At 37.2% G+C, this 72,089-nt stretch overlaps 1 protein-coding gene and 1 pseudogene across 2 annotated transcripts; one reads left to right on the top strand and one right to left on the bottom strand.

Annotated features, from left to right (window-relative positions):
• Positions 1-20,827: 20,827 nt before the first annotated feature.
• CCDC54 (coiled-coil domain containing 54) lies at positions 20,828-21,814 on the bottom strand (the record flags this gene model as incomplete). The annotated part of the gene is made up of 1 exon (XM_081302397.1): positions 20,828-21,814. One exon carries the CDS (start codon positions 21,812-21,814, stop codon positions 20,828-20,830), a length of 987 nt encoding a protein of 328 aa, XP_081158523.1.
• A 20,964-nt stretch (positions 21,815-42,778) lies between these two features.
• Positions 42,779-43,501, top strand: LOC308653361 (proteasome activator complex subunit 3-like; annotated as a pseudogene). Its single transcript has one exon. The product of its transcript is annotated as a proteasome activator complex subunit 3-like (transcript).
• Positions 43,502-72,089: the final 28,588 nt, after the last annotated feature.

Genomic DNA, 72,089 nt, shown 5'->3' with positions numbered 1-72,089 from the left:
AGCCCTGTATGAGGCATTTGAGTGTCCAGGGCTTCTAGAGAGTATTTTGGTACTTTACTAGTAGCATTCACTTTGGAACCTAGTGAGGATTTCCCTTGGTTCAAGCTAGGACTTAATTTGCTGACTGATGAAAGTATTCATACTTTTGCTGAAACCTAATCTGGTCCAACTTCATTGGGCAAATGACCCCTTTTCCTCCAAGTTTTCAGCTTCTATAGAAGAAGAGGGAGTCCTTGGAAACTTCCATCAGATTAGGGGAATGGGAAGTCGAACAAAAGAAGCTCAAGGTCCCCAAGACTCCACAAGTATAAAATTGATACCCTTGTTTACTTCTTCATTTTAATCAAAATAGATACATTACTCAATACTCCATGGTATTTGTTGCTTGTTTTTCCCTCTATCCTCTTCTTACTCTGGATATTTCTTTTTAGTTTTTGCTCCTTTTTCTCTGTACATTCTTTAAATGTTCCTTAGTCTCTTTTCTATACCTCTTTCTATTTTGCACATTTTAGTAGGGGGAGATGGTGGTGGGGGGAGATGGTGGTGGGGGGAGATGGTGGTGTGGTGAGCCCTTTCACTCTCATAATAGTACCATTAATATTTCAAAAATTCTTTTATTTATTCTATTAGCCTAGACCAGTTCTAAGCTCCAGATCTATATATCAGAGTGTCCCATAAAGTCCTCTTTGATGGATCACAGACATTTCACTACAATTGGACTCACCATATTTCTTCATTTCCAATTTACTTCTGCATCTTGAAGAATGTCACACCATACTTCCAGTCTTTCAGCTTGCACATTTAGCAATCACCCTTGCAGGTGTGATTTCTCATATCCAATTGACCTTCTAATTAATATTCATCTTTATTGATAGGATTCTAATGCTCATTTTTTCTTGAATTGATCACTGCCACAAACTCTGTACTAGAATGTCTGTCTTCATTATCCAGGGTTCTCAAAATGTAGCTATTTATGTTCCTCTCTATGTAGATTGTGGGACAAAATCTGGAATGTTAGCAAGTTCTTCAGGAATGACTCTGAGGTCAGAGGATCAGGTAGTCTTGCTAAGGCCTAACTCTGGTAGACAACGAGGATTGATTTGATTAGAACTGAGCTGGCCTGGGAACTAAGGGTTTCAGCTTTTTTTTTCTTTTTTTGATTCCCAATTTATTATGTGGAATATGGGAGAACATGCAGGCCTCCTTCAGGTCTACACTCAATTTTGCAGCTTCTTTGGGCATCACTGGAAGTGTTAGAAATGGAATTTTGTGCTACAATAACTTTGTGTAAGGAGAATATTTTGAAAGTACTAATAGGCTTAATTTTTAAAAAAAAATTGGTATATTTGGAAATATCTGTTTGCTTCAAGGGAAGCTTATTGTATAGCATTATATGTATTACCTCAGAAGTGTAAAGACAAAGCGTTAGTATTAGCTTACAAAATTCAAAATAATACTTTAAGCAAGAAAATAGTTTAGAATATCATATCAAGGCTTACAGAAAAAGATTATAAAAATTCCTTAGAATATCGAAAAAATGGAGCTTACAGAACTGAGAATTTAGTGTTTACTGTATAGTACAAAAGAGATTTCCCTTAATTTATGATCCATAACATGAAGTTTCTTCTCACAGTTTACTTTTCTCTGAGACACATATCTAGATCATAGTTCTCTGCCTTCCTGACATTTAGGTATATAACCTTGTTACTGAGTTCTGACCAGTGCAATTTGAGTGGAGAGTGATTTGTGTCACTGGAAGTTCATTGAAACTTTATACATAGCATTCTGTAAGGACCAAGAGAAGATCAGAACTACACAGTGGAAGAAATCCTATCTGTGTATGACCAAACAGAAGGACATCTAATCAGGGACATTTGTATTGATGATAATGTGAACTAGACATAAACTTTTTTGTGTAAAGTCATACATATAACAGGGTATATTTGTTACAGCAGCTAATGTTCTCTTAACTGTTACAAAGATATGATTCAGAGCAATTGAAACCTTCCTACTAGGTCCATGGGATTGTGAAAAAGAGGAAGAGAAGGAGAATGTAGAAGCAGAGAGTGAGACTGGCAGGGATCAGGACTCCTGATAAATCCCCCTCCAGGCTTTGGTTTGGATGATAGAGGTCTGAGGTCTGTGTTAGAGAAGCTGAGGAAACACCAACTACCTATCATTTTTTGTTTATTCAAATATGGAACCCTGCACAGAGATGCCACATAGGCTACCCTGCATTAAGCTGGGAGTGACTACATCAATGTAACTCAAAGGCTCAGCAAGTTTGGGTAAGCTAAAGCAATTCCAGATTTCCAATTTCCCCCAGCCACTCTCAATTCCTCAGTTGTGGCTAGGATCTAGATACTTTCTCATGTCCTTGAAGTGGAATCCTGAATTTCCCAGAGAAAGGCTTGAGAGCTTGTGCAGGGTGTTATTGAGGAGGAGGGGGTGAATTGGCTTGAAATGAGGGCTTCAGGGTAGATAGCCTGAGCTGGGCCCCAGAGGGGCCAGCTAGATGTGTGTGTGTGTGTGTGTGTGTGTGTGTGTGTGTGTGTGTATACTGTTACATTGGAGAGGTTTAAGATGATGAGACTGAATCATTCCAGGGATACTGATCCATTGCCACTAAGACCAACCAACCCCTGAGTAACACCAAGGTACTCAACATTGGATCCAAAAGAGTATATAGGCAATGGTGAATAAGATATTTTGCTGTGGAGACAGAAGCAGACAGTAAAGTAAGGATCAGAGGACTTTTCTGCCTCTGCTGTCTGGAGATTATACCAGCCATGTACCTCCCCATGTTACATATTCTAGATGTCATTTTAGGAACTAGAAGGGGGAGGAACCGAAATCTGAAAGATATTAAACTGATTCACTCAAAGGAGATTTTAAAACTAGTTAGATAGGGAAACATAATTCTGGTAGACTGTTTAAAATGAGCAGAGATAGCTTAAATCAGAGGAGTCAAAAATCATAAAAATAACAAGTTAATTTAGTAAGGACGATAGTTCAAAAGGAAGGTCAGGCCTATTTTAGAGATTAAAGGCACCACATATTATTTGCATATTTGAGTGTCCCTTGGTGATTTGTCTGCCTTCTTCTTCTTCTTTTTTTTTTCTTAAATAAAATCACCCCTTCTAAAAGAAAGACTTCCTTATACTTTCTTTTCCTCTTTTTCCAATCTTGCCTCTCATCCAAAACCATCTTTCTGCTCAGGTGTGTTCACATCCTGTATTTTCTGGCATGGAAGAGAACAGCAGAAGGGTGTTTTATTATATGCAGAGAACCCACACTGGACTTTGTTCCAGACTTCAATCCCCCTGAATTTTTTCCCTTACATTTTACCATTTCTAAAGACAGGAAAACTCTTCCAGTCAAAATAATCTTACAGTCTCCAGGCAAGGAAGTTTTGAAGTTGTGACAGTTGTCATTTCTTCAATATTTGAGAACTAAGCTGTGCATTGAGGTATCTCTTCATTCTTTTGTGAATTCTAGCAGATATTTTTTTTTGCATTGATAATAAGAGGTTGAAATAAAATTTAAATTTGGATCTCTAATTTTTTTGCTTAGAATCTCTGCACAAAGGTATCTTTATATGGCATCACTGAAACAAAAATAAATTCTGTATAAGAGTGTGACATGTTGTATACCAGAAAATGGCATTAAAATTTTGAACTTACCAAATCTCCTGTTATAAATTGCAATAAATCACAGACTTTCAGCCCTCAACCTTTCTTTCCTTCCTTCTTTTTATGGTAGTATTGAGGATTGAACCCAGGGTAAGTAAGCACTCTTCCACTATGCTACACCCCTAGACTTTTCAAAGCAGGGAAAGGTTACTGTTACTAACATTATTTTGCATTCTCATAGTATAATTATTCAGCTATTGAATATTGATGTGTCAGAAGTTTCCAGCTAACACTTAGAGAAGCTATTTGACCTGCAGTAATGTGTAATTCAATCATAGAAGAAACAAAACTATGAGTTTAACCAAATAGGAAATGCAGAGGAAAAAATCCTAATATAATTTGATATGGCTTGAAATTTACTGTCAATCTTAAAAAAGTCAAGACCACAGGCACTGGTACAAAGCTAAATATAACTGCCAAATGACCTACAGTGATTTAAAAGAATCTCTGTGCATCCTGTATTTGTCAAGAGGGTTTAAATGCAAATTCTGATATAAATATTAAAAAAACATTCAGGTTAATAAACAAATGATATCTTTAGTTAATTTTAAAAGCAGTGTGTATATTTAGTATAGTTTCTATTTTCTCCTTGATAACTCTTTTAAATATAATGATGTATCTTATCATCAATGGAATCTTAGACTCAAGAAAATGTGGACATTGCATTTCTTCCCCTCCTTCATAATCTTGTCTCTGCTTTGCAAATATTCCCACACATTCCTTCCTCTTAGTATACAGTGCAGCTCTATTGAGCAGATTCTACCTCTGGAAATATACCATGCTTTCTCAACTTTTGAGTATGTACCTAATGCACATCCTCTGCTTGGCCTGCTCTTTCCTTTTTCCTACCCCCAAATGCAATTTTCCTGGCTCAGTCCTACTCCTATATCAAGACTCAGTTGACATCACTTTTCTAGAAAATCTTCCCTATGTACTAACTCCATATTGTACCTTGTGCTTATCTCTGGCACTGTACTTCCAGCACAATCTTATATTTTTACTTGCATAGATTCAAGAACACACAAACAAAAGCAAACATATTTTTCAGGCAGCATGGCCCCTACTTGGAAGCCAAATTCTTCATCTGGTGCTTTAGCTGTGGAAGCTATGATCTGTTTCCATGCTGCGGGTGTGTGATCACACTGCATGTGAGAGATTATGGGAGCTATTACAGTTTGTTGTATAGAATTGCAGGGCTCAGTTTGCAAAAGCAGGACTCATTCTAACCATTCGAAGCAGGATGAACTATAATACAAAGACTCAGGCTCATACACCTTCATTGGAATGTTAGAGGTCTAAGACTGAATCTTTCAGAAGTTTCAGAGGAAAGAGCATTACCCCCATACCCCCACCTCCTCAAAGCAGGAAGGTAGAATTAGGAGTCCACTACTGACGTGTTGAATTCAAGAGGACAATGCCATAGCTGCCACCCAGGAATCTGAAAGCCATTACCTCTACTGTACCTACTTGCAGACTCCCATACAGACTGATTTCAGGTACTGGACACTGTGGGAAAACCCAGTATCCAGGAGCAAGAAACAGCAAGGATATGGGCTCTTCCTCACCTGTGAATTCAATCGCATGCAAATACAACAAAGTGATTGAAGCAAACTGTGCCCTAGAAACCTGGCAGTAAAGGCTTCTTGGTAAAGCAGTTGTAGCTCTTCAGTGGATGCAGGTCAGGAAGGCACTCTAGGAGGCTGAAGATAATACTGATGCTACATCACTGCACTCACCAGAACCAGGCAAACTGAGAATTGTAAGTAAGGTTTGGACCTTCCGTGGTTGTATCTGATTATCCATTAAAGCCCACACACATTACTACAAATCCATGACATATTTTAAGACAATGGCCTTTTTGTCTTTTAGTAGGCTTTTCTTCATAATAGAAATTGTGCTGTACTCCTCTTGGGAATGTGGTACTCAATGCCGTGTCTGGCCAAATGAATAAATGAATAGACAAATCAATAAATCAGTGAATGACAGAACATGTTTTTTTCTGTTTCTTTTTGAATTGACAAATCTCTTTTACTTTCTCTAATTCAGTGTTTTCTAATAAGGACAATTTTGCCCTTTCCCAGGGGACATTTCGCAATGCCTGGAGAAATTTTTGAGTGTCACTGTTTTGAGGATGGGTGAGTGAGTTTACTGTGGATGTCCATTTGGTACACCTTGGAGCATCTTCCTACAATATGCAGGATAGCTCCCTGCAAAAAAAGAATTATCCAGTGCAAGATGTCAAGACAGCTGATGTTGAGAAATCTGCTCTTAATTACTTCTTCTGCCCACTTGTGTCTGTCATGATGTTCTTTTGTCAGTAAATCAGAGTCTGGAGAATCTGGAATCAGAATGTAAGTCCTCATCAGTCTTGTTCCTCTTTGGTAGTTACACCTCCTTGTAGTCTCTCATTACATGTTAATCATTTTGTTCCCACATGTTATTAATAATGGACCTTGGGGACGGAGACTGGTGTACAGCCTTGTATGAGAACATTACTACAGGAAATTTTTGGAGTGTCACTCTTCAAATTCTATTTTTTATTTAATCTCATAGCTCTAGATTTGGAATTAAAATTTCATTCCATTTAGATAATGCCTCAAATAAAGGAGAGAAGTTATTCCAATATATTTTGAACCTTCTTGGGCAATACACCCATTTTGCTGAAGTAGGTGACTTTTTACTCATTTTTCCTTTTTAAAATATATGTCAACTGAATGGATAGTAAAATTAACTTCTTAGAAGAATCCAGAACTTATTTTAGTTTTTAAAAATTTATTTTATTTCAGAATTAAACACCCCAGGAAGTACAACTGTCATTAAATAATTATAATAATTAAATACTTATTAAAATTAAAATAAAGTATTTAGTCATAAAATCAAATATTTTAGTGAATAGAACAGTAAGTCAATATAGGTCTTATTGCTAAAACAACATAAAACTCAGTTTATGTTTCTAACAAATCTTACTAAGCATCTACTATGCCTCTCTGCTGGCCACTGAGAATCCACTCGTGAGCAAGTTATACCCAGTTTCTATGCTCAGAGTGCTTACATTATTTAGTTAGGGCTTCCCTTAGTAGATAGTCACACAAGTAGAATTTAATTACTATGATGACAAGTCCTATAATTGAAAATGGAAGGGTGGTATGAAAGTAAATAAGGAACCTAATACTATTTCTGAACTAATCAGGAGAGATTTCCTTAAGAAAATAGTAATTAAGCTCATACCTGAAAGATGAGTAAGAGTTAGCTCTGCACAGTGTGGAGGAAACAGCATTCCTGGCAGAGGCATATATAATATCCTGAGGCAAGAAAGACTTGTTTTGCTCAGGAAATGCAAAGACGGCTTTTGGATTGATAATTAGTATTAAGGAACCAGTGAATGATTTAAGTAGAGGAATTATTGGATCAGATTTATATTTTAAATTACTAATAACATTGCCATGTGAAAAATGGAATTGAGGAAAGGGAAAGTAAGTTAGAGAAAACTAGTTAGAAAGTAAATTGAGTAGTCCAGGTGAGAGATGATGGTGACTTAAATTGTGAAGAAGATGGATTTAGGGAGCAGAGTCAAGTAGATTTGGTGACTTTTTTTTTTTTTTTTTTTTTTTTACCAAAGGGAAACATTAAGAGAGAGAAAAGTGTTCAGAATGGCTCTGGCTGGAGCATCTGAGAAGATGTAGGTACTATTTACCATTGTAGGAACTCCAGAGGAGAAGCAATTTTTGATCAAAGTGGTTATAGATAATTAGTTTATTTTGGGACATCCTATTTTGATTGTTTAGCTTTTGGTGCTGGGGATTTAACCCAGGGACACTTTACCACTGAGCTACATCACCAGTCATTTTTATTCTTTATTTTGAGACAGGGTCTTTCTAAGTTGCTGAAGTTGACCTTGAACTTGTGATCCTCCTCTGTCAATTTCCTGAGTCCCTAGGATTACAAGCATACACCATGCCCCCAGCCTGTATTTCAGATTCTATAATGTGTGGAAATATTTTAAAAAATTGGACCTATGTATCTATGACTCAGAAGAATCATCTGGACTGGAGATAGGATTTTGAAAACCTTTGACTGTAGATGGTATTTGTCAATATGACTATAGATGGTGTTTGAAGATATGAGAGTAGATGAGATCACTTTGAGAGTGAATATGAAGAAAGATAGAAAAGGGCCCAAGGGTAAGACCTGAGGAAAGTCACATGAAAAGGTTGGGTAAAAGAGAAATCCACAAGGGGTACCAATAATAAGGTACAGGAAAAAACAAGAGAAGCACAGAAACATGGACAGATGGAAAACAAGAGACTATTACTCAAAGGAAAGAGTGACATCCTGGGTACAAGAGATGCTAGAGGTCAAATAAGAGAGAAATGAAGATTTTCAGTGACTTGGAAACATGCAGATAATTGATGATTTAATGAGAGAATTTAGGTGGTAAAAACAGAAACTAGCTTGAAATGGGTAGAGATTTCAATAAGAGGAGGAAGTAGAAATAGGAGCTATAGGCTATGTATGTTGTCACTTAGCTAATAGGTAAGATTTTTGTTGGAGATTTGTAATTCAGTAAATTTAATATTTTCTTGTATTAAGAGATACAATAATAAGTTTATATGATAATGAAAAAGGAGGTACAATAAAGCAGAAAACTTGAAATTATATAGGAGACAAGTTGTATTATTCAGAGTGGGAGATTCAGAGAATGTGAGATGAGATGGTATTCAGAGCACATGTCAAAAAATTTCCTGGAATAGAAAATATTTATATTTAGTAATAGGAGGAGAGAGGGAAATAATGAGTATAAATTATAATATTTATTTAACTATGACTCTTCTCTGGAATGAATGATTTTAGTGATCTGAGATCATCTGCATATATATTTCCAGATATACATCCCCAGAGCTTGAATCTAGTGTCCATATTATTGGGACATTAAAATGTAAGAAAGAGGGCTGGGGATGTGGCTCAAGCGGTAGCGCGCTCACCTGGCATGCGTGCGGCCCGGGTTCGATCCTCAGCACCACATACCAACAAAGATATTGTGTCCGCCGAGAACTAAAAAATAAATATTAAAAATTCTCTCTCTCTCTTAAAAAAATGTAAGAAAGAATTGTGGATGTCTTCTTACTAGTTGAATGTTTGATAGGTAAAATGTCATAATTTTATTCAAAGAGGATTGATGTACTGTCACTCCACTGTCATGGGGTTTGAGAGAAATAGATGGTCATGCATCTCCATGTATATTATGTACACACCCAGTCCTACAAGGTGATTTGGCTAAGGATCCCCAGGAAAACAACCAAAATAAAAGTTGATGAGCACACAACCATGAAAATCCTGATGTGCTGGGAGACTTCAGGACTGAAGAATGCATTAGGGTCAATTTCTCACATGAGTTCTGGGCAGCACAGGAGTAGAACAATTCACTGTGATAGTGGCAATGGCAATATGTCAGTAAGAATTGCATCTGGCTCCAAGAAACAAAGAATTCAATTATACTGGTTTAACCAGTGGGATTTATTTCTTACATAATAATAAGTACTGAGGTACGGGTTGCTGGTGTCACAGTGGCTCACTGGTACCAGGTGGGTATCTTTGTGATTTGCTTGGTCTTTCCTTATGTTTATGACGGAGGTACTCAAGTCCAAGATGTTACTTCTGCTCTTGAGGCAGGAAGAAGTAATTCAAAAGGACTTAACAGTTCACATGTCTCTTTTTATCAAAAAAGCAAGATTTCCCAGAACCCCCTCTAGCAGATTTTTGCTTACATATATGCAGGATAAAAGGAGGCTGAGGGACTGGGGTTTTGTTTCAGCAGTAGAGCATTTGCCTAGTGTGAGCAAGACCCTGGGTTTGATCCTCAGTACCACATAAAAATAAATGAATAAAACAAAGGTATTGTGTCCAACTGTAACTAAAAATAAATAAATAAATAAAGAAAGAAAGAAAGAAAGAAAGAAAGAAAGAAAGAAAGAAGGAGGCTGAGAAGGTATATATATTTGAATATGAAGCTGGTGTAATTAGAAACATGGTAGAACTGTATATGGGAAATAGCTTTTGGATATTAAAATCAAGAGTGTCACTTAATAATAGGGAGCTAAGGAGGGACTCTAAATAGGCCAAAGAGATAGTAGTTTTCAAGGAGAGTGAAATCACTGAACCAGAGAGTAATAGAAATGGAAAGCTGTGATTGGGGTTGTGGCCCAGTGGTAGCCCACTTGCCTGGCATGTGTGAGGCACTGGGTTCGGTTCTAAGCGCTGCATATAAATAAAATAAAGGTTTATCAACAACTAAAAATCTTTTTTTTTTAAAAAAAAAACAAGAAATGGAAAGCTGTGGCCAGGACCTAGGAAGAGGAAGCAAGAGTCATTCTATAGGAAATGTACTAAAGAGATTGGAAACAACTGGAAGGCATCCACAAAGAAACATCAGATTAGTATTCTGTCTGCTTTACTCACCAACATATTTATTACCAAGAACTTAGCATGTTGCCTGTTGTGTGGTAGACTCTCAATGATTTTCAGTGAATGAGTAAATGAATCAGCTAAGAACATGGTGAGGAAGGAAGTGATGGACAGAGTTGAAATGTCTCCCACCCTATATTGCAAACCATACATCTAATAAAGGGTCAATATGAAAAATATATGAGGAACTCAATAACAAGAAACAAACAACCCAATTTAAAAATAGACATTTCTTAACAGATGTACAAAAAGATGAAAAAATATTCAATAGTCCTCAGCAAAATGCAAATTAAGTGAGAGATCACTTTATTACAGTAAAATATCACCTCACACCTATTAGAATGGCTATTGTCAAAGAAACAAAAGATAAGTGTGGGCAAGGGTGTGGTGACAAGGGAAGCCTTGTAGGCTATTGGTGGGAATGGAAATTAGTAAAGTCATTATAGAAAATAGTATGGAGGTTCTTCAAAAAATTAAAAATAAAACCACCCATTAGAACACTGTGATTCAAACTCACTTAGTAAATTTCAAATGTCTCACCACAAAGAAGTGAGGTGAGACAATGTGGGCCAGTGAGGTAATGAAAATGTTAAGTAGCTTGATTTAATCATTCCACATTGTATTATCATTAAAAATCACATTATACCCCACAAATGCACACAATTATGATTTCTCATTTACAAATAATTTTTTTTTAAAAAAGAACATGGTTAGAAAAATCCAAGATGATAGAAGTAGAAACCTGGTGATTCCTTGCTCAATTGGGGGTTTATCTCATTGGAGGTGGGGCTGATTTGGCACATGATAATGGTTAATTTTCACAGATGTCTTCATGTCCTTTCAGTTGTATGTCCAGGAAAGGGTCCTATTTTAAAGACACACACAGAACAGAGGAGTTTGGGATGGAGATGAATTTCAGAGATTTGCCAAACTGGGATCTTTCTCTGCTTAGGGACTGAAAAAGAGCATACTGGGGAGAGGATCCGGAGTAGCCGAACCTCATCATGTCCACACATGTCTTTCTTGTCCTTAAAGGATATTCTGCACTTTGAGTTAATGAGGAACCAGAATACTTGGCAGGGGAAATTTCACTCCTGATTAAAAATTCCATTTGTCTCTGAGCTGTTTTAGTAAAGTGAAAGAGAAATGAATCTGAGACTACCTAGTTCTTCCTCATTCAGATGAGTCAGAAAGAATTGAATATAATTTTTTCAGTCTTCTTTGGCTGCTGAGTTATATAGTATTCTCAAAGTTATAAATACATTGAAATTAATTTCACAATTGTGGAAGTTCAAAACTGAATTTTTTTCCTAAGCAGAGAGAAGGAGAGCTATGTGAGCTACCTTGTCTCAGATTCAATAATTTCCCAAAATATGAAATTTTTGTATGATTATTTGTCAGTGTTTTTCTTGACTCTCATACATTTAATTATTGCAGATGACAGAGTTATAATCAGTGTTTCTGCAAAACAAGCATATTCTAAGAAGCATTTTCAGCAAATTACAAAACAACCCACAACCTCCTATCTTTCCTTAGAAATTAAAAAAAAAATTAATTTGTCTGGAACCACAGAGGGACCATAATATTAGAGCAAATAAAGAGAATAAAATTAGATTAAGACCCTTTTCATATATTTTCTCAAGGTAGACCATTCTGTTCTCAATTGAGAGACTATTAAAAAATAAGCAAGTGAAAACACCTATAGCTCAGGTTATTTTCCTCAGTGAATTTTGTCTTGTTCTATTCACTTGTTTTTTGAAATTCAGATTAAGGAATATGCAGTTGTTGTCATTTAAACAAAATAAACTTATGATTAAATATTATTCTGTATATGATTAGTTGTGTGGAAAAAATAGGAATTGGAGTTAAAGAGAGAGAGAAGTATGTGCGGAGAGTATCATAGAGAAAATGACTAAAAACCAAAAAAGGAAGAGAGAGAGAGAGAGAGAGAGAGAGAGAACGAACACAAAATATTTGAGAAATTTATTGGAGGACTAACCTAAAAAGTTAATCAGAGTGGAGATGTGGAGTTGCAGTCTGGCTGCTGGCCTGGGGAACAGAGCTTGGCGAATGGAGGAGGCAGTAAACATCACAAGAGGAAGTTGGAGCAGGAAGCCAGGAATGATCAGAAGCACAGTCAGGAAGAAGAGGGCAGGTCAGACACTGAGGTTCAGGGGTGGGAAATGGATGGGGGTGGGGAGAAAATAGCACATGACCTTTGCTAGCAAGTCCACATGGGCTACCACACCATGCTGAAAAAAAGGGAGATGGAAGGAGGCAGAGGGGAGAAACACAGTGACAGATGGGAAAAGGAAAGGGCAAAAAGTTGTCAGAAACACACGAGTAGAAATAGTAACCTCATCAAAACCCAGGAAAAGTGATATGTTTTAAAGAGGGTGCAAAGGATGACAAGCTAAAAGTGATTCACACGATCTTACATTTTGAGTGTGTTAATACATTTCCTGTTAAACTCTGTTGTTCTCTTGATTGACAGGTTTTGCAGTAAATTATCATTGTCCTTTAAAGCTCATATAAGCTACTTAAAGATCATTCACTGCTCTTCAACTTTTTAGAAGTGTACCATCTGAGACTTCTACCAGAAGTATGTGCGTGGGGGATGGAATGGCTATTACTATTAACTATTTTTTAATCTATAGCTACAATAACAAAAACATCATAACTGGCAGTAGACAAGTAAATTAATCAAAATTTTATAGATCTTTAGTCTATCTGTATATCATACATACATACTTAATACATATATCTATCTATCTATATCTATATCTATATCTATATCTATATCTATATCTACACACACACATATATCCCTGCACACATACATAAGTGTGTACATATATATATTGCCATATATTATTAGCACCTGATCAAAGGCTCAGATAATGAAAGACCAATGTGGCCAATTCTGGGGCTGAGAAAGGCCAGAGTTTCAAAGATAATGAAATAATAACTGTCTGATCTGGGGAAGGAGGCTTGTTTGGCAGCAGTAATGGTAGATTCCTAATTTTGATCAATGTACTATACTTTTTATAAAATATTAGGGATTCTACTCAGAGGATGAGAGATACAGTTAAACATGTCTTTGACTGCTAGATCAGTGCATTTTCCCTTACATGTAACTATTCCTTTAACTGTCAGGATCAAAGGATTGACATAACCTAAAGAGCACAAGATCCATTATCTGGAACACTGGAATCTGGTCTGGACTGTCATAACCTGGGTAACTTTAGGTAAGTCACTTTTGCCTCTGGATCTTAGGTTCCTTCTCAGTGAGTTGGACCAGATTTCTGTCTTCAGTCTTTTTTCTTTCTCAACATACTGGACATATAGCTTCAACCTTGTCTATTCACTAGTAGTAGTAGTAAAAAATAGTAGTAGAATTATATAGAACAGTAGCTGAGTCCTTACTATGTGTTAGGTGCTGAGCTAAGCATGTTTCTAATTTTATCCCTAGCACATAATTGTGTATTATAGTTTATTATAGTCCACAGTTTGGAGACAAGAAAACTGGTTCAGAGAATTTAAGAAATTCAGCAAGGTCAATGGGTAGCACAACACCCATTAATTCAGGCCTATCCAATATTTAGGTGCTTGTTCTTAGTCTCTACATTATGCTGCTCCTCATTGTCACAATTCTGTAACGGGGAGGGACAAGGTCATGTCCCCCAACCCATGGACATATGATATTGGGGAGGGATTAATTTGAAGACTTTGCCAGGAGAATTAAAAAATCTGGGTTGTGGTTCCTCCTATTTGCACATCACTGAACTAAGTAATCTTTAAGCTTCTTTTCATAGCTAATCTTTTATGACTTTGAGAGTCTGCTGCTGAGAAAGGAGAAAATTTCTATTGCTACCACTTGTAATAGGTTGAATCTAGTAAATTCCATTGCTTTTTGTTGTTTTCTGATAGCCTGCATAAATTTACCAGTCATCAGTTCCTCTTTGTCTCCTTCAATAACTCATTGTCTTCAGAGCAGCCTCTGATCAGAAACTTCATTAAGTCAGCTCTGATTTGTCTTCTGATCATACCTCTGAAATAACATATTGAAAATGCTAGCTGGGTCACCGATGGTGCTCCTCTAATTGGGCTGCCATAGGCATGATTTCGTTAACATTGCTCTAACAACAAATAACCATGTCACTGATGGCTGTGATCCAATTACAGCCTGCAAACCAAGCAATTATTATCTTTATGTTTGGTAAATATAAGTTGACTGAGGGTCACTATAAGTGAGAGTGGTACGCACATTTTGAGTTTCTGATGTCTGAAAGATGTGTCGCACTTTCCATCAGGATATTGGACTGTGAGAACACCCCTTCCGAAACTATTAATGGAAAGAATACATCATTAGAATCAAACTATCACCTGGTCACATTTTTCATGCATTTCTTTCTCTATCCTAGAAGAGAGTGGGGGAGCAGGGAAGTATCTAAAAATAGGTGGAATCCTTCACTAAAGGAAAAAAAATTGGGAGACTCCTGTTGAGAGCTGTTCCTAGAAGATTGGGCAGATTCCTCAGAGATAAATTTAAGTGGAGAGTAGATAAAGGATGATCACACGTTTGATTAAACTGCCTGAGGAGGCACTGCTGTTTTTACGTTTTCAGAGCACCTGGTGTGGTGTGCACCTCTTCCTGGTAGGGGTGTCCTTACTGTAGGAAGGCTGCAATAGAACCTCAGCTGCTTCTCAGTCCCCTGGGGGTTTTCTTTTACTGTCTCTTTTTCTTTTTTCTACCCCACCTCTGCCTCTTGCTGGGATACATCTCCTCGTGCTCCATATCCTTGCTGAAGCTTTGAAGTCCCACTAGAGTCATATTCCTCTGCCTACATTTTCCTTGGGTCCCACCATTGCCCTGCTCCACCAACACCTTCTGCCACATATCTAACAGCTCGAAAAGGCTGGGAGATTCATGTTTCTCACACATAATTGTTTTCTAAATAGATTTGTTATGGTTTGCATCTTAAGTGTCCCCCAAAGACTCACATGTTGAAGGCTCATTCTCCAGCCTATGGTGTTATCGGAAGGAGGTGGAGACTTTAGGATGCAGGGCCAGTGAAAGGAAGTCAGGTCATTGGAGTGTTCCTTGAAGGGGAAGTTGGGACCCAGCCCCTTACTCTCTCTTTTTGTTTTCTGGCTGCCATGAGGTGAGCAGCTTTGCTCCACTATGTGCTTCCCTCCATGAAGTACTGCCTTGCCACAGGCCCAAAAGTCCTAGGGCCAAGTGACTATGAAATGTCTGAAACCATAAGCCAACATAAACCTTTTCTCCTTTAGGTTGATTATCTCAGGTCATTTGTCACAGCAGTAGAAATATGACTAACACAAGATTGTATTCCAAAAGATAAACTAGGGAGCAAAATCTGCAATTTTTGCTCCTACCCTATTTCTTCTGTTTCTTGCATTATTTATTGCATGCATACATTTGCACAAATTCTCTTTCTTGTATCTAGCCTTCAATTCTTCATCATGGTGAGAGACTTGGACCCTACTTTAGTCCTTATTCCCTGGATATTCTTAGCATCCACTGAAACCCTTGTCTCCTTTCTCACTCCCAAATCCCCCCACTTTAGCTTCCCATTTCTAGATTTCCTACCTTGGCCCCAAACTTAGTTCCTGTCTGTGTCTCTTGATCTCCAAAGTATCTTCTACTAGAACCATCAATGTGTGAAGTGTTTACTCCACCATAAGATATAAGACAGAGCAAGGAGAGCTGAAAACCTGATCCAGCTGTCAGTACTACTGCTCTACGTTCCCAGACAGACTTTGGCATGGGAAAGAACAGAAATTTGGCTCTGTAGTTTCCTTAATACCATTACCTCAGGTGCACTATTGTTCAGTCTTCTTTTACAGGTTGGCAAGAACCCAACACTAATGCTATTTCTTTGTGATATGCATTACGAACTTTAAACCAAGGATAAACATATGAAGTTTCAGAGCATAATATGTTGATACACTGGGGACAATTTGCATTTTGGAAGAGTATATAGGACAATATAGGACAAATATGGACAAAGTTGAATATATGTGACTTCAAACATTAGCTTTTAGGAATAGCAATTTTTTTTTTCCTACATGGGTCTTGAATTGTGTCCTATGAAAATACTGTTTTACATGAGGTATGTGGGTTTTTAAGTTCCAAATCCAAATAACAGGCCAACATTGGCAATTGGAAAGAACATCATTTAAAAGAATGTTCCTTCAGGATAGGACTGGTGTCTTTTCATCTCTATTTGTTCACACCTAGCTCAGCTAGTTCCTGGCATAGAGTCAGATTTCAATAAATGTTGATGAATGTTGTTTTTAAATAAACAGAATGCTCTTGGTGACTATGTCTATTGAAGCAAGTATTCCTAACAGAACTAAATTATTTATCTTAAACTCAGCCTCTCTTCTTCTAAGTCCTTTTCTTTGTTGCTTATTTATACAGTGTGCAATTAAATGTTGGTGATGATGGAATATTGGTTGAATGCCCAGACCAAGAGGAAAGATTCACACCCTGTCTTATTCGAATATCATACTATCTTTGGATAAGGGAGTCAAGAGTTGGTTTGGAGCTTTTGTATTCAGTTTGTCACTTTGTTCATTATTTGTCCGGCATCCTTTCTGGTTGATAAAAGGAGGCACAGTCCCAGTGGGAGCTCTTTGAGGCAGGGCTTCTGTTCTGTTCATCTTTATGCCTCCTATTAACACTCCTATAACACCCTTTCGTTTAGTTAGAGAGGCAAGGAAATGACCACTGTTTGTTAAGTGTCTACTAAATCAGGAACTGTTCTGGGCAGATTATACAAATGGTTCCATTTCATCATGCAGAAGTCTTAGGACATCAATTATTCTTAAGAGTTGAGAAAACGGACGAACACTAGGCTCAAGGAGTTTGCCATATTCACATAGTTATGAGCTTCATCATTGTACACTCAACCACTAGGAGAGTGCCCACATTATATATGTTGAGCAAGTAAGTGAACATATGCTACAGTCTGTTCTGAGATGAAAGTCCTAATTCTGAACACTACTTAGTGTTGTCTCCCCAATCAATATGCTCTATTTTAAAGCAACAACAATGATTTGAGATGTTTTGGTGAACGTACAATGTTTTTCATGTTTGACTTATACATAACAGACATTCGTCTAATTATATTTATATACACTTTTTTCATAGACATCCAAGTGGAGAAGATGAGTGATCATTTAGATCAAAATCTCAGAGGGTCCCAGGAGAGGCTGGATTAGAAGTCCTTTGAGTTGAGAGCCATTAAATCAAAGTATCAAATATTTTAAGGGAAGATTAGTGGCAGAGGAATCATCTAAGAAAACTGAGGAGGATCTGCAAGAGAGGGAGAGAACCAAAGACAGCATTGTTAGGAAGACATGATCCTGTCAACTGTGGAGAGAATGGGAGAGAAGAAGATGGACACAGGGGCAGGGACTGTGGGCCTCCTATTCAAAAAGGACGGCAGGAAATTGGCAAGCGAAGAGGGGAAACAAGGACTAGGCAATCAGGTGGATGTTTCTGGAAAGTTGAATAGAGAATTATTTGAAAAGTGGTAAGATGGAATAAAGAAGAATACCTAAGGAAGATACTGTAAACCACTGGAAGAGCAACTGGGCAAGAGACACACCACTTCCTCTGAGGCAGGAGGTGAGAGGTAGGTGTATTGGAAAGCAAGGCATGGGAAAAGTGATTTGCTCATATTATAAGCTCAATTATAATTTTAACAAGTTATGTGAGATCTTGTTAGGGTAATAATAATAAATGGCTCAAAAGCAAAATCCTCCCTTTCCTCACAGGGAACTTAATGCATAAACAGGACAAACAGAGAAGCACAATTCACAATAGCTAAACTGTGGAATCAACCTAGATGCCCTTCAATAGATCAATTGATAAAAGAAATGTGGTATATATATAATGGAATATTACTCAGCAATAAAAGAGAATAAAATCATGGCATTTGCAGGTAAATGGATGGAGTTAGAGAAGATAATGGTAAGTGAAGTTAGCCAATCCCCCCAAAAAACAAATGCCGAATATTTTCTCTGATATAAGGAGGTTGATTCATAGTGGGGTAGGGTGGGGGAGCATGGGAGGAATAGATGAACTCTAGATAAGACAGAGGGATGAGAGGGGAAGGGAGGGGGCATGGGATTAGAAATGATGGTGGAACGTGATGGACATTATTATCCAAAGTATATGTATGAAGACACGAATTGGTGTGTATGTACTTTGTATGCAACCAGAGATATGAAAAAATTGTGCTCTGTAATGTAATAAGAATTGTAATGCATTCTACTGTCATGTATTTAAAAAAAAAAAAGAAAAGAAAGAGCTAAAGGAAAGATCCGACAAAAAGAAAAAAAGTTTGAGATCATGAGAAAATCATGTAGTCACCTTCTTTCCCTCTGGGTAAAAAACAGGTTAAAATGAACATGTTGGGGGGCTACGGTTGTAGCTCAGTGGGTGTGAGGCACTGGGTTCGATCCTCAGCACCACATAAAAGTAAATAAATAAAATAAAGACATTCTGTCCATCTACAACTAAAAAAAATTTTTAAAGAAAAGAACGTGGTGGAAATTCCTGAAGAGAAAAATGAGATTCATATAAGGTTTGAAATAATAGCCGGTCAGTACTATGCATGTCTAGAACGCTTGGTGGCTTTCATTTCCCATGCTCCCCATCCGCCCTTACTCCTGTGCACGTGTTTGTCGTCCCTTCTTCCTGCCACATTGCCCTCGCCATCTCCTCCTTACCTTACCTCCTTACAGCAAGCCTCAACCCCCTTTCTTCTCTGACACTGGGGGTACTTATTACCTGGCTCTCAGCTGCCCAACCCATCTGCCATGCATCAGGGTTTTTGGGGACATGTTTTATCTATCCCATTCAATGCTGTGTATCTAAGTTAGGGAATGTCTTCTACTGTTCTCTTGTCCTCCACAACCTCTTGAAAAAAAATTTACTAAATTAACATAATTCCCTTTTTACAGATGAGAGAATACACCTAGCTGAGATTAAATAATAGAATTTACAAATGTAGGATTTAGAATTGAAGTTCAAGATGCACCTCGTGTGATCCCCAGGCCTATGTTCTCTTCCTAAACTGTTTGTCCTTCTTGAAACTTAGTGGCAGGGGAAGGGGCCATGTGAAAGGAGAAGGGTAAAAACATAAACTAATACACAAAGGCTCAGATGACCCCATGAACATCAGCTGAGTCACTTTGTTTCCTCTTCCAGAAGGATTTGTGATGCCATTGTTCTGTCAGGACTTCCATTCCCTGGTTACTCTCGCCCTGTGAGACTCACACTCAGTGTGCTCAAGTAGGGATCTAGCTGTTCCTTAGGGCATCTATGAACATATACATAGAGATCACTAATGCCATTACCAGAATAATCATAGGTTACATGGTAAGCACAGTTATCTCATTAGAACAAACCCATCTAATATATACCCTGGCTTTTATTAGGTATATTGCAAATTGACATATCTTAAAAGCAATTGTGTACACATCATATCTGTATATTTGTAAAGAGGGATCAAATAAAATGTATTTATAATTGAAAGCAATGTGGTGTACAATTACGGTGACTCAGGCAACAGACCAAGTTGTGTCTTATCATATGTCTGCCCTAGTTTTTACTGTACCCAGGTGAGATTCTTTCTTTTTTTGGAACTGGATGGCTCTTAGCTACTTTCCAAAGCCCACCTTTCAAAATGTTAGCTAATAATAATTAAAAGTAGTACACTTACAAAGAACACTTGTAGTTTAACAACGTTGGACCCCCAAAGGAATGACTATTGGTAGATTTCATTCACTGATTTAAGCTGTGAAAGAAAATTTTAGTTTTTTGGTATGATATTTGGAGAACTTACAGTCAGTACATGGCAACCTTCTATTATGTCTAAAAATGAAGTCTACTCTGATTATATGGTTTATACAAAAATATGCCTTTGTTGTATAGGAGTTATGGTCTTTTACTGTCAAGATTTAATTTAGTTAAAAAAAAATCCCTCCTTAGATCTTTCTTTTTTCTCTTGTATCAAACATACAGGACATGACAGCATTTGTCTTCTTTTGTGAAAATATAAGAATTACCTGGAAGCAAGGGAAGCCTTTTCCTTATCTATTATCTGGTAGAGGTGACGCTGAGGTTGAAAGGAAAGCCCATTTTTTTTTTGTAATTAATATTTTCCTTGTAATAACCTGGCCTTTTGATCTCCTTCATTTTTACAGTGCTAACTAATAGCCTTGACAACAGGTCCCTTTTTACTTTATGTCTTTGAAAGATTTGTCCTTAGAGTATGTCTCTTGTATCACAAATTTTATCTATAAAGGGTGTAGACAACTGACTTGGGGGCTCCCAAGCGGTTTCCCATTTCCTTTTGCCTCCCTTTATTCTCTGCTTGCAGTAATCTATGAAAATGGACACAAGAGAAGTCCTTACGGATTGCCTTTGAGAAAGCAAGACATTGATAGAAAGTGGATCACAGCAGTCCAAGGGGATGATTCGCCTGCACTTACTGTAGACGTACTCAAACTTTGCAGATCGTGGGACCACAGGGAGCAAACTACAAAGGAATTCACAGCCACCACAACAATATGTGTTTGCTTGGAGCAACCAGGTTACATTTATTTGGTACCAAGCAAAGTGGAGAATAACCCTATAGTCGAGTTACTTCCTCTTTTGAGGAACCAAAAAGGCAGTAAATGTAGTTGAAAACAGAGAGACAGATTGTGGTCAAGCTTGTAATTGGTCCAGTGAGTGAACAGTCTCTCTTGGGAATGATCTGTGGTTCCTCAGGAAAGATGACTGGCCTAGAAAGAAGCCACTGGATGAACTCTTCTAACTTGGTAGCACTAAGGAAAAACCTCCACTTTCCTCCATGAACAAAAGTTAGCTTGATCCATGTTCCAAAGTCTGGGTAAATATAAATACTTGACCTTGCCTTTTTTAAGCTTCTCGATGCCGTTTTTATGTTACTCTCCTTCAGAGTTTCAATTTGAGGAGAAACTGGTTTTTCCTCAAGATGACCAGTGGGCTCTGGATAACTGGGCATTTTCTCTGGTTCTGCTGGAGAGATTTCAGAATCTTTGGACGCTGACGTATTCTTTGAAGTTTCTGATTGTATGTATTTATGAAGCAATTCTATGATTTCTTTACCTCTTTCTCCCTTCAGGACTTCTAAACAATGTGTGCTGGGGCAAGAACTCTGGTTTTCCAGCTCTGAAACCTTCTTCTTTAAAGCATCAATGTCTTTTTTCATAGAGAGGATATCTTTGGTGGCTGTGTCTTGTTTGTCTTCATTAACAGTCATCCTGGTTTCTAGGACCTCCATCTGCTTCTGATAATGGTCAATCTTTTCCTGGATTTTTGATACTGCACTGACAATATCGGTCATTTGGCCGAGGAGTTCAATTTGGGAAATTTTAATATCTTGCAGCATTACTGTAAGGTTCATTTCTTCATCCAAACTGACATCATGTTGATCACCACCACAGGAAGTCATTGTTGGATATCTAGTTGAATCTGGGCGCTGGATCTTACGTTTTTGGTAAACATTTTTAAGAGATTTTCTGATCTTGCAGAGATTTGAAGTCCACATATGTCCAGCAGCCGCTTTTGCCCTTTGGGTATGAAATCTGTACATCTTTCATTGCGAAATAAGATGCAAGGTATTGGGAAATGTGATCGCAGGAAGACGTAGTGTCAGAATGAAATGACCTTCTTTTGCTATTTGCTGGATTTCTTTCCTGGTAGCTGCATAGAAAGCTCTATTGAGAACAGCCAAGGCAACAACGGGTACTCTTAGTTGTTAGCTTCTTCATAGGTGGCCCAACTGGAGAATTCTGTGAAATAATGGTCAGCTGCATGGAATCCTTCCAGGGGTAATAATTGGCCTGATGCTTGATGTCACAATGTCTGCTGGCTTAGAACTTATTTAAGCATATTACAGTGGTTCTCAATATTTTGTCACAGAACTCTTTTTTCACTTGTAAAAATTATTGAGGACCATAGAGTTTTTCTTAATGTGAGTCATAGCAATTGATATTAAACATTACAAATTAAAACCAAGAAAGCCTTAATTAATTTTTAAAAAATGATTGAATACTAATCTATATGACATATTTTTGTGAAAAAATAATAGTTTTCTACAGAAAAAATGAGAAAAGTGACTTATTGCTTTACATATCTGTAAATGTTTAAAATGCCTGGATTTATAGATGATACCTACAGTCTCCTACCTGTTTTTTCATTTGTGATATGTTTTGGTTAAGTGTATGAAAACAAAATGGCCTCTGGAGATATGTAAATTGAAAGGGGAAAGAGTATCTTACCAGTCTTTTCAGATAATCGAGGATATTATTCTTTGCTATTCCACCAAAATTCGACAAATAATAATTTGTTACTAGTTAGTCTCTCCAGAAAAGTCTGAGTGAGGAAATGGAAAATATTGAAGAATGATATTGACCAAATCATATTGCCATATCCTGTGTACATACAAATATGTAACATCCAACCCCACTATTATATGTAATTATCATGTATCAGTAAAAATATAGAAAAGAGTATAAAGTTAAATTTTAAATAGATTAACATTTTAATTATAATTAAAAGTAAATTATAAGCAAAAAGCAGTCTTTGAGTATTAGGAAGAGTTCAAGCTTATGGTAGCAGATATAGATTTTCCAAAATTCTAATTTTGGCTCAGAAGCTTCAATTTTATAAAGTGTGCTGTTTTCCTTGAAGTGATAGGCTCTCTACTTCAATTTTGTGCAAAATGCTTGCCAAATGCTGAAATCTGAATACTATTGTTTGTTGCCAGCTATTTTTTTTCCCCAACCATAAAGGTCCTTCATGAAAAAATGGCTAGTTCAGTTTGTAACTGAAATAAGTACTTTTTCTCTGGATAGCCATTATACTTTGGGAAAGCAGCAAAAGAGCAAAAGTACTTTATTCATGCTTCCCATTATATCATATATACTATAAAAAAGATGTATTAAAGAATTGAGATTTAAGATCTTTTTTTTTTTTACTACTTAATCAAGAGCATCTTGAGTAAAAAATGTTTTCTTGTATTTTTTCTGTTTGAGTGGTGGAGAATACAATTTTTATTGGCCACTTCCTTGGTTTTTGCCAAGGTATCATCAATTTTATCCATTGTTGCTTTTGCAGTGGACTTTTTAAAATGCAAATTAAAAAGACAAATAATATCCTGGTATTAGTTAAAAATAGTTTTGTCCGCTATATGTTACACTTTGAGAACCACTACCTTAGAGATTAAAAATAACATCATACATTTCTCATGTGTCTTTTTATAGGTTTTTCTAAATAGCAGTCCTTAAAATCAAAACCTGTTGAAATACTAAATAATACTTACCCAATTTTATATATTGAAGTAAAGGCTTAATTTTATTAAATTAAGCCTATGAACATTTTGGAATTAAAATGACATGATACCTGTATGTCTCTCAATGGAGTAGTACTTTTCTATTCAAGAGGATTTAATTTTTTTTTTTTTTTTGGATTGGTGCCAGTTCTAATCTTCTACTAAATGACTATTAATTCTCTTATTTGTGCCAAATTGCACGGTGAGTTTTGGCCCAGGTTTTGGTATGAACTCTGAACTTGGCCAAAAGTAATTTATGAATTTTGGCTCGTCAACACTATCTGGGATTTTACTTTACTCTCCTATCTTTGAATTGCTATTTAGTAACCTTTCCAAAATGTTCAGAAACCTTTCCAAAATCTTGCTGAGGAAAAATGTTCTGCAGGAGGCTGGCTACTACAGGAATGGTACTCAGGGCCAGAAAGGTTCTCTTTCAGAGCTGTTCCATTTACCTGGGCCAAGACCATTGTATCCATCAGGCTCCACAGACACAGTGCTTAGGGCTTGTGAAGTTTCCAATAAAATGACTTGAGAGCAGAAAGAAAAAAAAAAAGCAGTGCTCAGAATACTAAAAGAAACCTGCAAGATTGAAACAATAAATATTTAATTAAATGTCTCTGAAATGTACTATATCATCTTCATTAATTGTTAAATTTAGTACTATTAATATTTCAGTACATTTGGAGGAGCTTTGTAGATTAGGTATTTTTACTTCATAAGAATTCCCAATTAAATTAGAGAGATTGCTTGTAGTAATTACTCCCTCCAGATTAATAACAGCCAGTCTTATTGGGCATCTACCAGACACTATTACATATATCGCCTTATTTAACTGAAGTTCAGAGACATCAAGTAACTCTCCTATGGGAATATATCTAAAAAATGGGCAGAGCCAGATCTTACATTCTTACATTCTAGGTCTAGAGTCCACATTTTTACTTCTACTGCCACACAATTGTGATTAAAAAATATATTTGTCACAACCCAGGAAGAGATGGACATTTTTTTTTAGTCTTAAAAGCACACTATGTATTTATAAAAGGCTTCATTTTATTGAAACTTTATTTGTTTAGCAATATAAGAAAACTAAAGCTTTAGCTGTTTATTTTATTTACCAGAACCATTTGATGCAGAAATTCATAACATCTTTGGGAGCTGAATTAGTCTAATTCATAAGTTAGAATGCACATTAGAGCTTATTCTTGCCTTACTATAGTAATAGTATAAACAACTGGAATAAAAAAAAATCATTTAAAAGTTCACAACCCAAATCATTCTGATTATTTTATAATACAAATTAATCTTGTAGGTTTGATACCAACACCAACCCTTCTTTTTTTTTTTATTGGATGTTCACAACATTACAAAGCTCATGACAAATCATATTTCATAGATTAGAATCAATTGGTGTATGAAAGGAGAGAAGGTTAACACCAACCCTTCTGAGTTTCTAGCTGCAGGTCTTGCTAGTTGGTGTTTTTGAAGGGAGCCCAGTCCACTGGGATTTGTTAGTTAGAAGCTGTCGTGGGAGGATCTAAGCCTGGGTGAAATTGCAAAGGCAGTCAAAAAGTGAATGAACAATGGGAAATGAGCTGACTTCCCCTCTTAGGGTCGCTGCCAGGGAGACATTTGGGAATAAAATACCATGCTAGATTGGAGCTTAGTGGGAGACTGCCTGAGGAAAAATGTTCTCCCAGAGCCCAGCTCACTGGAGAAAGGTATTTGGAGCTATAGTGGTTGGAGCATGAATCTGGCCCATGACTGACTCTGCCTTCAGCATGCTGTTAACCTCACATGTGCCTGGAGAATAGGATAATAGCAGCACCTCGTTGGCAGAGTAGTTCTGAAGATTAGAGTGCTCAGTATTTGTAAACCCCTTTCCTCCTCCTCTGTAACCACCCCCTCCTCACTTCCCTCCTGCAAATGAAAGAAGGAAATGGCTCAGAGTTCCAACTCAGCTCACTGTTGCCATCTCTTGCTGTGCTTTTCTCTCTCTTAACATGACCAAGACATGCAGCGGTTGCTCACTGTTCAATATAATGATTGAGCATCTTGATTGGAGACACCCGGCTGCCGCTGACAAGGCCAAACAGGCACTCTGTCTCCTGGTTCAGCTTCTCAGCCAGCCAGGGTGTCAGGCAGACGGTGTGGAATAACCTCCACAGAGACAGCTCTAATAGTAAATAATATTTATTACTCGACACTGCTGTGTTTGGGTACACGAACTGTAAATTAATTATGATAGAGTCCATATTATCTGTATAAAAGGCACCCTAATTTACATTCCTTTTTAATATGTTTTCTGGAGTGGGAGAGAAAGGATAGTTACAGGGATCCTGCCAGCAATTGGGCACTTTGGAATCTTCATGTTACACCTTAGTTATCTGCTATTCCTCGTGTGCCCTTCATGGTGGCAACTGTGAAAAGTTATTGAGTCTTTAATTTCCCCACCAAATTTGAGGAACAGGTTCATAAGAACCTACTGCCCCTATCCCAGCCCCTGCAACACCTGAATATTATCTGTCACTTGCAGGATGGGATAAAACAGGATTAAAACAGGAAACAGGAAGTCCTTTTTCAATTTGATCAGAGTAGCTGACCCAAGGAGATTAGAATGTATTAATTAGTTTCAATCTGCTGTTACACAAGCAAAGTATTTGGGAAGGGTCCGAAGGTGAAGCCATCTTCTACTTTGCTTTCTTTTTTTTTTTTTTTTTCCATGAGAAATATAGAGAATTGGATCAAAACCAGAGCTGTTTTACTGGACGAAGACCAGGAATGAGAGGAAAGCAGAGGCAGTATTTGAAAGGCGGGCAGGGTCTGAGGTAGCGAAGATAGGTGAGGGAAGTGCTGTGGCCAGGGACACTGACAAGGCAACCTGGTTGGAGTGACACTTGGGTACATGAGAGGTCCATGTGTGCTCTGTGGTGTCATGTCAGTGAAGACATGTTAAAATCATATGAAACCAAAAATTGGTGAACACTCTCAAAGAAACTAGGGAATGTTAACATAGTATTTGGTAATGACAACTTACTTTTCCACTATGACTAAAATTGTATGGTCTCTTTCTAGAAAGCTCCCCCCCCCCCCGCCATTTATATCCTTGGCAAACTTCACCCCATCTTCTAGAGGGAGTATCATCCACACTGCTTTCCTTGTTCTGCTTGTTCGGATTCTCTTTGTTGTCTCACCAGCGCTCCCAACTGGTTCTTAGTCTCTACCTAGCAGTGACTTACATATCAGGTTGTCATTGTTGGTGAGCCTAACTCCCCTCTAACCTCTGAGTCTCTTCTTGAGTAGAAGACTTGCTTCGGTGCTTCCACTGTCACAAATCCTGACATAGGTTGATACTTAGTAAATCTTTCTCCAATGAATGAATGAATGCCCCCATGGATAATTGTCAAGATGTCCATTAGGTCTCTTCTGAGCCTATTTCTATGGGTGGTAGGAAATATATTGCTTTCCTCATGAGGGGAATAACTTTTCTCGCATTCTGGGGGGGATCATTTAGCAATTTCAGGATAGGGATTTAATAATTACTTCCCCAAAGACCTGAAGCAGTTAAGTATCAGGAGAGGTAATTTGAGATCAGGGAGATGAAGGTAATTATGCACCTGGAAACAGCAATGGCATGGATAATAGAGAGAGCCCAGAAACGTTGGTAACAGGGCTGATGTTAATGCATTGATCCTAGAGGTGACTGATACATAGCATACTTCCCCCTGTGCAGCATATTAAGTCTTTTAGGCCTCTAGAGAACCACAAGTAATCAGTATTTTCTCCTAGCCCCTGTGGAATTGCCTGGGAATACATTTGTCATACATTTAGGTACCCAGTTACTTATCTCTATATTTATGTCATCTTATACTCTGAACTCTAAATTTAAAATGATCTCTCTCGAGCTTATCTAAATGTACCCTTCACCATTTAGTTCCAGAGCCCTGGGGCACATTAGTATTTTATGTAATCTCTCCTCCCTGTCATCTTCCTCCAGTTCTTTCTGTTATGCTTGGCTCTCTCTGGTAATATATCATATGAGGTTGCCTGGTTTCTGTAATTCTCAACTTCACCTTTTGGTTTCCCTTCTCAAATATTTCCTGTAAACCTCTGCTCCCGTTAGCTTATGATTGACGCTCTTCTTACAGTCCTTTATAAGTCCTGATGTGCACAATTTATGTAGTAATAAAAATAAATGGCTGGGAAAAGGAAGAGAAAGTGAAAGAGAAGTGTTTTCACACAACCATTCACCTCTTTCCTTCAATGCTGTTGGTGAATCAATGTAGTGAAAAGGTCTATTTAAGCGCCTGTGTTTCGCTGAATTTTTATTGTTTAGCATACCTTTTTAGGGGAAACCAGTATATGATGAGTGCAGCACTGTCAACTTTGTCTTGTTTCTGAATTACATGGTACTTAAATGACAAAAATTAAATGACACGGAATAGTAACCACATAGAAAATGGGGGCTTAAAATGTAAATAAATCCATAAATTATTAAGTATAAAACATTACTCTTCTCCCCATCTTTTTCTTCCAGGGATCTAACCCAAAGTCCTGTATATGCCAGGCAAGCATTTTACCACTGAGCTATGTCCCCAGCCCTAATTTACCCATTCTAGCTATGGAATACTGTGTAGTATTTTATCTGGCATGTTATTATGTTAATATGGACTTAATTTTAAGAGAACTTCTCTTCTAGTGTTTGGCTTTTCAGTGACCACCATACTTTACAGTACTTTGGGCTACAAAATCCAAGAAGCTGCCTTCTTTTTTATTCTGAAATTTAAAAGATTATAGTGTAAAACATTGTACTGACTTTTCTAAATAGTGTTCACCTTGGCAAACTTCGATTATTGTGCTATTTTCCTTTCCAACTGAATTTGCACTAGTATCTCAGTGAAGTAAATGTGTACTGATCCCGTGGCAGTGTTTTTCCTTCAGTTGTTGCTGTGTTCTCTATCGAGGGCATGACATTTTCCATCCCATTCCATCTATGCAATGAGAACAGCAATAATGCATGTGCTGATACTGAAGGGGCTCACAAGGATTAACATGAAAATGTTTATTACATCTAATTTTTATTTTTTAAAATTTTTATTTGTTCTTCTTTAGTTATACATGACAGTAGAATGTATTTTGACATATTACACATACAAGGAGTATAACTGCCTATTCTTGTGGTTGTACATGATGTGGAGTTACACTGATCATGTGTTCATATATGAACATAGCAAAGTTATGTCTGATTTATTCTACTGTCTTTCCTATTCCCATCTCCCCTCCTTCCCTTCATTCTCCTTTCTCTAATCCAGTGAACTTTTATCCACCCTCTCCCTTATTTTGTGTTAGCATCTGCATATCAGAGAGAATATTCAGCCTTTGGTTTTGGGGATTGGCTTATTTTATGTAGCATGATAGTATCTAGTTCCATTTATTTACCAGCAAAGGCCATAATTTCATTCTTCTTTATGGCTTAGTAATATTTCATTGTGTACATGTACCACATTTTCTTTATCCACTCATCTATCAAAGGGCACATAGGTTCTATAGCTTAGCTATTGTGAATTGAGCTTCTATAAACATTCATATTACATCTATTTTTAAATTTGTATTACACCTCTTCTATAGGAACTATAAACTGTTATTATTATGCATGGTTTCTGCTGTGTTATCTTGATCTTACAATGCTCTCCTTTTTTTGTTTAAAGCTACCTGCATTTGGGGATGGGCTTATTGCTCAGTGGTAGAGCATCTGCCTAGCACATGTGAAGCACTGGGTTCGATAATCAGCACCACATAAAAATAAAATAAAACAAAATAAAAAGGTATTGTGTCCATCTATAAATAATAATAATAATAATAATAATAATAACAACAACAACAACATAAACTACCTGAATCCTTTCTCCTATATGCCTTTGGGTTTGCCAAATGTGTTCTTTCTCCTTATGCATGCTGATTACCTACAAAATAGGTATATCCAAAGGCAGTCATAAATGAAGTTTTCTTCTTTTTTTTCTTCCTTCTGTACCTAGGCTTTTGCAACTATGATCTAAGGGGAAAAGTATTTATTTATTGTTTTAAATGTTTATTGAAGGCTCTCCCTAGGAATGTGTATTGCTACTGCAACTGTTTCTAGAAAGCCAAAAGCCCACTAGAATGTAAAAAGTGTCTAGGGATGTTTAACTATAAATTATGGAGAATTTGTCTTTCTTTCCTTTCTTTTTTTGGGGGGGATGTCCATCTCTTTCTGGAAATTTGAATCCTTTTCTTCTAGTCTTGAAGTAATATAATAATCAAAAAAGAGAAATGTAGAACAACAAGACAGTTCTATTAAACACTTATTTCAAAATCTCAGCTTCAGTCTTAGGCATTAATGGCTATGATTCTCACTGGAACTTGTGAGAATTAATTACCACTTATTCTCGTGAGGTGCCCAAGTTTCTCCTTCATGATATGCTATAAAAGGATATCAAGTTGGCTTAAACTCTTGGGCAATTTACATCTTAAGGTACATAAAAATTTCTATCACAACCTCCATTGGATTTAACATTTCAATTTTTTAATGACACACTTTAAAAAAATTTTTGTTTTTAGTTGTAGTTGGACACAATACTTTTATTTATTTATTTTCATGTGGTGCTGAGGATTGAACCCAGCGCCTCACATATGCTAGGCAAGCACTCTACTGCTGAGCCACAACCCAGCCCTTAATGGCACTCTTAAAAAAAAAAAGAAAGAAAAGGAACTTTTTCCTGGAAATCATATTCTTTATTTTTAGAAAGTAGAGCTGAAGTAAAATGAATGCCCAGACTCATTTTAATGATTAAGAAAGTGACATAGTTACATAAAACAGAGGATCTGTACATTTTGGGCTCTGACGAAGAATCTGATGAAAGCTTTGCATACTTTCTCAGGAAACAGCATATACATACAAATTTGCGCATAATTTCAGAGGATTCATAGATCTCCCCTGAAGCCAGTTGTGGACACTGTAAATTATTCCCCAGGTTAAAATCCTGACAGTAAGAGAGGAGGAACAAGAATTATTCAGCTCCTGTTATTAGTTTATGTGTGTTTTGCTTTTAAGGGGACTAGACCCTTTGGATGGTTTAGTTTAAGAGCTTAAAATATGTTAAGAGCTGAGTGAAGGCAGTTAATTTGGGGGACTCAAAGGGGGGAGACCTCCATGGAATATAGTGGTTCAGGATTGTTTCCAGGAATGAGATCTGGACAGATGAATGTGAGAAGAATCTTCCAGGCTGCACACACCATGGAGTCAGGGGTCCTATTTGCTTAGTTCTTCACTGTGCCTAGCATGATACAAGCCACTGGTCACTGGGCTTTCAATAAATGTTTTATAGAGTGTCGTGCCTCATTTCTAGTGATAAGCTTGAGACAAGAGAAAACAGGGCAGGAGTTCTTCATGTGACTGGGTGAATGTTGGTGGCCAGTCCAGACATCTCTGCTGATTAGTTGGGAACATGGCATAAATATTTTTATAAAAGCCATGTAGCTGCAAAATTAAATATCTTGATTGTATTGCTAAGGAACTAAGAAATAACAGAAGTGATACATTCAATACTTTATGATGAAATTTGGAAGGCTCTTAGGAATAGAGCTTGGTAATAGTGATTCCAAATATAGGAAGTGAACCTCTACACCTAATCCCCTGTAGAAGTGGGGAGCTGACATTTTCACTCTGGTCCCTTCAGCTTGCACTTTTTACCCCAACCCTGAGCCTCATTTCCTAGAGTGGGGAGGGAAGGGAAAATTTTCTGGGACAACTATTTTTTTTTTTTTTTTTGGACCAGGGATTGAACTCAGTGGCTCTTGACCACTGAGCTACATCCCCAGCCCCATTTTGTCTTTTATTTAGAGACAGGATCTCATTGAGTTGCTTAGTGCCTCACCATTGAACTTGGGATCCTCCTGCCTTATCCTCCCAAGCTGCTGGGATTACAGGCATGTGCCACCATGCCTGGCTTGGGACAATTATTTTTAACTTTGACTTTTCCCTTCTGCTTTTGGACTTGCATTGTGAGTCTGTGTTATAATCCAGCACAGAACCTGCTTTTTCCCTTCACCCCATTTCAGGCCTGCTCCTTCCTCTTCTTACCTGAACACAGGTGAGCTCTCTGCCTACTGAGTCATTAGGGTGGTGCAGTGAGTTAGCTCATGGCTTCCCATTATTCTGAGATGTTAATAGAACCATTGGCAATTGATTTGTTTTAATCCTGAGTGGCTGGGGGGGGTATTTTCTTTTTCCTCTGTGTAATTTACATATCTATACATATATTTGCTTATTTTATGCATTTAAAGTGGTGATGCAGTTTTTCCCTTTCGAAAGCTTGACTTACTCACAGCAGGAGTATGCCATTTCATTTCTTATTCCCTACTGATTGTTGGGAATAAAAAGATCCATGAAGTGAAGTGCTTAAGGCCCAACATGTCCCGAATGCAGAGAATGGAGACTATCACAGTCCAGACACAGACCGTGCATAAGCATGTACACAGGAAAGGATAGGTATGGTGGTAGTCCCTCCTTCTGAGACCCCAGAATTCCACAGGAGGGACAAGAATTAGCATATTCCACCTGCTCTCTCTCCATTCTAGCAGAGAAGGAGGCATGCCTTTGCCTCTTGGTGAGTTTGGAATGCTGGAACTGGACATCCCCTTCCTCCTTCCCTTTGTCTCTGGGATTTATCTGCCTGCCAAGAGCACTCTTCATTCTAACCTCCATACTATTAGCTGGATCAGGTCAGAGGTGGAACGGGGCTGAAGTATGGTAATTCAGTTGACTTTTAAGGTTGGGTTATTAGGTAGACTATGTTTCCACACATATAGGCCACACCCTTCATAAAATATTATTTTAATTTCTGATTTGCTGTATTTTTCTGCATATTTCAATTGTTAAAGAAAGTGGGAGAGGGAAAAGCAGCAAAATTTATTCTCTTTCTTATACAGCCAACAAAAGAGGCTCATTTGTAATCATTACAATCTTTTAGTTGTAGGTAGTCACAATATCTTTATTTCATTTTTATGAAATGAGGATCGAACCCAGTGCCTCACACATACTAGGCGAGCCTTCTACCACTGAGAAACAACTCCAGCCCCTTGACTGCACATTTTTAAGCTTCTCCTTCTGTTGTATACATATGAAAAACCATATTGACCTGCCTTTTTAAAAAGGGCACTGTGAGTACCAAGTTGAAATTATCAGGTATGGGTGCTTCTATCAGTTTCTTAAAAATGTCTATGCCCTTGTTCCTTTATCTGTGGTATAAAAATGATAGTACTTCACAGGAGATTGAATTAAATGAGAAAATGTGTAGGAGAAATAGTTCAGAGCACCATCACGAGGATCTGATAGCGTTTAATAAGTGCCTATGGTGGGCTGGGTCATAAAATGAGTATTCTTTATAAATCAGCATTTTGCTCTCCAAGACAGACCAAGTGAAAAGGTGGGAAAAAGAAATCATTCATTACTGGTGACCTTACCTTTTTTTTGTTGTTGTTGTTTTTTATTTGTATCTATTCCCTAAATTCCTATTTTTCTTTTTAATTCAACCAATGATATTTTTCATGCTGTAAGATCTAGCTCTTGATGTTTTCATGTAATGGAATTTCCTTTTAAAACTGTTGATATTGCTTTAAGACAGAAGGAAAGCTAGAAGTTGGCTGACAGCTGTGTTTCTTGGTGGCATTCCCACTGTCCTGTGAAATCAGCTGACCCCAGTTCTAAGGCGAAAGTGAGAGTATGGAAAAATGGCTCGTATTGCCTCAAACTCATCTAAATTGAGTTTGAGGGACAAAAGGCAAGAAGTAGAAATGTTACAAGGTAATCTCAAAAATTGACTCCCATCCTGAAGATAAAACAAACTTTTACTACATTTCCTTTGATATTCTTATGCAATATCCAAATTGTCTAAGTGTGGTGAGTCATGGAGTTTGGAGATAGAGAGTAGAGGTTAGAGCTGCTTCTGTGACTCCTCATGTCTCTGACCCCCACATTTGCTCCAGGACAGTCTGTTGGTTCTTCCTGGGGAGGTGCTCTGAAAGAAGGAAAGATGATGAAAAAACTCACTCCACAAATTCTCTAACAACTTCAACTCCTCCTTAGAACTGATGAATCTCAAAACTCTTCTTCCAGGGTTGTTTTTTAAAAATTTTTTTTAATATTAGTTACACATGACAGTACAATGATTTTGACATATCATACATTTGAATCAAATGGGGTATAATTTCTCATTATTCTGAGTGCATGGGTTGCAGAATCACATTGGTTATGAAGTCAAATATATCCATACATCAATACTAGTGTCTATTTTATTCTGCTGCCCTTCCCATCCCCCTTCCCCTCTCCTCCCACCACTTCTCTATACCCAATATAATGTGACACACCTCTTTTTTTCCCCCTCACATTATCATACATGTATTTTGTATAACGATGCGGGTCTCCTTCCATCTTCCGTGAAATTCCCCTTCTCCCTCCCTTTCCCTCCCACCTCTCTTCCCTATTTAGTGGTAATCTTCTTCTCATGCTCTTCTTCCCTATCCCATTTTGAGTCACCCCCCTTATATCAGAGAAGACATTCGGCCTTTGTTTATTAGGGATTGGGTTAAGTTTTACAGAGGGAAATACCCTTTCCTACTGTGTTTGCTTTTGCATTATTTACAGCAGTGAAAGGGTCATAGTGCTTCTCTGAGCAGTCTTATGAGGTCTTGTCCAATCCTTTCCAATATAAGCATGACATTCTTGAGTCTGGTGTGGTGAGGTAGTATATAGAGCCCTGGGCTGATCAATAGAAGGTTCTAGTTCTGCTCTGTAATTTTCTGTGGAAGGAAATATACCTGACCTTCTGGGCTTTATGGTGATCTTTAGAAATATGGGGGAGCTTGACTCAATGGTATCTTACTTCCACTCCAATTCCAATGTTAGAAAAGGCTTACCATATTAATCAGAAGGTGAATTTGATTAATTATTTTTTTCTTTCTGAATTTAAAATCCTGCCATAGGATTACATGTTAAAAGTCTTGGGTTGAGTTTGTAGCTTGGAGGTAGAATGCTTGCCTAGCCTGAGTGAGGCAATGAGTTTGATTCTCAGCACCACATATAAATAAATAAATGAATAAAATAAAGCTCCATCAACAACTAAAAATAAAATTCTTTTCTACACTACTTTCATAGTGCAAACCCACTTTTATATGTTTATTAAGCTTTGCAGCTTTTTAAAAAACACTTGAATCCTATTCAATATTTGGTTATTAACAATTTAAATTAATCATTGCCTATTTAATTGTGAATTATCACATGGAAAGCAAAATCATTCAGGAGTTGGACTCCTCATTTATTAATGTGTGCTTAAGTTGTTTGAAATACAGGTAATCTGAGTCCAGGAAGAGTCCAAGGTCATCTAATACTGCATTTCATTGATTCTGTTGTCTACATTTTTATATTTTAATATGTTTATATTTAAATGTTTTAATGAAATTGGAATTTTTAATCATAGATGGCATCTTAGTATTGTATCCATAAATGAATCAATGATACTTTTATTTTTTCTCTTTTTAGTGGCACTGGGGATGAACCCAGGACCTTGTGCATGCTAGGCAAGCACTCTTATCACTGACTATCTTCTTAGCCCCTTTGTTCACACTTTTCTTAATAATACTTAAAGTAAAATAACAGCATACCTGCATATAAATATCTTACATTTGAAATACAATACATATTAATTCACTATAAACACCTAAATTCAAAACTATTTTTCTCTTCTTATGTAAATGCATTAAACATGTTAATTCTTATCTTAAACCGGTGTTTCGTGAACTTAATATATCCTAACATAGTTATTTTTAATATACAAAGGTATATTATCCATTTTAGTGCACTATAAGTTCTTGGGCTTAAACTGGGTTTTAATACATCTGGACATGTTTGGAGAACCTGTGTGTGTTTAGGAATTGTTAATGTATATAAACAGATTCATAGAGAAGAAAGTTTTGTTTTGGTGTCTGTGTCTAGACAGGCATATCTTTTGGGTTCTGTGGGAAGCAGACACTCAAATTTGGGACTACAATTTATTGGAAGTAACAGTTGTGAAAGATAAAAGGAAGAGGAATTGTATTGGGTAGAGAAAGCCTATAGATCTGACAAAGTCTCAGCCAACCCAATAAAGGGCTCTGGAGTAAGGATTATTCTCGAGATTGAGTCCTCTACTGAACAGAAATGTCCAGGCCTTGATACCCACACCCTACCCAGGCTGGTTGGGGGCTACCTACGAAGAGTAGCCCAGGACAGCATGGTGCCTGTTTTAGTTTTTCTTGTCCAAGGATTTATGTCTGAATCATGTAATGAGAAGTGTCAACAATTGGGAAAAGTGTGGGGTCTTCCTTTACTTGCAAGTTAACCGGTGAGTCTAGCACAGTTTCATGGGATGCTGGTGGAAGACGAGACTCCTAGGTCAGAGACGAAGGACTTTATTACTCATGACATAGTAGGCCACATGTTTACTTTGAATCTCTTGCTCCAGTTCCCACAGGAAGATGCAAAAAGGGCTAGGTGAAGCCCACAAACACAGTGAAATATGTTACAGGAGATGAAGTCAGAGCTTAGGGAATCGGAAGCTTTTATAGAGGATAGAAAGTCTGCTGCATGACCTTTGCCCCAGAGGACGGTAAGCAAATCTCCTTTGTTCCAGAAGGAGACACTGTATTTTCTAAGACTGTTGGTCATACAGACATCCTTAAAGAGATAATCCAGGATGGAAGTAGCCAGCCATTCTGTTTACAAGAGGTACATAAATGTGACTGACTCATGGAGAACTTTCTTCCCACAAAATGCTCTAAACAGGCTGAAGGAAGTATTTTCATTAGTGGCTTTGGGACACAAGGAACACAAAGCAAAGAGAGAGACAATGCTATCTCAGTTCCAAATAACTACTAACACATAGTAGGGAGAGGAACACTCTTCTCACTTCTTATAATGTTCGGGGACCTCAGTTCAGAGAGAATTACAGGGGAGGCAAGTAGGCAACTCAAATGGTACAAGCTGGAGGAGTACCAAGAAACAGCACTATTGGAATGAATATTAGCACTTTGACTTTTCTCCCTGTTTGTAGCAAATTGGTCCACAGTCTGAAAATGATGAGAAGGTTGTGCAAACTTTGGAGATGTGCTTAAAGATAACTGGCAGGTGCAGATGCTGATTTTGCGTAATTTCTGTCTTACATGGAGGTGAGAAAGGAAATTTAAGATAAGACCATTAATATTACCCTACCAGTAATATACTGAGAGGCTTGTGTAAAGAAACTCAGGTCATACCAGAAGTGCTTAGTATTTCTCACAAGTTTTTTTTTTTTTGATGTATGAATATTTAGTAACTCTGTCCAACCTAATTATATTTAAAAATATATCTATTTATGTTTCTTTTCCCTCTAAATTCTCCCTTTTCCTGAACAACTTAAAGAATGAGTAAGCAAATAATTTCACTCTAGGTTAAAAAAAGTTCAAGTTTTAGAATTAATGAAAGAATTTCTTACACACAATTCAAAGTTCAGTTCATATCTACCTCTTCCTTGAAGCTGATCAAGTCCAGATTATAGTAGGTTATTCCTCCTTCAACTCTAAAAATGTTTTTTCACATACCACTGGAAGTGATTAGATGAAGTGCTTTGTTTGGAATTCTGGATCTGTGTTCCAACTCTTGTGCAAGGCAGCCATGAGCAATATGGTCCATGAATTTGGGATATGGAAGTTGCTGCATGCATTATTTATTCAATGACGCCACCTGACTAGCTCTTTAAAACTTTTCCATAAAAAGCAGCTTCCCCCCACCCGCCGAAGAAATGCAATCTTATGAGACAAATGTTTCTTTTAGTCTGTTGCAGCTGCTATAATTAAATACCCGAGACTGGGTAGTTTATCAACAACAATAACTTATTTCTCATAGTTCTGGAGACTGAGAAGTCCAAGATATAGACACTAGCTGATTTAGCATTTGGCCTATTTCCTGCTTCACAAAAGTTACCTATTCCTGTGTCCTCTCATGCAGACAGAAGTATATGAGCTCCCTTGGGCCTATTTTTTAAGGGCATTCATCCAGAGCCCTGATGACCTAATCTCCTCCTAAAAGGCTTTGCATCCTTGTGGTGTCACTTTGGGGGCTGATTTCAACACACCCCACCCCTCCCACCTGCCATGCTGATTTCAACATGAATTTGAGGGAAGGGCATTCAGACTGTAGCACTTTTCAAAACAATTTTGGGAAACAGTGCAAAATCTGAAACTCACTTGGAGATTCACTGCGCACCTTGCCATCATAAAGACTATGAGAATTGTGCTTAAATAAATAAATCTGCTTGAATAAATACAATCTAGTATCTTCAAAAAAAATTTAAATACAGACCTCTTTTCTCTATAACATCTTAACAAACTAGCCACACAGTACTCTGTGATGAGCTTTGTTTTAGTATCTTGTGTAAAGAATTACTCTTGAATTATTCACCTTTTGTATATGTTTTATATCTCTTTGCAGCTGAACTATAAACTTGCTGAGAACAGGGACTATGTCCTACATGTCTTACACCCATTATGGAATCTATCTACATGATTGGAGTGTAATATGTGTACTTTGGATATCATAACTAAGTTGACCAGAGTAAGAATGGTGGTTACATATGCTTCACAGATTCACTAGTATTTGTATAGTATTTGCAATTATACAGTAAGAACTGCATGAAAATTTTAGAACAGGTAGGGATACCAAGTTAACACACTATCCTCAAAATAAAGGAGCTTAAGGGCTTTTGAAGCAAATTTAAGATTATGGGTTCATGTGGCAGCAGAAGAGAAAAAAGAATATAAAGATTGTGACAGCAGGTATTGACTTATCTGAGATGAGTTTTCTCTAAACCTCAATGCACAGTATGCCCGGATGCTTAGGAAGCAGTATGCATGGTGAAGTGCTTTTCTCTGGGCTAGACTAAGTTCAGGATTTAACTCTGCCCCTTGCTAGCTATATGAGCTCAAGTCAATCTCTTAATCCTTTTTATCTAGAAAATGGAATTTAAAAAGTGCCGACCTTATAGGGTTATTATGAACATTAAATAAGATATTTAAAGAATTTGACACAGTGCCCGTTCCACATGCTAGACAGAAATCAATGCATGTAATCTATTATTTTTGCTAGGGTGGATTAGGAAAAAAATGATCTTCGTACTTTTGAAAAGCAATGTATAAATCTTTTTACCTTGATGTTTTCAGATGTCTCTTCTTTCTCAGTTTTTATACACTTGATATATGCTGTGTCTTACATGTCAGTGTGAGCCCTCAGCTTTGTACAATCAGTGAAAATCATGTTATAAGGTCTGTCCTCAGGGCAAAAACCAGGCCCTGCACTTTTTTAGACTTGCTGAGCCAGCACAGTATTTGCTAGTAGTTAAATGCTCAGTAAATTCTTATTAAACATTACATTTAGGATATTATATTTTAATTAAAAATATATTAAATATTAAAAATAAGCAAATAACTTTCAAATGTGATGATGAATTACTGACTAGTCCTTTTAAGTTCAATAGGGTATATCTGGCTAGATATTTGAATTGTTGTTTTGTATGTTTTCTTGTAACAGATGAGCTTTCTTTTTTTAATTTTTTATTTTTTTTAGTTGTAGATGGACACAATGCCTTTATTTATTTATTTTTATGTGGTGCTGAGGATCGAACCCAGTGCCTCATATGTGCTAGGCAAGCACTCTACCACTGAGCCACAACCCCAACCCTAGAGCCTACTTTTATATTTGCTTCTGATCCCAACCACAAGGCTTTAATTGCTTGTTTAAATTGCCATTGTCTCTTCTTTTTCCTTTCCGAAATTCATGATTTCCTCCAACAGCAACAATAACTCTTTTAACTTTAATACTATCAGGATTAGAATTAATTATTTTAAAACAGTTCCTCAATTGTATGACTAAAAATATCATGGATGACGGTGAGGAGGCTTCTTAAACATTTCTGGTGTGTTTCATTATTTCTGTTGGCTGCTTTGGCTTTACTCAGTGCACACAAAGCCTGGATTGAGCATACCCTTATGTTTCTTGTAAGCCCCGAGGTCTATTTTGGAACTTGACTGGAGGATTGTCCCTTAGAACATGTTTATTCTTCCTGTAAAAGAAAAATAGAATGAGAAAGCACTAACTTGGTAAACCTCCCGAATCCTTACAGTTTTAGAAACTTGCCAAGCCTCAAAATTTACAAGGAAAGTACTTTTATTTCACGGAGGAGAAGGAAGACCAGGAAAGTTAAGGAACTCACCCAGTCACATTGCTGGTAACTAGCTGAACTGGCATCTGAGCCTGCAGGTCAGTCTGATAGGAGTTTGTAGTTTTTAATGTTTTTTTCCTATTTTATTTATTTACTTATTTATTTAGCTGTAGTTGGACACAATACTTTTATTTTTTTGTTGTTGTTTGTTTAATATGTTTTAGTTGTTGGTAGACCTTTATTTTATTTATTTGTATGTGGTGCTGAGAATCGAACCCAGTGCCTCACGCATGCTAGGCAAGCACTACCACTGAGCCACAACCACAGCCCCCCTTTATTTTGTTTATTTATTTTTATGGACAGGTAGGGATACCAAGTTACACTCTGTCCTCAAAATAAAGGAGCCTAAGGGCTTTTGAAGCAACTTTAAGATGATGGGTTCTTGTGGCAGCAGAAGAGAAAAAAAGAATATAAGGATTGTGACAGCAGGTATTGACTTATCTGAGACGAGTTTTCTTCTCCAAACCTCAATGCGCAGTATGCCTGGATCGAACGCAGTGCTCTACCACTAAGCCACAATCTCAGCCCCAGGAGCTTGTAGTTTTAACCTGTGCTGTATGCCGTCTCTTACCCATAGCTTTTCACTGTAGTTGCTGTTTCCATAGTGAAAATCTGAATGAGTAGGCAGAGGAAGCCATTTGACCTGTGCTGCCAGGACACTGCAATACCTCCCACTTTTCTTCATACATATTCTAATTCTCTGGGTATGTTTTAATATTGAAAAGAAACAAAATGTTTCACTGTTACGTTAAAAAGTCATCATTTGTTCCATAGACTTCAGACTTGTTTTCTGGTTTTCACAGTCACTCAACACCTACTGAAAACTCTCATTCATGTTGAGTCAGATGGTAAGATGTATAGGCAGTTCTACAGATTATGAATAGGAGACTTGGAATGGCTACCATTACGTACTTTTTTTTTTTTTTTAAGCCAGAATTTTAAATAAGTGGCTGCTGTGATTACCTACTGATTCCCATGTGAGGATCTAATGTTATATCACTGACTCATCTGAAGTTTATTAGTCATCAATAAAGCAACTAGAACATAATAAAAAAGAGGGGAGATTAATGATTTTATTTATCTTGCAAAGCATTTCAAGAACATGCATTTGTCATAAGCGGAAGCCTGTGCTTTTGTTCACTAAGAGTTGGTTTCCATAAGTATTCTAAGCCTAAAATTGACTTTTAGTATGTTAAAATCTTCCGAGAATGCTATCTTTCTCCAAAAAGCTCACAAAATGATAATTTGCAAACATGAAGGCAGGGACTTTTACTTCTGGACTTTCCACCATAAGTAGATTCTACGTGAATTCCATATTTAAGAAATTTTTCTTGGATCACTGGGTCTACAGGAAGAAAGGAAAATCTTCAGTAGCCCAAAACATGACAAAGGAAACACAAAATATAATCTGTGAAGTGAACCAGAGCAATGAGAAGCAAGCCCTGGGAAAAGGCAGAGTCTGGCTATAAAGCTAATGCCAGGGTCAAGATAAGGAAACCAAAGCTTAGGAATGCAACAGGCTTGAGGTGATGACCCTAAACACTCCCAGATTAAGCTGGGGAATCTTAGAATGGGCGAGAGTGATCTTATGTCTGCAGTACTAGCTGACTCTTAGAAGAAACAAATTTAATTCTTCCTGGATGATAATGTATCCCCACCTCCCCCCAGATTTTGGAGACCAGGGCTTATCAAGAAAGGTAAAAAGTGATAGACTCCTCATACTTTGGGTTGAGACCCTGGACAGTTCACTCCAGGGGTAAAGGTTAACTGTAAATGATGCAGCCCCTTGTTGGCACTGAAACTAGTTTGAAATATCTCAATTTATAATATTGGATTAAGGTAAGTCCAGATTCAGGGTTCTTAACCATCAGGGAAGATAAGATAAGCCAAAATTTAATTGTAAAATCATGTATATATACATATATATGAAATCTGTCACACCATTAAAAAGTCAGTAAGCGGATAAAATCAAAATCGAAGAGAAACAGCACATAATGGAAGAGGCCACAGGGGAGCCATTAAATGGAAGTAATAGACAGATTTTAAACTAACTATGTGACTATGTTCAAGATATTCCAATAGAGTACTAAATAGATATTCTCTAACTGAACAAATTAACAATAATGTGAAATTGAAATTCAATGGTGGATTTACCCTCAGATTAGACCCAGAAGAAGAGAAGATTACTGAATCAGGAAGTAGTTCAAAGAAAAAAAATTTTAAGATAGAAAATAGATAAAATAGAATGAGAAGCTTAGGGGGTAGTATGGGACACATCTGAAATTTAGATAATTAGATTTCCTGGAGGAGGGAGTAGAAAGAAAATAAGGCAGAAGTATATTTGAAATGAAATAAATTTATAACTTTCCCCAAAAGGATTAAAGACATCAAACCATAGATTCAAAGTGCTTTGTGAAATTCAAAGCAGTGTAAATAAAAGCAAAATCACACATAGGTACATTACAACAAAGCTGCTGAACTACAAAGAGAAATGCTTAAAAGCAGTGTGTGGTGGGGTGTCTTTGTAACCCCAAAGAAATCAAACTAGGATGATCCATCAACACTCATGATATGTAGCTAAAGCCCATGGAGAGAAATTTTTAAATATAAGAAAAGAATAAACCATCTAAAGAAATTAGGAAAAATAAAACCGTAAATAAATCCTGAAGAAAGTAGAGGAAGAGTAGAAATAATATAGAAAACAGAAATCAATGGTAGATTTTTAAAAACGGGGGTGGGGTGGGCAGCAGGCAGCAAGGGGACAGGAGGACAGACAGCAAGGGTTAGGAAGCCAGCAAGCTGAGCAGTGAGTCAGTGAGAGAGGCCAGGTCCTAGGGCAGCTGAGGTTCCTCTAGACACAGTGCTGCTAGTCTTCATCAGAGGGGTTGGGTGAGACTCATTCATGGCCCTTTTACTGAAGGTGGATCAGGAAGTAAATATCAAGTTGGATTCTTTCAGGGAGCAAATCACAACTGAGGCAGAAGATTTGGTGGCCAATTTTCACCCAAAGAAGTTGTTAGAACTTGATAGGTTTTTGAAGGAACCAATGATGAATATCTACAACCTAATTCAGATCCTCTCAGACACACATTTCCCATCCCCAGACCCCACTCTTCTCACCAATAGTTAGGATGAATTGGATGATCCCACTTGGAAATTAGTGTGAAGAGACCCTCCAAGGAATCAAGGTGTTTACAATGCTCAATGGGATGCTAACAGGCAACCAGCTGCTCATGGACACTGTGGAGAAAGTGAAACCTAAGATTCAGCTGCTGATAAAAAAATGTAACACAGTCAAAATGTGGGTATGGCTCCTCATGCCCAGGATAGAAAATGGAAACAACTTTAGTTACCCATTCAGGAAAAGACAGCTGAGAACTAAAAACAGTTGAGAATGAAGCTGCATCTTATCTAGACTAGATTTCTAGATATAATAAGTCATACTGGTTTCTAAAGTAGTTAAAATATTCCCATGTGAAGGACTATCAGTTATATTGTCAGAGATTTATGAGAAAGAATATATATCACCCTTCAGCTCATTATATTAGAGCTGAGAAGTCAATATGTCACAGGCTATAGGCCCATGTATTCAAGGATTAATCTGCAGCATTGTGCTATTGTGTGAGGTAGTGAAACCTTTAAGAGGTAAGGTCTAAAGGGAGGAAGTTAGTTCATTAGGGGTGTACCCTTGAAGGGGATGTTGATAGTCCAGCTACTTCATTTTCCTTTGTTTTACTTCTTGGAAGCTATGGGTTGAGGAGCTTCCTCAAGTGGCCAGGGGAACAGCTCCTCTCTTTATGACTTAAAGCTAGTGTTTCTTGACTCTGGGAGACTTTGGATTCTCCCTGCCACAGTTGTTCTTGTGGTGACATAGAGTTTTTCATCTACATACATCCCGCACTGAACCTGATCATGACAAGAAACAGTCTTCAGCTAAATCTCTAGCCCCTTCAGATGTTTTTATAACCAGAGGTTTTCACATACATGTATATGTATGCATGTATATACATATGATCATGTGTGAACATGCCTTCCTATTTCATTATCTAATATTAACCCCCCCCCCCGCCCCCCCACACCTCTCAGGAAGTGGTAATTGTCTTAGTAATCACCTGCCCCAGTAAAAGTCCAGGGCATAATCATCCTTCCAGTGTTGTAGCCTCTTGATGCTCAGGATAAGTTACAGTAGTACCAAGAGAAGGGAAGTGGAGAGATTGGGAAGGGACTCTTCCTCTGGACTTGAATCCTTCTTTTTTTTTCAGTGCTGGGAATTGAACCCAGGGCCTTGGGTATGCTAGGTATTGAACTACAATCCCAGCCTAGCAGATGTTTTTTGGTGCTATTGCAAAAACTTTTCCTAGGTCAGTTGTAAATTGGGATGGGGATATCTGCAGCTGTGGGGTCCAGATGCTGCAGTTCCATTTGGGTTTTTTTTTTTTTATCTGGGAAATAGTACTCTTATTTATTGTATGGTGTTTTCAGGAAAATCAGTCATTTGTAAGTAAATCCATGTGACATGCATATACACTTGTGTCTGTGTGTGTGTTTAAAAATATACTGGGCAAGTCCAAATCATAGAAGAGTTGGTTCCTTTCTCTTGAATACTCTGGAGATATCACTTATGGTTGTAGCTTCCAATACTGAGAGTCAATATCTACAATCAACCTGCCATTGAGTCTCAATGTCTATTTCTGACTTTTGTTCTTCTCTGTCACTGTTTTCCAACCCCCAGTCATATTTTTACCTTGGCTACATCATTTTTGCATGGGGTAATTCTAGTATTCTGCAGCAAAGGAGTCAGGATGCTGTCATCCCATGAACAGTGCTCAGTAACAAATCTGTTGCATTTTACACAGGCGTTGCCTCTACCCACCTTCCAGATCTCCTCCAGCTGAAACCATTCCCTCCTCCTCCCAAGCATTTTTTAGTTTTTCTTTTTGTTCGATTGTGCTACTCATCTACCATCCTTGGATTGTAATGTAAAATTCTTTTTACCATGTCAAGAAATTATTTAAAATACAGGTACTTTGATTTCTTTTTCTTAAAAAAGGGGACAGGAGATAGAATAAATAGAACCAAAATACGATACTTTGGAAAAAGTAATAAGGTTGATAAACACTTTATGAGATTTATCCAGAAAAAATAAAGCAGAAGCAATGCAGAAATATCCACTATTAGAAATGAAAAGGTGACATTTCTACTAGATTAAAAAGAGTTAATCTTTCCAAGATGACAATTCTCCCCAATATGACCTATTGGATCTATTAGTACAATCCTAATGGAAATTCTGTTTTTTATGTATAAATTGACAAGATGATTATAAAATATATATAGCCAAGAGCCAAGAGCCAATAATAATTAGCTTACTTAATGAAGAAGATAAGATACTCCATCTAATTTTAAGCTTGTTATGAAATAATAATAATTATAATAATGTGGTGCTGGCATAATACACAGACTAATATAACAGGAGAGTGCCCAGAAACAATCCCCACTTATAAGACTACTTGACTTATGATAAGAAGAAATTATAGAATAGTGGCAAAGGAAAGATTTTTTTCAATAAATGGTGCTGGGTCAACTATGTAACTATATACAACCAGTGATATTGATCAGATGGATGTTGGAGGGGTTTTGGAAAATAATATAGAATATCTTCATGACTTTGAGGATGGTAATAGATTTTTTAAGCAGCACACATGAAAGCATTAAGCAGAAAGTAAAGGATTGATATAGAGTATTTAAAATTAAGAACATCCATTTCTCAAAAGAACAGAGTGGAAGAACATATGAACAACACTATCATCAACAAAAATCTCATGTTCAGAATGTATAAAGAGCTGTCATAATGGATAAGACATGAAAAAATGAGATGCATAACAAAATGAAATAAAATACAACAAAATTAACATAAAGAGAAATATGATAAAGATTAAAACAGAAAATAAAGAGAAAGATCAAGCATGCAATAGAAATGATCAACCATATTAATTTCTGAAATACTAATAAAGTCAAAAAATTTTGGATGGATTTATAACATAATAATAATGATATAACCATGCTTTCTGTTCAGAATAAGGAAGATTATAAGCAAGTTTATTTCAATATATTGGGAATTTTGGAAAAATGAATTAATCCTTAAAAAGTTGATTTACCAAAATTGTCTCAGTGAAGGGAAGGGAGAGGGTATGGGAATAGGAAATACAGTAGAGTGAATTGGACATAACTTTTCTTTGCTCATATGTGAATATATGCCCCATGGAAACGCTACATCATTTACAACCACAAGAATGGGATCCTAATTAGGATAAGCTATACGACATGTTATAATATGTCAAAATATACTCTAATATTAGTCATTTGAACCAAAAATAAATAAATAAAATTTTAAAAAATGTCTCAAAAAGAAATTGAAAGCTTGAATAGTCTTGTAATTATTATCTTCACAAAGAGAAAACAACAAGTACAAAGAGTATTAGAATGGTGGAATGCAATGGACATCTTTACCCTAAGTACATGTATGAAGACATGAGTTGTGTGACTACTTTGTGTACAACCAGAGAAATGAAAAATTGTGCTCTATGTGTATGTGTGTACTATGAATTTCAATGCATTCTGCTGTCATGTATAACAAATTACAACAAATAAATACATTTAAATAAAAAAGAATATTAGAATAAACTTCTAGCTGAATGTTATCTTGAGGATAGAAAAAGAGGAAATAATTCCAACTCATGCTATTAGGCAAATTTGACTGGGATTTAAAAATATTAAACATTTTTTGTGGTAGATAAAACATGGATGTTAATTCTTTGATTTTGTGTATACATATAAAGAATTGGTTTTATTTCTCCTCAAATTTTTCATTGCATGTTACTTTTTTTTTTAACCAATAAAGTATGGCAAAACTAGTTCTATGACGATTTTGGACCTTCTTTTCAAAAGGACTGGTGGGTTAGAGCCTCAGTTTCCTGGAATCCAGAGCTGCTATGGAAGAAGCATGCTTTCTTTTGTATAGGCCTTGTGGTGAGCTTCTGAGACCGTATGGAGAAGAGCCCCACTGAGGTCCGAGTTACAGCCTTTCCCTCCAAGGCACATTTGATTGAATTTGCTTTGGACTTCAGCCCAGTCCATTCACTAGCTGAATACTACTCAGTGATCTCAGTTAACACCACATGAAATTGAACAATTTCCCAGGGAAGCCCTGCCGAAACTTCCAACCCACAAAGCCAGGAAACAAAATACATGTTGCTTTAAGCTTCTATGTTTGGGAGTACTTTGTTATGCAGCAATAAGTAGCTGGAACAGTTTGTATGGGGGAAGAAATTTGCTGTCTAATATCATAGGCATGAACATAAATAGATACAAAAAAATCCTATTATCAGCCAATAAAAGTCATAATGTTATCTATGTATGAAATCATGACCAAATAGGGTTTATTCCAGGTATGCAAGAAGTTTAATATTAGAAATTTTGTTTTTAGGATTCACAGCATTAAAAGATTAAGAGAGAAAAACATTTTATTTCAATAAATACAAATAAAGCATTTGACATTAGTCCATGCACATTCACTATAAAAACTCTCAGAGAAATAGAATAGAGAGAGTTATTTTTTAATGTGAAAAAGAGCATCTACCAAAATGAAGAGCAGCTATCATTCTTAATGTTAAAGTATTTTCGCATTTCACTTAAATTAGGAAAGTTATTTGTCATCAGTATTTTTATTTAACATTGTACTGGTGACCCCATACCATGTTAACAAATGAAAAAGAAATAAAAGGTATTAAAATATTACTTGTAATAGCAACAAAACAGGTCAATTAGGTACAGAGAAACAAATCTAACGAAAAATAGACATGCCCTTTGGAAACAATTTAAAATTTTATTGAATTATATTGAAGAAGATATATGTAAATGAAGACAACAATTAACAGGCTCCATCTTGAAGATTTATATTTCCCCAAGTTAATTTTTAGAATTAATGAAATTCTAATAAAATTCTAACAGTGGTTTTAGTAACACTTAACAAGCTTATTCTAAAATTTTATGAAATGGCAAAACCTACAAAACTGACAAGACACTTTTGAAGAAGAAAAATAAGGTGGGAGGACTCGCCAAGTAAGATCTCATGATGTATTATAAAGTACAGTAGTTAATACACTAAATATTTACAAAAGATTAGGCATATTGATTAATGGAGATTAATAGAGAGCCTTTAAATATATAAAACATGTTATAATAGCTGTAATAATCTAGGAGTGCTAAATGTAGTAGAAATATTTCACTAGCAGTTCTAAACTAAAAAGCTACTTATGGTTTATGTATAATTGATGTCATTCATAACTTTAAAAAAATCACTCTGAAGGAATGGTATATTCTAAGAAATCTGATTCTCAAAGGCTGAAAATTCATGACAACTAGAGTTGTATTTGCACCTATTGTGTATTTGCACACTATTGTGTCATGCCTCCAATGGACAGTCTGTTCTCTCTGTTGCCTGATTAGTTCCTAATCATTTAAAAAAAAACCTATTTTAGATATTGAAATGTTCTGTGCTTAATTAAGTGTCTCTGGCCTAGCTTAAAGAACAGGCCATCAGTCTCGTCACTGTTCTATCTTTGTGGGTAATACAAATTACTAATGTATTTTTAGACAGCAGTCACACAATTTATTTATATGTTTTCCCCATTTGATTGAGTTCCTTGAAGAAAAGAACTGCCCTCTTTGCAGGCAGCCATTTCTGCTAGTCTCTCCTGGGTATTGGACATAAATGACTGTGTACTGAGAAAGTGGTTGGATTCATAGAAAGGGTTGAGAGAAAAAGGAAAGAAGGGAAAGGTCATAACATCTTCTTTGCATGTTTGAAGTCATGGAGTTACAGTGCTGGAATGGACTCTGAGATCATCTATCAAACCTTGTTTTACAGAAATAACAAAGCCCCCAGGAAGTCAGGTGGTTCACCTGTTTTTTTGGTAGTAGAAGGAGGCACTAAATTCTAGACTCCCAGACTCTTAGTCCAGTGTAATTTCCCCCTCAATATTGTTCTGGCCTTTGTAAAATAAAAGAATTCATTATCTCAGACCCAAGTATATTATCTGACCATGGAACACCACCAAAATGTTCTAATGTTCCAAAATGTTGGTATTAAGTTTGCTTAAGAGGTTATTTTCTATCATTACCTTCCTATGAGAAATCAGGTCCTCATGCGTATGGATTATGTGATTTAATACTAAATTATGTGTCATGAGCTAGTCTCTGTGTTATTCATAAAACCCAAATAACACCAAATTATTCTAATTTATGTTAGAGAGGAAAGTATCTGTATGAACCACAGGCTAGACAAGTACCATTACTTTAATTTTAAACCTCAAGATTATTTAAATTTAAAGAATTAAACTTTTAAATACTTTGATGGTATGACTGCTATAATTATATCATGTCAAAACCTCTCAAATATTTTGTTTCAACTATACACAATTAGCTAAAATGTTTTTATTTAATATTTGCTTTCATAATTTTGTATCAGGCTTAATAATGCACCTAATTTGATTGAATTTTCTAAAGCCTGAAGTGTTTTGAATAAGCTTTGCTTTCCGTTACTATTGGGATTCTTTTCCTCTCATCAAAACTTGGTCTCATTTAGATTGCAAGAACTACACAGAATGAAACAAAATCCTTTTCCTGGCTTATAATGATGTCTCAATCGGTATCTGTGCCATTAAAATATCCAGTTAACTAAAGAAAAAAAAATCAATTGAATATCATACATAGTCCCAAAGTTTTAGATGCTAGAGTTTTAGGTACTTCCAAATTATCAGTGATTATTTCTATAAATACATTAGTAGTAGATAACTAAGAGAGGTATGTTCATTAAAATCCTCAAAAATGATGCTGTTTGAATGTTGTGAATATGATTTGATTACATTCTAGTTCCACTGCATATATGCGTCTATGTGTATGTCAACCTCTTATGTTATTCTATTTTCTTGTGTATAAATGGGAAAAAGAATTTTCCTATAGCTGACAACAGGGAGCAGTATTTGGAAGCAGGAAGGCTTGTGGTTTTGCTGCTGTACCCTGGTAATCTTCTCCTTGCCAGGAACTTTCCTGAGGTTTTGCTTGGGGAAGCTACTTTCACAATTCTGTATCCAATGCCCTGGCCATGGGGTAGCTAACAGTCAAACTGGACCCATTGCCATGGTGTGACCTGGACAGGTCATCAGGGGTCTAGGTCAGGGTGGAGAGTGTCCTCCTCTTAGGGTGTTCCAGATAAAAGTGTTTAGAAGCTATGAAAATATGGCATGTCCCCGGCAATATGAAGAAACAGAAGATTATGGCATCAAGCAGTAATGTTCTAAAAATGTCAATTAATTAGGAGAGAGAGAGAGAGAGAGAGAGAGAGAGAAGAAACAGGTAAACAACTTTGAACCCCTATTCCTGGATCTGTCCCTAGCAGGGCCCTCATTCCTGTTGTTCTTTTTTCAATTCTGGGGCAAACAACAGGAAATACCTCTTTCACCCAAGTGGATTATTATTAGTAGTAGTATTACTTTTTACTCTTCTTTTTTTCTTAAAATAGAAAGCACAGGCCATTAATCTTGAACTTTAATTATACACTCTTACAGAAAGCATTTAGAACTATGAATTTTCATTTAAACACTGTATTCCATGAATTTTGATATGGTATGTTTTCATTTTCATTTAATTTAAAATATTATCTAATTTCTCATGCCTTTTTTGGTTTTATTTCATCACTTGTTTAGAATTATGTTGTTTAATATCCACATATTTAGCAAATATTAAAAAAAATTGACTTCAAATTTAATTCCATTGTTGTCAGAGAACATGCTGTCTGATATCTATCTTTTTAATGTTATTGAGACTACGGCCCATTATGTGGCCTATCACTGTGAATGGTCCATGTATAGACAAATAGAATTTGCATTCTGCTCTCTTTAGGTGAAATGTTCTGAAAATGTCAATTAATTAGGTCCTCTTGATTGATAGAGTGGATCATTTGTACTATATTTTCAGTTTTTTGTCTACTTGTATCAATTACTGAGATAGTCATATTAAACTTGTGCTCAAATGAATATGAGTTATGTTTTGCAGATAATATAATTAGCTAGCTATTCTTTAAGGAAAAAAATATAACAGTAAGAAAAAGAGCCTGGGAGATCCAACATGGCAGCGGGTGCGGAGAGATCAAGTCTCTGACCTCTTCAGCTACGCAGGCATAGGGAGACTTAAACCGTCTAAATGCTGTTTGCTCAGGATCACTAGGCAATGCTGAGCTGACGTGGATCTGGGGCGAACAGTCTGTGCCTCTCAGAACACACACTGTGCCCGGATAGGCTGGATTCAAGCTCCCATTAGCCTGCGTCTCACAGACAAACAGCTGTGACTCAATGCTAAACGATCCCGCTGAAACAACTGGTCTGCCCTTCTGAACCTGCAGAGGTTAATACCAACCGAGCCTTCATAGGCAGTGGCCACACGTTTGAGACGGGGCTTGGGAGAGCCAGTCAGGACCCACCCATGCATTGGTCACCCATCAAAGGGAACGAACTGTCGCCATTTGCATGGGATACCACCATGGCAGAGAACTGACTTCACCAGAATGCAGCGGAGGAGACAACTTCATTGAAACCGGCGGCGGCAGGTGTCTAACCCCCTAGCCCTCCCTTTCCACACAGCTGGGAAACCTCAAGGGCCTGTCCCAGCTCTCCCGTGAGCGCAATAGTCAGTCCGAGGGAATCAGGAGTGGCACAGGACCCCGGCTACCGCTCCCACCAGTGCTGACAATTGAGGTCTCTTACACCAGCTACCGGGGGCGTGGCTACCGGAGGGCAAGAAAAATACGCTGAGGGCTCTCAGCCCCAACCTCCACAACCTTAGGGGCTGAGGGACTGGCAAACAGGGAGAGTGTGCCCAGTCGAATAAGAAAATAGGGCTCCCGGGAGCAGCAGACCTGGCGTGTAGCCAGTATTGTGGTGAGCATCACCGGTGAGTGGGGCCTGGCTTGAGGAAAAGTGGGGAAGTAACTAGACACAAGAAAAGGCCCTAGGACTCAGGATTGGAGTCCCTCCCAGTCTGGGAGGAGGAGCTGCTGTACAGTGATTGGTTCCCGCGTATTGAGAGGAGAGGCTTGGCCCGGTGGGCACAGCTCCACCTACTGGAAGAGAAGATAATCAAACTCTAAGACTGCATTTATTAATTTTTTTTTAATTTGGGTTTTTTTTTTATTTTCATTTTTTTATTTTTAATTTTTTTATTTTTTAAAATATTTTTAAATTATTTTTTTATTTTTTATTTTTATTTTTTTAAATTATTTTTTAATTTTTTTCTTTTTTTTGTTTTCTATTTTTTCTTTTGTCTTTTCATTTCTTTTCAATTTCCTTATTCCCAATTCCTTGAATTCTAGCTGTTTACTCTCATTCTCTTTAGTGACTTCTTTCCTTCCCTTCTAATACCTTTCCTCCCAAGCATCAAATAAATTTATAGGAGTAAACAGTAACTCAGCAGTCAAACAGAACAAGAAGTAACATGAGCACCTTCAAAAAGCAAGGAAGAAAAGGAGTACAAACAATGCAGGACAGCCAAAATATTCAGGAGGACCTAGAGGCATCAGAAAAATGGTCATATAAAGAACTCAAGGAACACCTTAGACAGATGGAATGGAACCTTAAAGAGGATATGAGACAGCAAATTCAAACAATGAAAGAACACATTGAAAATGAATTACATAAACAGATAAAAGAAGCAAATAAGCATCTTTATCAGGAGATAGAGATTATTAAAAAAATCAAACAATAATTCTAGAAATGAAGGAAACAATAAACCAAATTAAAAAATCAAATGAGAGTATCACTAACAGAGTGGAGCAAGTAGAAGCCAGAATGTCAGATAATGAAGACAAAATATATCATCTTGAAAAGAGTCTAGCCAACTCAGAAAGGCTGGTAAAAAATCACGAGAAAAACATCCAAGAGATATGGGATAACATAAAAAAACCAAACTTAAGACTCATTGGGATAGAGGAAGGTATAGAGGTTCAAACCAAGGGAATGAGCAACCTGCTGAATGAAATAATTATAGAAAACTTTCCAGAAATAAAAAAGGAAATGGATGTACGAATTGTAGATGCATACAGGACACCAAGCACACAAAATCACAGTAGACCAACGCCAAGACACATTGTTATGAAGATATCCAATATACAGAACATACGGGATGAAAAAGGCAATATCACAACAGATGCTACAGAAATACAGAAGACAATCAGAAATTATTTTGAAAACCTATATTCCAATAAAATAGAGGATAGTGAAGACATCGATAAATTTCTTAAGTCATATGATTTGCCCAGACTGAGTCAGGAGGATACACACAATTTGAACAGACCAATATCAATGGATGAAATAGAAGAAACAATCAAAAGACTGCCAACCAAGAAAAGCCCAGGACTGGATGGGTATACAGCGGAGTTTTACAAAACCTTTAAAGAAGAATTAATACCAATACTTTTCAAGTTATTTCAGGAAATAGAAAAAGAGGGAGCTCTTCCAAATTCATTCTATGAGGCCAACATCATCCTGATTCCGAGACCAGACAAAGACACCTCAAAGAAAGAAAACTACAGACCAATATCTCTAATGAACCTAGATGCAAAAATCCTCAATAAAATTCTGGCGAATCAAATACAAAAACACATCAAAAAAATTGTGCACCATGATCAAGTAGGATTCATCCCTGCGATGCAAGGATGGTTCAATATACAGAAATCAATAAATGTTATTCACCACATCAATAGACTTAAAAATAAGAACCATATGATCCTCTCGATAGACACAGAAAAAGCATTCGACAAAGTATAGCATCCCTTTATGTTCAAAACATTAGAAAAACTAGGGATAACAGGAATTTACCTCAACATTGTAAAAGCTATCTATGCTAAGCCTCAGGCTAGCATCATTCTGAATGGAGAAAAATTGAAGGCATTCACTCTAAAATCTGGAACAAGACAGGGATGCCCTCTATCACCACTTCTATTCAATATAGTTCTCGAAACACTGGCCAGAACAATTAGACAGACAAAAGAAATTAAAGGCATAAAAATAGGAAAAGAAGAACTTAAATCATCACTATTTGCAGATGACATGATTCTATACCTAGAAGACCCAAAAGGGTTTACAAAGAAACTACTAGAACTAATAAATGAATTCAGCAAAGTGGCAGGATATAAAATCAACATGCATAAATCAAAGGCATTTCTGTATATCATCGACAAAACTTCTGAAATGGAAATGAGAAAAAACACCCCATTCACAATATCCTCAAAAAAAAAAAATACTTGGGAATCAACCTAACAAAAGAGGTGAAAGATTTATACAATGAAAACTACAGAACCCTAAAGACAGAAATAGAAGAAGATCTTATAAGATGGAAAAATATACTCTGTTCATGGATAGGCAGAACTAACATCATCAAAATGGCGATATTACCAAAAGTTCTCTATAGGTTTAATGCAATGCCAATAAAAATCCCAATGGCATTTCTTGTAGAAATAGATAAAGCAATTATGAAATTCATATGGAAAAATAAAAGACCCAGAATAGCAAAAGCAACTCTAAGCAGGAAGTGTGAATCAGGCGGCATAGCGATCCAAATTTCAAACTATACTCCAGAGCAATAGTAACAAAAACAGCATGGTATTGGTACCAAAACAGGCGGGTGGACCAATGGTACAGAATAGAGGACACAGAGACTAATCCACAAAGTTACAACTATCTTATATTTGATAAAGGGGCTAAAAGCATGCAATGGAGGAAGGATAGCATCTTCAACAAATGGTCCTGGGAAAACTGGAAATCCATATGCAACAAAATGAAACTGAATCCCCTTCTCTTGCCATGCACAAAAGTTAACTCAAAATGGATCAAGGAGCCTGATATCAAATCAGAGACTCTGTGTATGATAGAAGAAAAAGTTGGCTCCGATCTACATATTGTGGGGTCGGGCTCCAAATTCCTTAATAGGACACCCATAGCACAAGAGTTAATAACAAGAATCAACAAATGGGACTTACTCAAACTAAAAAGTTTTTTCTCAGCAAAAGAAACAATAAGAGAGGTAAATAGGGAGCCTACATCCTGGGAACAAATTTTTACTCCTCACACTTCAGATAGAGCCGTAATATCCAGAGTATACAAAGAACTCAAAAAATTAAACAATAAGATAATAAATAACCCAATCAACAAATGGGCCAAGGACCTAAACAGACACTTCTCAGAGGAGGATATAAAAATCAATCAATAAGTACATGAAAAAATGCTCACCATCTCTAGTAGTCAGAGAAATGCAAATCAAAACCACCCTAAGATACCATCTCACTCCAGTAAGATTGGCAGCCATTATGAAGTCAAACAACAAGTGCTGGCGAGGATGTGGGGAAAAGGGTACACTTGTACATTGCTGGTGGGACTGCAAATTGGTGCGGCCAATTTGGAAAGCAGTATGGAGATTCCTGGGAAAGCTGGGAATGGAACCACCATTTGACCCAGCTATTGCCCTTCCCGGACTATTCCCTGAAGACCTTAAAAGAGCATACTACAGGGATACTGCCACATCGATGTTCATAGCAGCACAATTCACAATAGCTAGACTGTGGAACCAACCTAGATTCCCTTCAATAGATGAATGGATAAAAAAATGTGGCATTTTTACACAATGGACTATTACTCTGCACTAAAAAATGACAAAATCATGGAATTTGCAGAGAAATGGATGGCACTAGAGCAGATTATGCTAAGTGAAGCTAGCCAATCCCTAGAAAACAAATGCCAAATGTCATCTTTGATATAATGAGAGCAACTAAGAACATAATAGGGAGGAAGAGCTTGAGTAGAAGATCACCATTAAACAGGGTTGAGAGGGGGGAGGGAAAGAGAGAGAGAAGGGAAATTGCATGGTAAAGGAAGGAGACCCTGATTGTTATACAAAATTACATATAAGAGGAAGTGAGGGGAAAGGGGAAAAAAATAAGAGAGAGAAATGAATTACAGTAGATGGGGTAGAGAGAGAAGATGGGAGGAGAGAGGAGGGGAGGGGAGGGGGGGATAGTAGAGGATAGGAAAGGCAGCAGAATACAACACACTAGTATGGCAGTGTGTATAAAAGTGGATGTGGAACCGATGTGAATATTCAATATGTATATGGGAGTTCATAATCTTCTTGAATCAAATGTATGAAATATGATATGTCAAGAGCTTTGTAATGTTTTGAACAACTAATAATAAAAAAAAGAAAAAGAGCCTGCAAAAAATAGGCACTTTTTTGGGGTGGTGGGGGTACCGGGGATTGAACTTAGGGGCACTCGACCACTGAGTCACATCCCCAGCCCTATTTTTTAATTTATTTAGAGACAGGGTCTCACTGAGTTGCTCAGGGCCTCGCTTTTGTTGAGGCTGGCTTTGAACTCGCAATCCTTCTGCCTTAGCCTCCTGAGCTGCTGGGATTACAGGCATGCAACACCACGCCTGGCTAAAAAGTAGGTGCTTTTTAAGAGACAGCCATGTAAGTGTTTATACCTTACCTGGATGCTTGATGAACTGCAACATTCCTGGAGCATTTCATTCTTGCTTGGTTAACTTATGGAGGTGTCAGCAGAGAAGAAAATACTGTTAACTAGACTTCTTCAGTGTCTTTGCCACTTATGAAGGGCTTGGAAGTCAAGCCAATCAGGAAGGGTGGGTAGTTTGGCTAGTTGGTTTCTCTTTCTAGGCAGCAATACTTCTGGTCTAGATCATCATCCCCAGACCACCCAGGAATGCAGCCAAGGGAGGGACTTCTAGCCACTCAGCAGAGTTAGGATTGCACTAAAATGCTTTCACAGAAGTTCACAGCGTTGATCTTTTTCAAAGCTTATCTCTTTATTGGCACATTTATAAACATAATTTTAAGCAGAAAATCCACAACAGTGCTAGCTCCTGTAGGCTTACAATAATTCTGCCAGGAGATAGATATTACCCTGTTGATTAGAGAGATAGACCCAGAATAGCAAAGAGCATCCACACCAGTAGATAGTCATCCTTGGTCTTTTTTTTTTTTTTTAATTTTTTATTGGTTGTTCACAACATTACAAAGCTCTTGACATATCATATTTCATACATTAGATTGAAGTGGGTTATGAACCCCCAATTTTACCCCAAATGCAGATTGCAGAATCACATCGGTTACACATCCACAATTTTACATAATGCCCTATTAGTAATTGTTGTATTCTGCTACCTTTCCTATCCCCTACTATCCCCCCTCCCCTCCCCTCCCAACTTCTCTCTCTACCCCATCTACTGTAGTTCATTTCTCTCCTTGTTTATTTTCCCATTCCCCTCACAACCTCTTATATGTAATTTTGTATAGCAATGAGGGTCTCCCTCCATTTCCATGCAATTTCCCTTTTCTCTCCCTTTCCCTCCCATCTCATGTCTCTGTTTAAAGTTAATCTTTTCTTCCTGCTCTCCCTCCCTACTCTGTTCATAGTTGCTCTCATTATATCAAAGAAGACATTTGGTATTTGTTTTTTAGGGACTGGCTAGCTTCACTAAGCATAATCTGCTCTAGTGCCATCCATTTCCCTGAAAATTCTATGATTTTGTCATTTTTTATTGCTGCATAGTACTCCATTGTGTATAGATGCCACATTTTTTTTATCCATTCATCTATTGAAGGGCATCTGGGTTGGTTCCACAGTCTAGCTATTGTGAATTGTGCTGCTATGAACATCGATGTGGCAGTATCCCTGTAGCATGCTTTTTTAAGGTCTTCAGGGAATAGTCCAAGAAGGGCAATAGCTGGGTCAAATGGTGGTTCCATTCCCAGCTTTCCCAGGAATCTCCAAACTGCTTTCCAAATTGGCCGCACCAATTTGCAGTCCCACCAGCAATGTACAAGTGTACCCTTTTCTCCACATCCTCGCCAGCACTTGTTGTTGTTTGACTTCATAGTGGCTGCCAATCTTACTGGGGTGAGATGGTATCTTAGGGTGGTTTTGATTTGCATTTCTCTGACTGCTAGAGATGGTGAGCATTTTTTCATGTACTTGTTGATTGATTGTATATCCTCCTCTGAGAAGTGTCTGTTCAGGTCCTTGGCCCATTTGTTGATTGGGTTATTTGTTATCTTATTTTCTAATTTTTTGAGTTCTTTGTATACTCTGGATATTAGGGCTCTATCTGAGGTGTGAGGAGTAAAAATTTGTTCCCAGGATGTAGGCTCCCTATTTACCTCTCTTATTGTTTCTTTTGCTGAGAAAAAACTTTTAAGTTTAATTAAGTCCCATTTGTTGATTCTAGTTGTTAACTCTTGTGCTATGGGTGTCCTATTAAGGAATTTGGAGCCCGACCCCACAATCTGTAGGTCGGAGCCAACTTTTTCTTCTATCAGACGCAGAGTTTCTGATTTGATATCAAGCTCCTTGATCCATTTTGAGTTAACTTTTGTGCATGGCGAGAGAAAGGGATTCAGTTTCATTTTGTTGCATATGGATTTCCAGTTTTCCCAACACCATTTGTTAAAGATGCTATCCTTCCTCCATTGCATGCTTATAGCCCCTTTATCAAATATAAGATAGTTGTAGCTTTGTGGATTAGTCTCTGTGTCCTCTATTTTATACCATTGGTCCACCCGTCTGTTTTGGTACCAGTACCATGCTGTTTTTGTCACTATTGCTCTGTAATATAGTTTGAAATCTGGTATTGCTATACCGCCTGATTCACACTTTCTGCTTAGAATTGCTTTTGCTATTCTGGGTCTTTTATTTTTCCATATGAATTTCATGATTGCTTTATCTATTTCTACAAGAAATGCCGTTGGGATTTTGATTGGCATTGCATTAAATCTATAGAGAACTTTTGGTAATATCGCCATTTTGATGATGTTAGTTCTGCCTATCCATGAACAGGGTATATTTTTCCATCTTCTAAGATCTTCTTCTACTTCTCTCTTTAGGGTTCTGTAGTTTTCGTTGTATAAATCTTTCACCTCTTTTGTTAGGTTGATTCCCAAGTATTTTATTTTTTTTGAGGATATTGTGAATGGAGTGTTTTTCCTCATTTCCATTTCAGAAGTTTTGTTGCTGATATACAGAAATGCCTTTGATTTATGCGTGTTGATTTTATATCCTGCCACTTTGCTGAATTCATTTATTAGTTCTAGTAGTTTCTTTGTAGACCCTTTTGGGTCTTCTAGGTATAGAATCATGTCATCTGCAAATAGTGATAATTTAAGTTCTTCTTTTCCAATTTTTATGCCTTTAATTTCTTTCGTCTGTCTAATTGCTCTGGCCAGTGTTTCGAGAACTATATTGAATAGAAGTGGAGATAAAGGGCATCCCTGTCTTGTTCTGGATTTTAGAGGGAATGCCTTCAACTTTTGTCCATTCAGAATAATGCTAGCCTGAGGCTTAGCATAGATAGCTTTTACAATGTCAAGGTAAGTTCCTGTTATCCGTAGTTTTTCTAATGTTTTGAACATAAAGGGATGCTATACTTTGTCGAATGCTTTCTCTGCATCTATCGAGATGATCATATGGTTCTTATCTTTAAGTCTATTGATGTGGTGAATAACATTTATTGATTTCCGTATGTTGAACCATCCTTGCATCCCAGGGATGAATCCTACTTGATCATGGTGCACAATTTTTTTGATGTGTTTTTGTATTTGATTCGCCAGAATTTTATTGAGGATTTTTGCATCTAGGTTCATTAGAGATATTGGTCTGTAGTTTTCTTTCTTTGAGGTGTCTTTGTCTGGTTTCGGAATCAGGGTGATGTTGGCCTCATAGAATGAATTTGGAAGAGCTCCCTCTTTTTCTATTTCCTGAAATAACTTGAAAAGTATTGGTATTAATTCTTCTTTAAAGGTTTTGTAAAACTCCGCTGTATACCCATCCGGTCCTGGACTTTTCTTGGTTGGTAGTCTTTTGATGGTTTCTTCAATTTCATCCATTGATATTGGTCTGTTCAGATTGTGTGTATCCTCCTGACTCAGTCTGGGCAAATCATATGACTTAAGAAATTTATCGATGTCTTCACTATTCTCTATTTTATTGGAATATAGGTTTTCAAAATAATTTCTGATTGTCTTCTGTATTTCTGTAGCAACTGTTGTGATATTGCCTTTTTCATCCCGTATGTTAGTAATTTGAGTTCTCTCTCTTCTTCTCTTCGTTAGCATGGCTAAAGGTCTGTCGATCTTATTTATTTTTTCGAAGAACCAACTTTTAGTTTTGTTAATTTTTTCAATAGTTTCTTTTGTTTCAATTTCATTGATTTCTGCTCTGATTTTAATTATTTCTTGCCTTCTGCTACATTTGCTGATGTTTTGCTCTTCCTTTTCTAGGGCTTTGATATGAAGTGTGAGCTCATTTATTTGTTGGTTTCTTCTTTTTTTGAGGAATGACCACCAGGCGATGAATTTTCCTCCTAAAACTGCTTTCATTGTGTCCCATAGATTCCGATATGTTGTGTCTGTATTTTCGTTTATCTCTAAGAATTTTTTGATTTCCTCCTTTATGTCTTCTGTAACCCATTGATCATTCAGTAATATATTGTTCATTTTCCATGTGATGTAGGATTTTTCCTTCCTTCTTTTATCATTGATTTCCAGTTTCATTCCATTATGATCAGATAACATGCATGGTATTATCTCCACCCCTTTATATTTACTGAGGGTTGCCCTATGGCATAATATATGGTCTATTTTTGGGAAGGATCCATGTGCTGCTGAGAAAAAAGTATAGCCATTTGATGATGGTTGATATATTCTATATAAGTCAGTTAAGTCTAGGTTATTGATTGTGGTATTGAGATCTATAGTTTCTTTATTCATCTTTTGTTTGGAGGATCTGTCCAATGGTGAGAGTGGTGTGTTGAAGTCTCCCATAATTATTGTGTTGTGGTCTATTTGATTCTTGAATTTGAGAAGAATTTTTTTTATGAATGTCGCAGCACCATTATTTGGTGCGTAAATATTGATAATTGTTATGTCTTGTTGGTGAATGGTTCCTTTTAACAGTATATAATGACCTTCTTTATCCCTTTTGATTAACTTAGTCTTGAAGTCGATTTTATTCGATATGAGGATGGCCACCCCTGCTTGCTTGCGAGGACCGTGTGCCTGGTATATTTTTTCCCATCCTTTCACCTTTAGCCTGTGTATGTCTTTTCCAATCAGATGTGTCTCCTGGAGGCAGCATATTGTTGGATTTGTTTTTTTAATCCATGATACCAGCCTATGTCGCTTTATTGGAGAGTTTAAGCCATTAACATTCAGAGTTACTATTGATATATGGTTTGAACTTCCATCCATGATTGATTGTTTATCCTTTTTTTTTTAAAAAAAAAATTTTAGTTTGTTTCAGCATGGTTGTCTTTCCCCTCGCCCTCTGTCTTTACTGAGGCACTTCCCACTGATGGTTTTGGTTATTGTTTTTCATTTCTTCTTCATGTAGTGTTTTGCTCAAAATGCTTTGCAATGCTGGTTTTCTGGCTGCAAATTCTTTTAACTTTTGTTTATCATGAAAGATTTTTATTTCGTTGTCATACCTGAAGCTTAATTTTGCTGGATACAGGATTCTTGGTTGGCATCCATTGTCATTCAGTGTTTGAAATACATTGTTCCATGACCTTCTTGCTTTCAGTGTCTGTGATGAAAAATCCGTTGTTAACCGTATTGGTTTACCCCTAAATGTAATCTGTCTCCTTTCACTTGTAGCTTTTAATATTTTCTCTTTGTTCTGTATATTGGATATCTTCATAACAATGTGTCTTGGCGTTGGTCTACTGTGATTTTGTGTGCTCGGTGTCCTTTATGCATCTTCAATTTGTATATCTGTTTCCTTTTTTATTTCTGGGAAGTTTTCTGTAATTATTTCATCCAGCAGGTTACTCATTCCCTTGGTTTGAATCTCTGTACCTTCTTCTATCCCGATGACTCGTAAGTTTGGTTTCTTCATGTTATCCCATAACTCTTGGATGTTAGTCTCGTGATTTTTTACCAGCCTTCCTGAGTTGGCTAGACTCTTTTCAAGATGGTATATTTTGTCTTCATTATCTGACGTTCTGGTTTCTACTTGCTCCACTCTGTTAGTGATACTCTCAATTGACTTTTTAATTTGGTTTATCGTTTCCTTCATTTCTAGAATTATTGTTTGATTATTTTTTATAATCTCTATCTCCTGATAGAGATGCTTAACTTCTTCTTTTATCTGTTTATGAAATTCATTCTGAATGTGTTCTTTCGCTGCTTGAATTTGCTGTCTTGTATCCTCCTTAAGGTTCCATTCCATCTGTCTAAGGTGTTCCTTGAGTTCTTTATAAGACCATTTTTCTGATGACTCCACGTCCTCCTGAATATTTAGGCTGTCCTGCATTTTTTGTAGTCCTTTTCTTCCTTGTTTTTTGAAGCTGCTCATGTTACTTCTTGTTCTGTTTGACTGCTGGGTTACTGTTTACTCCTATAAATTAATTTGATGTTTGGGAGGAAAGGTATTTGAAGGGAAGGGGTGAAGTCACTAAAGAGAATGAGAGTAGGCAGGTAGAATTCAAGGAAAGGGGGGATAAGAGAAATGAAAAGACTAAAGAAGAAAAAAATAGGAACTAAAAAAGAAAAAAAATTTAAAAAAAATAATAATAATAATTAAAAAAATAATTAAAAAAAATTTAAATTAAAATTAGTAGCAAAAAAATTTTTTTAAATAATATTTTGTAAAAAAAACAAATTAATTAAACAACAAGAAAGAAAAAAATGAAACTGAAAGAAAAACCCAAATCAAAAAAAAAAAAAAAAAGAAAAAGAAAAAAAAAAAAAGGAGAAAAGGAAAGAAAAAAAAAAGAAAAAAAAAAACCTAATAAATGCCGTCTTAGAGTTTGATTAACTTCTCTTCCAGTAGGTGGCACTTTGTCCACCAGGCCAAGTTTCTCCTGTCGATACGCGGGAACCAATCACTGTGCAGCAGCTCCTCCCAGACTGGGCGAGTCTCCAATCCTGAGTGTCTAGGGCCTCCTCTTGTGTCTAGTCACTTCCCACTTTTTCTCTAGCCAGGCCCCTCTCACCACAATACTGGCTACAAGCCAGGTCTGCTGCTCCCGGGAGCCCTGTTTTCATGAACGACTGGGCACACTCTCCCAGTTTGCCATTCCCTCAGACCCTAAGTTTGTAGAGCTTGGGGCTGAGAATCCTCAGCGGATTTTACTTGCCCTCCTGTATCCACTTCCCCGTAGCTGGTGCAAGAGACCTCAGCAGTCAGCCCTGGTGGGAGCGGTAGATCCGCGCCGCGGGGACCCGCACCACCTCTGATTCCCTCGGGCTGGCTGTAGCACTCGTGGGAGAGCTGGGAGGGGCCCTTACGGGAGAGCTGGGAGTGGCCCTTAAGGTTTTCCCGATGTGTGGAGAGGGAAGGCTGTGGGATCACACACCTGTAGCTGTCGGTTTCAAGGAAGTTATCTCCTCCACACCAGTCTGATGACGTTGTTTCCCTTTGCCGGGCGACCAATGCAACGGGTGGGTCCTTACTGTCTCTCCCAAGCCCCGTTTCAAACCTGTGGCCACTACTTATGAAGGCTCGGTAGGCATTTACCTTCGTAGGATGAGAAGGGCTGACCAGTTGTTTCAGCCGGATGGATTAATGCCGAGTCATAGCTGTTTGTCTGCGGGAAGCAGGTGACCGGGAGTTTGAATTCAGCGGATCAGGGCTCAGTGCGTGTTCTCGGTTCACTTGGATTTTAAATTGTCTCTCATCTTATCAGCTGTTTCATTTAATTCGGCAGCTCATTCACGCGGTGAAGAGTCTGCTCTATGATGCTCTGTGGGAGGCGGTGGCAGCAGCGGCGGTGGCAGCGGCCTTCGGGACCCCCGGAGAGGGGGTGCGGGTTGGGGAAGGGGAGGCGGCGCCTTGGGCCGCGGGGGCCGGGTACTGGACACGCGGGAGAGCGGGCGGGGTGGGGGAAAGAAATTGAAATCTAGATTTAGAGACTGAGCTTGGGAGGAGAGACAGCTGGGGAGAAGCAAGGCAGAGAGGCGGAGAGGAGAAGGAGATGGGGCCGATAGAGCCGTGCACCTGGGGCTGCAGCCTTACTGCTCGCGCTGAAGTCGTGATGGATTCCCTCCACCTTGGCTCATGACTTGATGTTTTCAATCACAGGCCTGGGCTTCCGTCCCAGGCAGCGGCTCCGCGGGGCTCCGGCGGTGCGGGCCTGGCAGCGGCGAAACCACACTCAGCCGCCCAGGGACCTCGGTGGTGCTCGAGCGGCGGGGGCCGCTCGGCGGGGGCGCCGCGGACTGCTCGGCGCGGGCGCCGCGGAGTCAGCAGGTCCAGGTCCCACGTCGGCGACGCGCCCTCCTCCTCCTCGCGCGAGGCGGGACGCGGCTTTGGCGCGGCCCGGTCCGAGGCGCCGGCGGCGGCGGTCGGGGTGCGGGGCCGTTCCGCTCCCTCCGGCTCCGGCTCCGGCGGGCCTGTGGCGGCGGTGGTGGGAGCGCGGAGGCGCGGGGCGGCCTGTTCATCCTTGGTCTTGTGAATGGTGAAAATGTAACAGAAGAAATACATTGAAAAATTCGATGGCATTGGGAAGCATAGCTTTGTCTTGAATTCACGTGCATGCTGGAAAGTTTTTTTCTGTAATAAAAGTGAAATACTTTCAGAGTTTCTTAAACTGTTACACCTCTGAAAAGTGTTGTGTAAAACATTGGCAATGGAGCTGACCTATCTCATCCTGAACTATGCATACACAGATGTTATTTTAAAAGCAACGATCCAGCGATTGCCCACAATGTGATCACATTTCCGACTGTATTGAGGAGTCAATGCTTGGGGGGAAATGTTGCATTTTAATTGATGATATAAACAGGAAGTTTTATTCCATAAAAAGGACGACAAGGAACAAAGGTAATATGTCATTGCTTGACATTTAGCCCCAATGTCCCAGAGTGGTGATATCACTGACATATTTTAGGTAGAGTTTCTCTGTGTGTTGTTTGTTTAGATTAGTTTGAATATTTGAAGAACATAGCCTGTGTTTTTTTTTTAACCATCTTAAGTAGTTCTTAACCATCATACTAGGCTTATGATTAATTGCTTTTATGTATAGCAGTATATTTTCCTCTGTTAGACTGTTTTATTTAAACATCCTGTTTTCCATGTAACATATGCTTTTTCTAATGAATCATAATAGTTATGAATAAAAACAAAATATATTGTGTTTATTCGTATATTTCATTGGAAACAATGGATGATCTTTGTTTATCACAAGACAAAATGAGTTCCAACCATCTAACTAAAAGATTGAGACAAGAAATGAAGCGATCACCTCTGACTAAATGCAGATGGTGATGTAATTTCCTTGCATGTTGATGTGCATGTCATTACTGAGTCATATTTTTATTTTATATACTTTTATGATTCATGCACATGTTGTGCAAGCAACTTTCCTAAGAGAGAAGTTGTTTCAGACCATGAGAGGATTAAATGAAAGTTCCCCATTATGGTATCATATAGACAAGGGCTACCAAAGTGTGGCCTATGGCCCACCATGTCTTTATCACCTAGGAGCTTGTTTTAAACTCAGAATCCCACTGACCCAGAATTTCTGTGTTGTCAAAGAACTCAGTCATATGTTTTAGCATGTTTCCCTGGTAATTCAATGAATGCTGATGTTTGAGGAGCACTGAATTAAAGGTAGTATCATTTCATTTCCTCATGTATCTGAGTTGACTCGGTGTCTGTGTTGTAGTTTCCATCTGGAATGTCCCCCTAAGACCCACGTGTGAAAGGTTTGATCCCCTGCTCGGAGCTACTGGGAGGTGGTGGGAATGTTACGACATTGAACCTAGTGAGAGATCATCTGGTCCATGGGGACATGTCCTTAACTTTTTAAGAAACTGGCAAGCTTATTTTCAAAGTGGGTTCACCATTTTACAATCCCATAAGTAGTGTAAAAGTTTTCCATTTCTCTACATCTTCACTAACAGTTATTATTATAAGTTTTTGAACAATAGCTATTATAGTAGTTGTACAGTGATATCTTGTTGTGGTTTTATACTTTACTAACAACAATGAGCAAGTTTTTTTTTTTTTCATGTGTAGATAGCTATTTGTCTTTCAAGATTTTTGTCCATTTTTATATTTGGTTGTATCTTATTAATTATAAGAATTCTTTTTTTAAAAATATTTTTTGTTGTTGTTGTCAGTGGACTTTATTTATTTTATATGTGGTGCTGAGAATCAAACCCAGTGCCTTACACATGCTAGGCAAGTGTTCTACCACTGAGCCACAACCCCAGCCTGCCGCAGTCTGGCTGGGCACAGAATCACGAGCCACTCAAGCAGGAACAAAACTTTATTTTTGAAAATGCCGCCAATACCCCGTACACGTCCGGGAAGAAGCCGGTCCACCCACGCAGTGGTTCTTCTACCGGAACCCCAGAACAACTTCCTGCCCCGGAATTCCCTCCTACTGTACTTCCCCAACCAATGGGAACTCTCCAGGAGTCCCATAGCAGGCCGAGGTGAACAGCAGGAGTCCAATATCCATATGAATGCAAATCTTAACATAATCATATCATCTCAATGGCTAGCTGGCGTCACCTTACAACCAAAAGTGCCATGCATCATATTACTTGGCTGTGGCTCTCAGCCCCAATTGTAAGAATTCTTTATACATTCTAGGTATCATGTTTTTTTTTTTTTTTTTTTTTTTGTTGTTGAATATACTATATGCAAATACTGTTTCCTGCTCTGTGGGTAATTTAATTTTCTTAGTGGTATATTTTGAAGCACAATATTTTTAAAATTTTGATAAATTTCAATTTCTATTTACCAGCTACTTTCTTTTATAACTTTTAATTATGGTATCATATCTAGGAGTTTTTTTTGCCTAATCAGGGTCACACAATTTTTTTTTTTCAGGAGATTGATGATTTTAATTCTTCTCCCAATGTTTGTGATCTATTTTGAGTTATTTATATGTGAACTAGCTATCTGGGTTAATTAATGGTGTGAGTTAGGGGTTCATATTTGTGATTACAGATAGTTAATTTTTTTAGAACAATTTGTTGAAGAAAATAGCTTTCATCTTTTTTTTTGCAACTTTAAAAAAAATAATCCACCATAAATATAAGGGTTCTTTCTGGATTTTCAATTGTTTCATTGTTCTCTATGGCCTCTATGCCAATACCACAGAGTCTTGATTGCTATAGCTTTGTAGCAAACTTTGAAATCAAATAGTATTATTAGGGAATAGGAAGATGAGGATGGTGGGAGCAAAAAAAGAAAAATTCTATAAATTGGGCCTACTGAGCTGACTCTCACACATTTTCTTTGCCAAAAAGAAATATACTTACAGCCCTTCCTGGCTTAAGTGGACAGGATAAGACACATTCCTCAGCAAAATACCTGTTACCTGCAAGGAAATGTAGGCAGGAAATAACATTGATAAGAGGAATCCAGGTTACTTTGAAGGGAGAGATTTTGTGACCCTTTTCACAGATCAGATAAGGATAGTTTCTCCTGACCATAAAACCTGTAAAAATGATTAAGAATTCAATTAGAACCACTCAGCATGTGCAAAGGTGACATAGAGTTATAACAGTAGGGACTTGAAAGTCTGATGTCATTTTGCTGTCAGTCAAAAGTCAAGAGATAGACCTTGGGGGACTCTCTGGAAACTTCCCTGGATCTTCAATAAAACTGGATTGCAGTGTATGAGTGTACCTTTTCCCCACATCCTTGCCAACACTTATTTTTGTTTGTCTTCATAATAGCTGCCATTCTGACTGGAGTGAGATGAAATCTTAGAGTCATTTTGATTTGCATTTCTCTCATTGCTAGCGATGATGAACATTTTTCATATATTTGTTGATTGATTGTATATCATCTTCTGAGAAGTGTCTGTTCAGGTCCTTGGCCCATTTATTGATTTGGTTATTTGTTTTCTTGGTGTTTATCTTTTGAATTCTTTATATACCCTAGAGATTAATGCTCTGATGTGTGAGGGGTAAAGATTTGCTCCCAAGATGTAGGCTCTCTATTCATCTCACAGATTGTTTCTTTTGCTGAGTAGAAACTTTTTAGTTTGAGTCCATCCCATTTTTTGATTCTTGATTTTAATTCTTGCACCAAAGGAGTCTTATTAAGGAAGTTAAGGCCTAATCCTACACGATGGAGATTAGGGCCTACTTTTTCTTTTATTAGATGCAGGGTCTCTGGTTTTATTCCTAGTTGAGTTTTGTGCATGGAGAGAGATAGGGGTTTAATTTCATTTTGTTACATATGGATTCCCAGTTTTCCCAGCACCATTTGTTGAGGAGGCTATCTTTTCTTCAATGCATGCTCTTGGCACCTTTGTCTAATATAAAATAATTGTAATTTTGTGAGTTAGTCTCTGTGTCATCTATTCTGTACCATTGGTCTACCAGTCTGTTTTGTTGCCAATACCATGTTGTTTTTGTTACTATTGCTCTGTAGTATAGTTTAAGGTCTGGTATAGTGATGCCACCTGCTTCACTCTTCTTGATAAGGATTGCTTTAGTTATTCTGCATCTCTTCTTTTTCCAGATGAATTTTATGATTGCTTTTTCTATTTCTATGAGGAATGCCATTGGGATTTTGATTGGAAATGCATTAAATCTGTATAGTGCTTTTGGTAGTATGGTCATTTTGATAATATTAATTCTGCCTATCCAAGGGCAAGGTAGATCTTTCCATCTTCTAAGGTCTCTTTGGTTTCTTTCCTTAGGGTTCTGTAATTTTCATTATATAAATTTTTTCACTGCTTTTGTTAAGTTGATTCCCAAGTATTTCACTACTGGTGGGGCTGCAAATTGGTGCAGCCAATATGGAAAGCAGTATGGAGTTTTCTTGGAAAATTGGGAATGGAACCACCATTTGACCCAGTTATCCCCCTCCTCTGTATATATCCAAAGGACTTAAAAACAGCATGCTATAGGGACACAGCCACATCAATGTTTATAGCAGCACAATTCACAATAGCTAAACTGTGGAACTAACCCTGATGCCCTTCAATAGATGAATGAATAAAAAAATGTGTCATATATACACAATGGACTATTACTCAGCAATAAAAGAGAATAAAATCATGGCATTTGCAGGTGAATGGATGGAATTAGAGAAGATAATACTAAGTGAAGTTAGCCAATCCCACAAAAACAAATGCCGAATGTTTTCTCTGATGTAAGGAGGCTGATTCATAGTGGGGTATGGAGGGGGAGCATGGGAGGAACAGATGAACTCTAGGTAGGGCATAGGGGTGGGAGGGAAAGGGAGAGGGTATGGGGTTAGAAATGATGGTTGAATGTGATGGACATTATTATTCAAAGTACATGTATGAAGACACAAATTGGTGGGAATGTACTTTGTATACAACCAGAGATAGGAAAAATTGTGCTCCATTTGTGTAATAAGAATTGTAATGAATTTTGCTGTCATATGTAAATAAAAAAAATTTTAAAAAATGAACTTGATAGGTTAGGTACATGAGGTGTGTTATACAACAGAATGGCAAGTGAGGTAGAAACAATTTGCTTTTTCATTTGGATAGTTTAAAGAATGTTTTTTAAATATTTGATAGATATGGACTTCAGAGCTTAAAATAAAAGATGAAATTATAAAACAAAACAAAACAAACAAAAAACTGGATTGCAAGGGAGGCATGCTGTTCCTCTCCTCTCCGAGAGGACCCAGTTTCTCCTGTGTAAGTGTCTTCATTCCCTTTTTCTGTTCCTTCAATAAACTCATTCCTGTTACTCTAAGTAATATGTTTGAAATTTTTCTGACTTGGTCACAAGAATTGGGTTTTGAAGGGGGGTCTTTGCACTGCCTTAGATTCCCAGAAGGCCCCAGCTCTGTAGCAGTATGATTCTTCCAACTTTGTTTTTTTCCCAAGCTGTTTTGGCTATTCATTTTTGTTGGCAGAATTTCAAATCATCCTGGAAGAAAGGTTAAATCTGTGTTAAGACCATAGTAGGACTGAATGTGCAATATTTTATAAACATATCAACTTGAATAGATATTTAGATATTCCTGTGGGCAACAGGAAATCTGAAAAATAACATGAAAAAATTTTGATTTTTGAGTTGTTCTAATTTTTTTCTACAAAGTTTAAGGACATTTTGATAATTCATTGGTGCATATGTGATTGGCAATTTTAATAAATACTTTTCTAAATCTTCACAGCTATCTCTATTGGCCAGGGTTTTTTCTGTGAGCAAATTGCAAGTATTTATGCAATAGCTTGACTGTATTAATGAAGTATTTCTTCTGACCCAATCAGGTGTTTGGCATCTTCTGTGTTTAATCTAGTATCACTTCTTGTAATTGTTATTGATTACCTGGATGCATCAATAAAATTTAGAAACACTTAAGATGTGTAATTCGGCTGAGAATAAGTTTTAATAGATGAATTTATTCAGATTATGTCAACAACCACCAAAGATTTTTCTGACTGAATTGATATTGATAGATTTCTCAGTCTTCAGAGAATTGTATTCACTTTGTCATTCTGTGAATAATTACTTCTTTACTTTCTGTTCATATCTGCAACTTTAAAACGAACTCTGTTATTTGACAGAGGCAACGTATTAATCATTTTGCTTGCTTTGCCCTCAGTCATTGCTTTTGCATTTATTTGCTGGTAGGATTACATGTGTTTCACTAATTATTTCATAACATCATAACGAAGGTCTTTCCAGCTTTTGTATTCTTATCAGTATTACACAGCATGTCAGTTTGAAAGATGCTTGAAAGTCCTACTATTTTGCCTCATAAATTTTGATGCTTTTAATAATGTTCTTTGTATGTGACAAAGGACACCAGCATGTGGAAACACAACTCATAACAAAATAGGTTCACTCTTAGCTGACAATGAAATTCTAAAGGTCAGATGATTTTCATTGCATTTGTGTAGAATTTTTTGTTGTTGTTGGAGTTGACATTACAACACTAATAGATAATTAAGTCATTATTTAGCTTTTATTATTATCACTCTTAGACTTACATTTATCTTATAAATCTATTATATCTATTTTTTAACCCTCTTAATCATAAGTTTGGTTAAGAAAAGGTCCAATTCAGATTGTATTTCATAATAATAAATATTAATACATTTGATTTTCAGAAGTGATGAACTGATATGTCATTTAAATACATGTTGATTAGAATGGAAATTTGACTTAGGAGGATCTATACCAGCCCTCTGTACCTCCACATCATCCTTATATCCATGGCAGAAGTTTTAATTATGGAAGGTTTGACCCACTCATGGATGTGCCAAGAAGAGTAACCACTCTACCAGATAAAGTAGATGAGTATGGCGCTACCTATTCTAGCCTCATCACAAACAGTAAGGTTTATAAAAGTCTGTTCTGCTGGCTTGTTTCCTGATAGCTGCTTAAAATATACAGCTATTAAATGTTGAAAATACACAGCTAGAAAAATGTTGAAATCTTAACCTAAGATCATCTTGTGGACTAGCATTGGTACATGTGGATTGCTTTGGAAGCAGTGCTCTATCCTTGAGTCACTTAAACAAGCTGACTCTCTTCCAGTCATCCTGCCATTGACATCATGCCATTAGAATACATAAACTGTCATGAAGAACATTCATCAGTACTCCTGAATCCTTTCTCAAAAATTAACTTTTTTTATGACCAAGAGTTGGAATGATTAATATTTAAAAAATGGCAGAGAAATTTGGATAATAAAGACCTCCTCCACTCTTTTTCTATATACCTCTAATTGAGGAGCAATTACAGTGTTAAAAAAAAGTAAGTGGAAAAAGGGGGGTTCCATTTGGGTTTTTAAATTTGAATGTCTTAGATAATTTAAACCATTGTACCTATAGTTTCTTTCTGTTTATATTGCAAATAATTGTTAAATCTGGAAGGACTTTTGTGAGGTTTTAAAATAAGTTAATTGTAGCATACCTGGCACAGAGCTTGGTGCATAATAGATATTAAAAATATTACAAGTGCTTTTATTTCGCTTTTTGTACTTTGAGCTAAGAATATCTAAGAATATACCCCATATACTTTGTGTGCTACTATAGAAACTAAATTACATTGTTTGTAGAGCGTTCTCCAAATTGTCTATTAAAAGTAAACAAGATTTTCTCTCAAAATTCCAAAGGCACCAACAAATATAT

This window comes from Spermophilus citellus (assembly GCF_964194105.1).
Source record: "Spermophilus citellus genome assembly, chromosome: 7".
NCBI classification, from domain to species: Eukaryota; Metazoa; Chordata; class Mammalia; order Rodentia; family Sciuridae; genus Spermophilus; species Spermophilus citellus.
This window is presented reverse-complemented; position numbering and strand designations above follow the sequence as displayed.